Source organism: Triticum aestivum, chromosome 5B (genome assembly GCF_018294505.1).
Source record: "Triticum aestivum cultivar Chinese Spring chromosome 5B, IWGSC CS RefSeq v2.1, whole genome shotgun sequence".
Taxonomy (NCBI): domain Eukaryota; kingdom Viridiplantae; phylum Streptophyta; class Magnoliopsida; order Poales; family Poaceae; genus Triticum; species Triticum aestivum.
The window spans coordinates 420,020,348-420,092,436 of NC_057807.1; the positions used below are offsets into that span (position 1 = coordinate 420,020,348).

General features: G+C 47.5%; 1 protein-coding gene across 1 annotated transcript; it reads left to right on the forward strand.

The window, feature by feature from the left end:
* Positions 1–24,324: 24,324 nt before the first annotated feature.
* On the forward strand, positions 24,325–27,793 carry LOC123112196 (G-type lectin S-receptor-like serine/threonine-protein kinase At5g35370). The gene has a single exon (XM_044533128.1). It carries the CDS (start codon positions 24,761–24,763, stop codon positions 27,635–27,637), a length of 2,877 nt encoding a protein of 958 aa, XP_044389063.1. The 5' UTR covers positions 24,325–24,760; the 3' UTR covers positions 27,638–27,793.
* The last annotated feature ends 44,296 nt before the right edge of the window (positions 27,794–72,089 follow it).

Genomic DNA, 72,089 nt, shown 5'->3' on the forward strand with positions numbered 1-72,089 from the left:
CATATGACAAGCCCTCAACATGCGACAAAGAGTCACTCCAAAGACACTAATAGCTGAGAACAAACATAGAGATTATGGCCGGGTACGAAACCACCACAAAGCTATTCTTTCGGATCAATCTATAAAAGAGTTCGTACTAGAATAACACCTTAAGATACAAATCAACCAAAACCCTAATGTCACCTAGATACTCCATTGTCATCTCAAGTATCCGTGGGCATGATTATATGATATGCATCACACAATCTCAGATTCATCCAACCAACATAAAAGTACTTCAAAGAGTGCCCCAAAGCTACTATCGGAGAGTCAAGAACGTGTGCCAACCCCTATGCATAGGTTCCCAAGTGTCACGAAACCCGCAAGTTGATCACCAAAACATACATCAAGTGGATCAATAGAATAACCCATTGTCACCACGGTTATCCCACGCAAGACATACATCAAGTGTTCATAAAAGACTCATTCCGATAAGATAACTTCAAAAGGGGAAACTCAATTCATCACAATAGAGTAGAGGGGGAGAAACATCATAAGATCCAACTACAATAGCAAAGCTCGGGATACATCAAGATCGTGCCGTAGAAGAACACGAGAGAGAACACGAGAGAGAGACAGATATCAAACACATAGCTACTGGTACATACCCTCAGCCCCGAGGGTGAACTATTCCCTCCTCGTCATGGATAGCGCCGGGATGATGAAGATGGCCTCCGGTGATGGGATCCCCCTCCGGCAGGGTGCCGGAACAGGGTCCCGATTGGTTTTTGGTGGCTACAGAGGCTTGCGGCGGCGGAACTCCCGATCTATCTTCTGTTCTGGAAGTTTTAGGGTACGTAGGTATATATGGGTGCAGGGGGAACGTCGGTGGAGCTACGGGGGCCCCACGAGGCAGGGGGCGCGCCCAGGGGGGAGGGCGCGCCCTCCACCCTCGTGACCGCCTCGTGGCTTTCTTGACGGAGGGTCCAAGTCTCCTGGATCTTATCTAATGAGAAAATCACATTCCTGAAGGTTTCATTCCGTTTGGACTTCGTTTGATATTCTGTTTCTTCGAAACACTGAAAAAGGAAAAAACCAGCAATTCTGGGCTGGGCCTCCGGTTAATAGGTTAGTCCCAAAAATAATATAGAAGTGGAAAATAAAGCCCAAAATAGTCCAAAACAGTAGATAAAGTAGCATGGAGCAATCAAAAATTATAGATACGTTGGAGACGTATCAATTAGCTCTTCGCTTTGAAAGTTATCGAGAGAGCCGAAGATGACGTCCAATGTTAGGGTGCCCGTGCAGTGGGCCTCTATGCCTGGTATTACTCCTTTGAAGGTAGTGCTGCTTTGCTTGATTCTTGACGGGTCTATCCCCATCTTGCGGACAGTGTCCGGATATATCAGATTGAGACTACTGTCGCCGTCCATAAGGACTCGGGTTAGGTGGTATCCGCCAATTATTGGGACGAGCACTAAGGCAGCCGAGCCCTCGTGACAAATACTAGTCGGATGATCCCTGCGACCGAAGGTGATCAGATAGGCCGACCATGGGTTGAATTTGGGGGCGACATGCTCTATAACATATATGTCTCCGAGTGTGCGTTTGCACTCCCTCTTTGGGATATGACTGACATAAATCATGTTCATTGTTTTAACCTCCGGTGGGAATTTCTTCTGTCCCCTCATATTCGGCTGGTGAGACTCGTCCTCGTCTTTGCTTTGCAGTCCCTTCCCTTTGTGTTCGGTGTTGAGCTTGCCGGCCTACTTGAAGACCCAATATTCTCTATTGGTATGATTGGCTGGTTTGTCAGGGGTGCCATGAATCTGGCAGGACCTTTCTAGAATTTTATCTAGGCTAGATGGACCATCTCTGCTGCCTTTAAGTGACTTTTTCCGTTGACCGGGTCTGGAGGCCCTGAATCCGGCGTTTACCGCTACATTGTCTGGGCTTTCTTCGTTGTTCCGACGTTTGTTTTTATTGCGTTGTGGCTTTCCATTGTCGTCCCTGACTTCGGATGTGCCAGGATCGCTGGTGCTGCTACGGGCCAACCAGCTGTCCTCTCCCACGCAAATGCGGGTCATGAGTGTAGTTAGGGCTGCCATTGTCTTTGGCTTTTTCTAGTCGAGGTGTCTGGCTAGCCATTCGTCCTTGACACTATGTTTGAAAGCTGCTAAGGCTTCAGCGTCCGGACAGTCGACGATTTGGTTGTTCTTAGTGAGAAATCGGTTCCAAAGCTTGCGGGATGACTCTCTGGGTTGCTGGGTTATGTGACTTAGATCGTCTGCATCCGGAGGTCAGACATAGGTCCCTTGGATATTGGCCCTGAAAGCGTCCTCAAGTTCTTCCCAGCTTCTGATGGAATTTTTGGGGAGGCTTTTCAGCCAGTGCTGAGCTGGTCCTTTTAGCTTGAGGGGCAGGTATTTGATGGCGTGGAGATCGTCTCCGCGAGCCATGTGGATGTGAAGAATAAAGTCTTCTATCCAGACCGCAGGGTCTGTCGTTCCGTCGTATGCCTCAATATTCACGGGTTTAAACCCTTCTGGAAATTCATAATCCAGCACCTCATCGGTGAAGCACAGGGGGTGTGCAGCACCCCTGTATTTGGTTGTGTCACGGTGTGGGTCCGACGGTTGTAGTGTTCGGTGTTGGTTCCGAACTGGTAAGTGACCGGCATATTTGGTTTGGTGGCCCTGATCCTGTGCGGGGACACGTTCCCTGGGTCCATAAATGAACCTGGTTCTGCGAGCCTTTTTGTCTAGGTGTTCACGTAAATCATGTTTCTGGTTTTGCGTTGCGCCCTCCTTTCCTTTATGGGGAGGGGGTGCGGTTTTATGTGCGGAATTGTTAGCCACTCTGTCTCGACTACGAGGTGGTCGGCCTGGTTGATCGGCCGTATTGTTATTCGGCGGTATGGGCGCAATAGCATCGACGTCGAATTCTGGCAGCAGCTTGCGTTTGGGGTAGCTCTTTGTTTGGCGATTACCGCCGTATTTTTCCTCAGTGTTGAGCACTTCGTTCCATTTATCATTGAGTGTATCCTGTGCGGCTTTAAGCCATTGCTTCTGCTTCTTCAAGCTTCTTGCGGTGGCGATAAGTCTCTGGTGGAGGTGTTCTTGTTCCAATTGTTTTTCCGGGACGATGAATGCATCGTCATCCAGACTGTTTTCCTTCGGAGACAGGTTGATAATTGGAGTCTTCGGCATCGCTGTGATCGGACAGGGGCCCCGGACTATGTTCGCCATCACCTTGCTCGTCCTGCTCCATTGTTGGGTCCGCGGTTTCTTCATTGTCCTCGGCGTCTTCCGGGGTGTTATTCCCTCTTGTGCCTGTATCGCTATTTTTACCATAGCGTTGTTTCGAGCGGCGCCACTGACGTCGGTGCTTTGGCTGCTTTCCAAGAGTTTTATCCTCAACTGGGTCCTTTTTGTCGTCGCCATTGTCTTCTTTGGGTGTATGCACCATGTATATGTCGTATGAGGAGGTGGCTGTCCAACGCCCTGTGGGAGGTGGCTCCTGTTCTTCTCCGGCATTGTCGTCCATATCGTCGATGTCTTTAGAGTCGAAATCAAGCATGTCGGTCAAATCATCGACAGTGGCTTTCAAGTGGGTGGTGGGTGGGTAACGAAGTTCTTCGTCGTCCGCTTCCCACTCAAGCCGGACATAGTTCGGCCAAGAATCTCCTGCCAGGGAGAGAGATTTTAATGAGTTTAACACATTGCCTAGGGGTGAGTGTTGGAAGATGTTCGCGGAGCTGAACTCTAAGATCGGCGCCCGGTCAGATTCGATGGGTGCGGATACACGCGGTTCGGAGCCTATGGCCGGAGACGTGTCCGAGGTCCCGATGACACAGGCCTCGTTGGAGGTCAGATCTGTGTTCGGCTCTAGCGCCGCTGAGTCTGCGGCCTCCATGGCAAGGTTGAGCTTCTTGTCCTTGGATGGCGCGCTTTGTTCTGGATCTAGGGACAGAGCGATTACAAGCGCTATCTCCTGCATGCAGTCCGATGACAGATTTAGGTCATATTCATCGTGGCAGCAGGGCCCGGCTGTCATGGGCTCGAATCCGTCGAAGATCAAGTCTCCGCGGATGTCGGTGGTGTAGTTCAAGCTTCCAAACCTGACCTGATGGCCAGGGGCGTAGCTGTAGATCTGCTCCAGATGGCCAAGGGAGTTGGCCCGCAATGCGAAGCCGCCGAATATGAAGATCTGTCTGGGGAGGAAGACCCCACCCTGGACTGCGTTGTTATAGATTATTGGAGGAGCCATCCAGCCTTACGGTGACGACACAGAGGAACTCCCAATGAAAGCACCAATGTCGGTGTCAAAACCGGCGGATCTCGGGTAGGGGGTCCCCAATTGTGCGTCTAAGGCTAATGGTAACAGGAGACGGGGGACACAAAGTTTACCCAGGTTTGGGCCGTCTCGATGGAGGTAATACCCTACTTCCTACTTGATTGATCTTGATGATATGAGTATTACAAGAGTTGATCTACCACGAGATCGTATAGGCTAAACCCTAGAAGCTAGCCTATGATTATGATTGTTCCCTGTCCTATGGACTAAACCCTCCGGTTTATATAGACACCGGAGGGGGGCTAGGGTTACACAGAGTCGGTTACAGAGAAAGGAATCTTCATATCCTAACCGCCAAGCTTGCCTTCCACGCAAAGGAGAGTCCTCTCCGGACACGGGACGAAGTCTTCTATCTTGTATCTTCATAGCCCAACAGTCCAACATATGCATATAGTCCGGCTGTCCGAGGACCCCTTAATCCGGGACTCCCTCACCTGTGTACACTCACAAACATATTAGTCCCTTAACCTAAAAGTCTTCCATACACCAAAATCACTAAGGGGCACTAGATGCACTTACAAGGGGGAGCTAAATTCTTCCCGAGACGAAAACACCCCGGTCGCATCATCTGGTGCCCCTACCCAGATGTATGTTGATCCTGCTCCTCGTTCCACTGCACCACAGTTGGAAGAGGAAGAAAGAAAATCTGAAGAGCCAATGGCTCGCAAATTTTTTGTTCCACCAGTTGTGCCTCAAGCATTTGAGAAAGAGGTTGTTGTGCCTCCAACCGAAGGAAATGCATAGAAAGAGAAGGCCCTAGTGCCCGAAGGCTAGAAAGCCGCCGAAGGAGTTCCAATGAGAAAAAAGGATAATCTGACAAGTGCCTCAAAGCTATCTACACCAGAGAAGTCAAGGATGTCTCTTGCTCCTTTCAAGCCCATTGAGGAAGATGTGCCTGTACCTGATGACATTCAGACCAAGGCTATGAGTGATGAACACGTGAGAAACCCACTGGAAACATTTCTTTGTTTCCTATTGAAGATGACTCGAATGGTCCTGCATTTAATGAGAAACTTCATCTTTTGAAGCTTGCATTCTTTGGGACCAGCCCATATGATGGAGAAAGGAGTTTGTTTTCACCTAGATTTCGGACAAAGGAACATGTTGTGTATTATGCTCGTATTCTATTCGGCAAGAATCGCATTTTCAAGCATAAGATTCTAGATTTCACACAACTCAAAAATTTACCCTGTTTTCATCATACCATCGAGCAAATTAAGCTAGTCTTCCTGAAGAATTTCCTTCGTTTCAATCATGGCTGGAATCGTGAAGTAATTCTTCAGTTCTATGCCACTCTTTATATTTCAGGAGACCTCGCAAACTGCAACACTTGGATCCTTGAATGGATGAGTGGAGAAGAAAAGATCAAATGTTCGGCTGATCAATTTTTAGCTCTGTTGAATCTTCCTCGGTGTGAATTTGATATGGCTCGTGAACACAAACTGCACTATTGGGATGTCTCCGAAGCTCAACTCCATCTACTGATGGACCCAAAAATTGCTGGTGATGAATGCACCGAAGCAAATCCAAAGAATCTGGCTTATGAGAACAAAGTGATATTTTACATCCTTTGCAACTCCCTTACGCCAAAAAACATGTCAGAAACCATAAATGGCGTCATGGGAAATGCTCTTCTAGCCACTGCTCAAGGAATTCAATTTGATATTCCAGATCTTTTCATTCGCAACCTGGTCTGTGCTGCTGGTAGCCCTCAAGCCTTGAAGCCATATGCACCTTGGGTCATGTTTGTTATTAAGCAGCTAATTGAAGAAAAGTTTCTCTGCCCCCCATAGTACGAAAGTTTTTATGCCACCAGTTCGTGACACTCTCCAAATTGTGAAAGATATTGGCAAAGGAAAGATACCGATGGATGCAACTGGTTCTGCTCCTGTTTTTGTTTCTGCTTCGAAAGTCAAGAAGGCAAAGGTTGAAATACCTCATGAAGAAAGTCCGTCACCATATGAGATTTGTCTTCGCACTCAGCAAGCCTTGGAAAGTCATATCAAGCTCGATTAGAAAGTGAAGCTGGAAATGATGACTGAGTTAAATCCGCTACACAATTAGGCTCGCCAAACACTTCTACATGAGAAGGAACAAAAGAAGCGCTCCTGGACCCTTCTGCGCAAGCATTATTTTCGCAAACAACTGGTTGCCAAGGGTATCAAGAAATAATACGATTATTTGGAGTTGTTTGAAGTTCCTCGCATCCGAAGGCAAACCCTACTGCTTCCTCAGCGTTCTTCTTCCACCGACCTGTTGTTTGTCGAACCAGATGATGATCTTGAAGACACGGCTGGGACATTCATCTTCAAGCTAGATGCTCCTTGCGCTGCTACTTCCAAAGATGATCCTGAAGCCCATACTGCAACTTCTTCTTCGGCCTCGACTATCACTCGCTCTGCTTAGCGAGGCGGTGCAAATTATGATTCTGAGGATTCGTCGAATGAGTAGTTCCGCGTATGCATTTTCTTTCCTTTTTGACACTTGTTGACAAAAGGGTGAGAAGAACATTGAGTGATAGATAAGAGGGTCATTTGCAGGGTATTTCCATTTGCCATTTGCTTTTCAATCAAAGTATTTCGTCGAACTCTTTGCTTTTGGAACTTAAAGCACCGCCTATGGTGTTGAAATACTTGGTCATCATGTACCATTAATAACCCCCATGCAAAGCTATTTGCTTCCAATTATCTGTTTGCAGGAGAAATCAAAAGCTTACTTCCTTGCTATTTATTTTTGATACTTATCTTTCGTGCAGGGAAAGTAAAAAGCATTTATAGGAGAATTGCATTTCATGCCTCTCGAGCAGAGACATTTTACTTCTTAAAACTATATGTGTCTTATGTTTAGATATGCTTCAATGATTATCTTTCGCTATCTAACATTGCAGGAAAAGAAAGTAGCTTCATATCAAACTTATTGCTACTCAAAAGCAAATTCTTTCTATAGTTTTCCTTGCATATATCCATCATATCATCTTTGTTGCAGGAAAACCACGTCTGAAGCATATCTACTCCGAACAATATACCCATGTTTCCCTTGCTCTAATTCTCGTCGAAGTATCAAACTTGCAGGGAACTTATATCTCATGCGGATTCAAACCGTGTTCTGAGCAAAATTCTCTTGACTTATCCTTTGTCACAAATCATTTCAAAGTATTCACTTTATCTAACAAATCTTTTTCAAAGATTACAGGAAATATCTCAGACACTATCGAGTGCATTGAAAGAAACGTCGAATGGAATTACATGTCAATGTCACTCATACGAAGATTCATCTCGCTACCTTCCGACCTATATCCTATGCATTCTCCAAATGATGCATACCATAAGGGGGAGCGTGTTTATCTTCGTAATTATCTCTCGTCTTTCATTATCCTTTGCATTGCATTCCTTTCCTTTATCTATCCTTCGATGTGTCCTGTTTTGTCAAAAATCATCCAAAAGGGGGGAGATTGTTGGTGCAATATTTGCCCTCCTGTGTTTTGGAGATTGTTGACAGAAACAGGCATGGACTGATTTGTTTGCTAGTTCACACAAAGAGAAATAGTCCATGCAGAACCGAAGAGAATGCTGTCTCTAGTGTCAAGTTCGAGGAACTTCACCGAAGAATATCTGCATTGCAGAGAAGAATGAGCTACATCCGTTGAACACATGTAGGTGAGAAGATTGATGTGAAGGAGTTAACCCCTAGAAAATTTATTGCTAATGTGAAGCAATTCGTTCGAAGATTTTGTCCAAAGAAATTTGACTGCAGCGAATGGAAGTCGAAGACAAAGTGAAGACATAGTATTCATTTTGTTCTTCTTCTTTCATTTATTTGAGTCATAGGACCTCCGTACTATTAAGAGGGGAATAGGTTCTCGAAGCTTAGATTTGTTCTGATGCTTAGCCCAAACCTATGTGAGACTGAGAAATCTCTTTATGTTTCGAATGATTACCTAGCAGCGGTAGATGTTGTTCTTCATGCTACAGGAGATATCTTTCGAATTGAGAAGTTAGCATTACTTGCTCCGCAAGGAATGTTACCGTTGCGCTCAATTTCCGATCGTTGGACTCATATCATTCGGCCATTGGCTGCTCCACATGTCCAATTTGGTCTTTTCCCTTCAGGGAAGGCTGCGACTATAAATAGCCACCCTGCTCCAACGTTGCTCGTTGGCTGCTCCGCTTAAGATTTTTGAGAAGATTGATTGAGCAACGCCTCTTCGAGTGATTTGAGTTTAAGATCCATCGCGAAAAAAATCAAGAGCCGAAACTCAGACAGTGGTTGAGCATCACAGTAGTTCTGAGTTAGAGTTCTTGTACCTATTACTATTGAGAGTTGCGCACTCTCTAGATGCATAGGTGTCGGCTCGAGTGTTGAAGAGTTGTTGTCTTCACCGAGCAAGATCTTCAGCAACCAAGAGTCGTTGTGGTTCGCAAAGAGGGCCTGTCAAACGTTTGGAGATCGCCGACAAGTACCTACCATGAGTGAAATCAACTGGAGTCTGATCAACTCCGAGTTGATGGAGAATAGAGCAAAGAGAGTTTATCTTCTATGTTAAATCACAACCCCTCCAACCAGACGTAGTCCTTTGGCAGAATGGCGAACTGGTCTACCAAATCCATCTATCGCCATCGAGCACCACTGGTTCTATTTACTTCACTGCATTACCTTCAGCAGTTTACTTTCGTGCTCCGTGACGATTGTTTATCTGATCAATCATTGACTGTTGCATATCTTTCAGATCTATTATCTCTATCATTCCCTTCAGCCATAGCGTGTTATTTTCTCTATTGCATTCTCATCCTTCTGTTTAGACTTCCCAGTCATATATATTTTGCTTCATACTTATCTCATTAAGACTGGTGTGTTGTCCCTGTGTCTCTTTCTTTCACCTCATACTTGTTATCTCTCGTACTTATCTTTGGCAGTTCATATCTTGTTTTATCTCATGTTGTTGTATCTATTTGCATATTGCATTACCATCATTATTGTTAAACCTGTGATATCTTATGCTCGAACAATTATTGCATCATACATCGAAAGTTATGTTCCTCAATAGCATGCTTGATTGAGTTCTTTTCTTCCGAACCTTATTTTCGCTGCTGTGTTTGGGTTCAGTTCAAAACATTCGCAAGAATGTTTGAATCTCCCATTCACCCCCTCTGGTCGATATACTCTCAGTCCTAACAGGGGGTGTTAACCCAGTTGGCCTGTTCTTCTCGGTTGGGCTGACAAAACCCTCATTTATGGATGAGATGGACTCTGGAGGCCACACGCATGAGGCGTGATCAAGACGACCTCCCCCGAAGACTTGACATATACTCCAAGATCTTTGCCGTCGCCTAGCTCCTAGTTATCGACCTTGTAACCCTAGATGCCCTCTCTGGCATGTATATAAGCCATAGGGTTTAGCCTATAGAGGGGACATCAACACCAAATCATTCACCTAGCCCTAGAGTTAGACCATACATCACAATCTCGAGGTAGATCAACTACTCGATACATGTCCATCAATATAAATAAGAGCAAGACTTAGGGTTTTACCTCCATCAAGAGGGCCCGAACTTGGGTAAGCATCGTCTCCTTCATTCCTGTTACCCTCGATCCAAGATCCACAGCTCGGGATCCCCTACCCCGGGGTCTGCCGGTTTTGACACCGACAGGGGTGTTTTAGTATCCAGCCATCAATCCGCTTGTTTCCAAGTTGTGCGGAAATCGAGAAAAAAAACTATAAAAATGGGGGGACCATAAGTAGTGGGTCCCAGCAGCAATACCTCAGTATGAATCATCGGATTGCTTACAAAGAATTGTTGCTCGGTCCAAAGTATGTTGATGCTCGGACCGCTATAAAAGCGCTGATGACGTTTAGGAGACCTCGGACCAAAACACGAACTGATGAAGAAGAAGCTCGCCTGCCAAGCCGAAGACATCGGTAAGATGGGACATGCCAAGAGGGGAGTTGTAGTCCCATCTTGGCATGTCCCATCTTATTGATTAAATACGGTAAACTACCAACCGCAACCAAAACTTTACCCTAAAGATTCTTGATACGTAAAATATGGTAAAATCAGAAGAAATTACCGTGGACGAACTTGAACGAGGATAGGTGGAGATCAAGTTCGAGGTTGCACGTACTCTAACTTGGTGACAAGCAGCGACTACAGCGATACGGTGAAGGGGATTGACCACGGCGGCGTTCGATGACTCCGGCGACTCCTTTTCGGCAGTGAAGCGACGCAGGTAGTCGGCGTTGTCGAGATCAAGGTGGGCCGAGAAGATTTTGGGCGGATGGTGATTATATATGCGAGGAGAAACAACCGCTCCCATTTGGATCAGATTTGTCGATTCTTATTCATGGACTTTTATGATTCAAAGGTTTGGATAACGTGGCGGTTGTACAAGAGTACGTGACAACCACAAAGAGACGTGGTCCTAAGTTGAGCGGGAAACCCAAATTTCAAACGGCTTTTGCCAAAAGTGATTAAGTTTCAGAGCTAGTTCTTTTCTGTAGCAAAGGATGCCAGAAAAAGGATCACTCTTGATGAAATTACACACTCATAACAAGCATAGATTGGATAAGATAGAGTAGAGAGATAGAGTCCGAAACATTTCATTCGACGAAATAAATACCCAAAAGAGAACTATGAGTGAAATGCATAGGTGACATATCCACGAAGAAAACACTCAAAAAATAAATACCATACAAAATTGAAACCGAGTAAAATGATGGTGGCGCGACCCACTGTGTAAGAACTATGTGACCCAGGGCATCACACAATTCATCGTGGCACCCTTTCGGTCGTGTTCTTTGTTAATGTATTCAATCTCAGAAGTTAAAAATCACTCAAAATTTCCAAACTCTTCGAGTGTTGTGCACCAATTTCCTCTTAAGATGTGGCAGTGTTGGTACTGATGATGTGTCTTGTCTACTTTACGTTTGCGAAATCCATGATATTTATCTCACACTCTAACGCACATAATCTTTCCTCATCGGGAGGTCTGGTGAAGATATCGGCAAGATTCTTCTCGGTCTTGACACGATTGATAAGAATATCCTCTTGAAGAACATGGTCTTGAAGGAAATGATGTCTGATATCAATATGCTTGGCGCGAGAGTGCTGCAGTGGATTGTGTGCAACTTTGATGACACTCTCATTATCACATAAGCAATGCACACCAACAACAATATATTTTTGCCTCGGCCCTGGAAAGTGATACACGGATTTTCTTTCTCGAAGACCAACATATCAAAGACCTACGAAGGAAATAACATGTCCCCAAAGTAAAAGTAGATTTCCTGTCAACGCAGTCACCTGCATAATCAGAGTCTAAATATCCAGCGAGATCAAACTGCACCCACTTAGGATACCATAACCTAAGATCAAGATGTGAGCCAAATATCTCATAAAACACTTGACCACGAGATGGTGCGATTCTTTTGATGCAGCTTGAAAATGTGCACACATACAAACACTCTAACACAATATCAAGGCCTGGAGGCACATAAGTAAATCAAAGAACTAATCGTATCGATGTGTTGTGTACCGTACACATCTGCGTCCAGATGTCCATCTGTCCCATACAAAAATTATAAGGTGTGAATCCTCTGAATACAAATCCAATAGTATACTTTTGTAGCATATAAATTACATGGTGTATTTATATAGATGGTCAAAGTTGACCCAAAATATTAGGTGTAACACTCCCAATTTGATCGTACACTAATCATACACGCAAACGTGTATGATCAAGATCAGGGACTCACGGGAAGATATCACAACACAACTCTACAAATAAAATAAGTCCTACAAGCATCATAATACAAGCCAGGGGCCTCGAGGGCTCGAATATAAGTGCTCGATCATAGACGAGTCAGCGGAAGCAACAATATCTGAGTACAGACATAAGTTAAACAAGTTGCCATAAGATGGCTAGCACAAACTGGGATACAAATCGAAAGAGGCGCATGCCTCCTGCCTGGGATCCTCCTAACTACTCCTGGTCATCGTCAGCGGGCTGCACGTAGTAGTAGGCACCTCCGGTGTAGTAGGAGTCGTCGTCGACAGTGGCGTCTGGCTCCAGGGCTCCAACATCTGGTTGCGAGAACCAGGTAGAAGGGAAAGGGGGAAAAGAGGGAGAAAAGCAACCATGAGTACTCATCCAAAGTACTCGCAAGCAAGGAGCTACACTACATATGCATGGGTATATGTGTAAAGGGCCATATCGGTGGACTGAACTGCAGAATGCCAGAATAAGAGGGGGATAGCTAGTCCTATCGAAGACTACGCTTCTGGCAGCCTCCGTCTTGCAGCATGTAGAAGAGAGTAGATTGAAGTCCTCCAAGTAGCATCGCATAGCATAAACCTACCTGAGATCCTCACCTCGTCGCCCTGTTAGAGAGCGATCACCGGGTTGTATCTGGCACTTGGAAGGGTGTGTTTTATTAAGTATCTGGTTCTAGTTGTCATAAGGTCAAGGTACAACTCCAAGTCGTCCTGTTACCGAAGATCACGGCTATTCAAATATATTAACTTCCCTGCAGGGGTGCACCACATAACATAACACGCTCGATCCCATTTGGCCGGACACACTTTCCTGGGTCATGCCCGGCCTCGGAAGATCAACACGTCGCAGCCCCACCTAGGCCTAACAGAGAGGTCAGCACGCCGGTCTAACTCCTATGGCGCAGGGGTCTGGGCCCATCGCCCATTGCACACCTGCACGTCGCGTGGGCGGCTGAAGCAGAACTAGCCCCCTTAATACAAGAGCAGGCTTACGTTCCAATCCGGCGCGTGCCGCTCAGTCGCTGACGTCTAGAAGGCTTCGGCTGATACCACGACATCGAGTGCCCATATCTTTCCCACGTAGTTGGTTAGTGCGTATAGACCAAATGGCCAGACTCAGATCAAATACCAAGATCTCGTTAAGCGTGTTATGATGAAGCAACCGCGGACGCCGACCAGGGCCAGGCCCACCTCTCGCCTAGGTGGTCTCAACATGCCCTGTCGCTCCGCCACAAAGATCCACACAGAGGGCCGTCGGGACAAAGGTCCTTTCAGCCCCCAATCCGTGAATCACTCGCGGGTACTCTTCGAGCGGACCCGACTTTAGTCACCATCTGTAGTATGTATATATGTATAGTAAATACCCGTGATCACCTCCCGAGTGATCACAGACCAATAGTATAGCAAGGCAGACTGGCAAGAATGTAGGGCCAATGATGATAAACTAGCATCCTATACTAAGTATTTAGGATTGCAGGTAAGGTATCAACAGATGTAGCAACAATGTCAGGCTATGCATCAGAATAGGATTAACGAAAAGCAGTAGCATGCTACACTACTCTAATGCAAGCAGTATAGAGGAGAATAGGCGATATCTGGTGATCAAGGGGGGGGGCTTACCTGGTTGCTCTGGCAAGAAGGAGGGGTCGTCAACTTCGTAGTCGAACTGGGCAGCAGCAGCATCGGTCTCGTAGTCTACCAGAGAGAAGAAGGGGAAGAAACAGTAAATACGGAGCAAACAAATCATCACAAAACATAACGAGGCAATACGCAGTGCTAGGTATGCCCTAACGCGGTACTAGGCGATGCCGGTGAATGGGGGAAACATCCGGGAAAGTATCCCTAAAGTTACACGTTTTCGGACAGATGAACCAAAGCAGAAAAGTTGCATGTTCGCTATGCTAGAGATGTGTGGCGGACAAACGGGCTGCGTATTCGGATTCGTCTCGTCCTTCTGAGCAACTTTCATGTACAAAGTTTTTTTCATCCGAGTTACGGTTTATTTTATATGATTTTTCAAAGTTTTGAACATTTTTCTAAAATTTAATCTAATTCCAAAATAAGAGTGAAATAGCTAGGTGCACCCGGTGCAGTGCACCAGACGTGCACCTGTGAGGCTAGCTAGTGGGTCCAGTCAGCAGTTGACTGGTCCAAGGTTGACCGGTCAACTGGTCCGATGGGACCCGCGTGTGAGCGACCCAAGTTTTAATAGCGTTTTATCTTACTTCTTTTTTTAACCAAACGGGTTAACTATGCAGCGGGCCCCCCGTCAGTGAATGATTAGGGGGCCATTAGTACTAATTGCGGCCACGTCAGCGCCTTAAAGACGCCAGGGCCGAGCAAACCGGAGTTTGGCCGTCCGGCCGTTTCCGTTGACGTGGGGAGGCACGGCTGAAGCCGTTGGGGAGCTAGGAGCCGCGCGCGTCGGACGGTGGTCGCGGGACGGCCGGGGGTGCAACGCAGCGGCGCCAGCGGCGAGCGGGGCGGCGGACGATGAAGGCGGGCGCGGGTGCGGGCGCAGTCACCGTGCGTGGGTGCCAGACTCGGGCGGCGAGGGGCGGCACCAGGGGCAGAGACCGAGCGGCGGAGGGCGCAATGGGGTGGGGAGGCGAAGCAGGGGCGGTGGTGTACGGGAGCAGCAGGCGGACGGGCGCGGGACTCGTCGGGATTCGGCTATGGTCAACCAAATCGAGCGCAGAAAGGTGCGTTCGAATGAGTGAACGACCATGCGTTCAATGGTGTGAGCAACATGAGCAGAAGTGGCCGGAGTCAATCGCTGCGGCAGAAGGTGGGAGTCTCCGGCATCGGTGCCACGCGAGGAGATCGAGTGAGCTACGGCCGTAGGCAGCATCAGCGCGAGGCAACGGATCGAGGGGGGGGGGGACAGAGGGGAAACGCGTGTATGCTCACCGCGGAGGCACACGGTGGCCCGATGAAAGCTTAGTAGCAGCAGAACGACGGTAATCGTCGATGGCGCGATGGTGGCCAAAGGAGGAGGAAGATGGCGTCAATCCCGGTGATGGAGAGGCGGAGAGCTCGAACTCGAGGGTGCTGGCGATGTAGTCGAGTATGACGGAGCTTCATGACAAGTTACGAGCTTGCAGGAACGATGGAGAGCACGCAGGTGAGAAGATCCATGGCGACGGCGGCTCGGGTTCGTGTTGAGGAGAAGAGAGCGCCGCGAGGGAGAGGGGAAAGTGAGCTAGGGTTTCGGGGAGTTGGGGCCGGTCTCGGGGGCGACTCGTAGGCGGGCAAAGGGGACTGATGGCCGCCACGCACGGGCATCGCCGGTGGATGGCCAAGTTGGGCTGGTCCTTGGGGTGGCCTGGCCAGCTGGGCCGGTGGCCCAGGGGGGCTTTATTTTATTTTATTTTACTCTGTTCTGTTTGCTTTTGTTTTGTTTATCTTTTTAGTCATCCTTTTCTATTTTCTTTTAGTTTCTTTTTAAATTTAGTTTTACAAAAGTTACCACTAACACCTAAATTGTTATTAGCAAATATACTACCGCCACAATAATTATGTTACCCTAATAAAATAGTTTAACATTTTATTAATTGTAAAATGCATTTAATTAATTGTTTTTGCTGCTGTTTTATTTATTTTAGTGCATTAATTATTTTTGAGCACTTAGACAAATTATAAAAAGATGATTTCTCCACCAGTATTTTCTATGGATTATTTGTCACAATTTGCACATTTTAGTTTAGACATTTTGAAAACTTTTGTTGTTTGCCTTTAATTTTGAATTTGAATTTGGAACGGTTTCGAATCAACGCGAGTTTATCAGGTGACGTGGCATCATTAGCGGGGATCACTGTAGCTTAATTATCCGGGCGTCACAATTCTCCTCCACTACAAGAAATCTCGTCCCGAGATTTGAGCGGTGGAGTAAGGGGGGAAGGTGCTGGTAGCGAAAAAACTAACGAGCCTTCTCGGTCTTGGCTGCCCTTTCGAAGAGGTTGATCCCTTTCATTGATGTCTTCATTTCTCTGCTTCAAGTCACCATGATCAAGTCGTCATCCTTTCTTCAGGAACTCCATCGTACTTACGAAAGAATAAAAGGGGGTACTCCGAGAGAACGGACCTCGATAAGGTTGACTATCTGGTCGATAACATCAGGGAAGGTGGCGGAAAGTAACTCTCGAATGAAAACTTGAGACAATACCGAGAGCAAAGTAAGTAGGTGCCATGAGAAGTTTCGAGCGGGTAGGCAATCGTTCGATGCCTAAAACAGAGTGTGAAAGGGGGTTCAAAGCAATCGGAATAAGTATTCTGTTTGATACCAGTATAGATCAGTAGGACGGTGGTCCATGAATTACATATGAGGCCACGCGCGAGGAATAAATTTGGGAATAGGGGGTGCACAGGAGAGTCAGGTTTCAATCCTGTGGAACTGTGGGTTATGGGCCCACCATGTGGTTGAAAGTAGGAAGGGGCCCGACATCTTGCACGGTCACGATAGTAAGACGTGTCAGAGGGTAGCCTGTCAGTTATGTCGGCAACAACATCGATACCAAGGGCGAGGGACGAAGAGAACCATTTTCCTGCTCATTAGGACGAGGCGGACCAATAGGCAAAGTTCTCGTCCATCGATGGTTACCAAAATGTCATCAACAATAGTAACAGGGTCTTACTGATAGAGTTGTACACTGAGGTGTTTACATAAGCAGGAGAATATTATTGCTTAGATCATAAAGATCACAAGAAACGTTAAACCAACCAATGGAAAGGAAAATACGATTATCAGATTAAATAGAACAATGGAAAGGAAAATGTGTTTAAACACACATTTCAAGGGTATATCCTTCCCAAGGACAAGCATAGCATGATATCCATGACAGGATATAGTGTAGAAAACTCTTTAGGTAGGGGAGAAAATTTTCATGACATTACCCATACAGCGGTGTTTGGATAATTTATCAAGAAACATTTAGCATTGGGCGTTAAATGTTCTTGTTGAAAATCGGAGTACCACAGACATGCTTCGAGATAGCATTGACATGGTCTTCAAGCAAAGGTCAGACTTGTATAGACAAAGGATTCATCAGGAACAACTTTTAGAATAAGTCTTACAATTTCCTCATGGAAGAATGGTTAACCTTGTTAAAAAGGAAACCATAACAGCAGATCCTCCGGCCAGGTGTGCTAGGCATGACATCACCTTATCGGTTCATATAAGGACCAATGTTATGACTCTTGGAAAATATCCGAACCATCATATCTGACCGAGTTTCAGATCTGGTTGGGGTCATGATACCTCTGACTCAGGATGCCTCAGAAGGAAGGTGCAACACAAATTGACGAGGAGACATTGTAATATTCTAGGGAAATGAACTAAGGAAGCGAGTTCTGAAACAAGAGTTCATCATTAAACCAAGGAGAGGATGAGGGGGTGGCTGCTGGACTCAGTGAAAATTCCTCGAGATTTCCAAAAGATGGATTCCCACAATCATGTGAAGGAGATAACATTTTTCAGATCAAATGACATAATGATGTATGCTCGAGGGAAACATACTCAGTTAAACAATGGTTGAAAGGTGCACCCGAAATACGGGCTTAGGTAGTACGATCAATGTTAGAATGGTGATTTGATAATCAATGGCCTAAGGATGTAATGTTGACCATTAACTCCAAAGCAATAGGGTTGATAGAAGGGCGGAATCCAAACAGCACCGTTCACCTGTTGGTATCCCGGTTAGAAACAACACAAGAAAGAATGGTGATGGTAAGAAGTATCACTATACCAAGAATCCTTAAGAGGTGGAGAAATTCCCACAACATCCTTGACATAAAAGGTGGTAATATTCCAAGGTAAATAAGAACAATGCTGGGTAGCAAGGAACTCAAGGTATAACACAAAACACGAACAAGTTTGCGTTGGAGGGAAGGTAGTAAAGTGGTTGATGATAACACAAATCATCGAGGCAAGGATGGTATTTCTCATCATGAATCCGATTGATATCCTGGAAGAGCTCATAAGGTTGATGATGATCACGACACATTTGTCGAGAGGTTACACGAAGATGTAATTGATCGACGATGACATCAAGTCAAACGAATGATGAAGCGAAAGGTTATTGGAACCATGGTACGACACAAACTCGAAATCAAGTTTGTCGTTCAAGGAGAAATGATATCACGAGGAAGATCGACGTAAGATTAGCTCATCGTCGAAAGTGGTGCTCCAAAAATAAGGACCAGGTAGCACAGTCAAAAAGTTGCACGATAAGGATATAACCAATCAGGCTAGCAATGACTTGAAGGATTAATAAACTCATAAGCAATGAAGAATACTTAGAATTATTGAATCGAAGTGCGGAATTGATTCACTTATCAGTGTTCTCGGTTCACGATGGAATCGGTGAGAAATAATAGTAGATGATGAACCCATAAGAAGTTAGGTAGTTCCATGATATTCTCGCGGTACCAGAGGGTGTACTCAAGGGTAGAGCGGGATATAGGTTGGACAAGTGAAATCATTTGCAGAAGGCAAGAACTTAAACTTGTCGAAGAAATGGGATCAAAGAAGAACAATATGGTCGAAATCACAGTCGCAAAAGACCAAGCATAGATAAGAGAAGAAGTTATAACCAGGGGATTATTATTACTACGAGAAGCTTCCATGATAAGTTCCACCTCGGGTTCATGGGCATAAACACAAAGTTCAAGGTCGACTCCCACTTCTCCAAAGCAAAACCTTACAGTCACTTCTCGTTTTGATAATGGCATTAGTGTTGAAAGTTTTACCTGGTGAGATACCAAATGAGTATGACCCGTGAAAACTTTCGAGTTCACATATATTAAGGAATGCATAGGTTCAACCCATCAGGGCATCTTAGGAACATATAGCACAAACTTCGGGGTAAATAATAGAAGCTCGAAAGTAGAGCATTGTTCAAAAGCAGATGATACAATTTACCAAAAGAATTATATACCCATGGAAAGGCTCTCAAGGTTATTCAATATGAAGGACACTGTCGGATAAAATCCAACAAAGGAACTGATGGTCCACAAGGGATCTGATGTGAGCATCGGTACTCAACCAGAGGAAGAAGAATGCACGGGTATCATATTATAGAACATCTGAATAATTTGATGCTTAGATAACAAAGGAATTACGATTTCCAAAACAAAGGATCGGAAGCAGTCGCTTTGATCAAGGATGGATAAGTTGGATAGACCAGAGGCACAATTGACGACAAATAGTTTGGTCGAGAACCAGCTCATGTTCAAAAATGATGTCTGAGCCAGAAAGATAATTTAGAAGGGTTGATAGATTATTGTGTGCATTCGCACACATGTTGAATCAATAGGATCAAAATGACGATGTCAAAAGATACTAGTGAATATTGCCAGATATATGGGAAGCATCCATAATGCTAGTAGACAAGTATTTGCAGAGCAATAAAGCTGCTAAGGATTTTCCGAGGATTGAATAGTATTTCAAAGACTTTTGTGAAACACCTGAACAACTGGGGACGAGCGGATACTCGGAAAGTGCGAGAAATTATTCTTAGAGGTATTCAGGTGGCAAAGAACTGCAAGTCAGTAGGCACAAAATATTCTCAGGGTATCTTGTAATAACAAGATCGACTAGGAATAAAAGTAAGCACGACAGGTGTAAGTATTTATCCATAGGGATATTTCGGTGGAAAGGAATTGCAAAAGCAACGGGCACAAGGTCTCGAGAGAAAATCGGAGAGTATCTTCGAAATCTTCGGGTGCAGCCTGCGATCATCTGGACTGAAGGGGCTCTTCGGGAGAAAGTGTTTTCGAGAACCTAAAGTTAGATTTTAGAAAATCATTTAACCCAAATAGAAGAGAGATTAGAATCCCAGAGTATAGACGAGGAATAAAAGATCCTAATACCACCCAATGGCGACGTGGGCCCGTAAGACACGCAGCCATGTTAGTAAAAGTTTTGCAATGACTAGACTCGACTTCGGCCAAAGAGTTTGGAAGGGGGATTCCTACAGGCAGTCGGCTCTGATACCAACTTGTAACGCTACCAATTTGATCGTACACTAATCATACACGCAAACGTGTACGATCAAGATCAGGGACTCACGGGAAGATATCACAACACAACTCTACAAATAAAATAAGTCATACAAGCATCATAATACAAGCCAGGGGCCTCGAGGCCTCGAATATAAGTGCTCGATCATAGACGAGTCAGCGGAAGCAACAATATCTGAGTACAGACATAAGTTAAACAAGTTGCCATAAGATGGGTAGCACAAACTGGGATACAAATCGAAAGAGGCGCAGGCCTCCTGCCTGGGATCCTCCTACCTACTCCTGGTCGTCGTCAGCGGGCTGCACGTAGTAGTAGGCACCTCCGGTGTAGTAGGAGTCGTCATCGACGGTGGCGTCTGGCTCCAGGGCTCCAGCATCTGGTTGCGAGAACCAGGTAGAAGGGAAAGGGGGAAGAGAGGGAGAAAAGCAACCGTGAGTACTCATCCAAAGTACTCGCAAGCAAGGAGCTACACTACATATGCATGGGTATATGTGTAAAGGGCAATATCGGTGGACTGAACTGCATAATGCCAGAATAATAGGGGGATAGCTATTCCTATCAAAGACTACGCTTCTGGCAGCCTTCGTCTTGCAGCATGTAGAAGAGAGTAGATTGAAGTCCTCCAAGTAGCATCGCATAGCATAAACCTACCCGGCGATCCTCTCCTCGTCGCCCTGTTAGAGAGCGATCACCGGGTTGTATCTGGCACTTGGAAGGGTGTGTTTTATTAAGTATCCGGTTCTAGTTGTCATAAGGTCAAGGTACAACTCCAAGTCGTCCTGTTACCGAAGATCACGGTTATTCGAATAGATTAACTTCCCTGCAGGGGTGCACCACATAACCCAACACGCTCGATCCCATTTGGCCGGACACACTTTCCTGGGTCATGCCCGGCCTCGGAAGATCAACACGTCGCAGCCCCACCTAGGCCTAACAGAGAGGTCAGCACGCCGGCCTAACTCCTATGGCGCAGGGGTCTGGGCCCATCGCCCATTGCACACCTGCACGTTGCGTGGGCGGCCGAAAGCAGAACTAGCCCCCTTAATACAAGAGCAGGCTTACGTTCCAATCCGGCGCGTGCCGCTGAGTCGCTGACGTCTAGAAGGCTTTGGCTGATACCACGACGTCGAGTGCCCATATCTTTCCCACGTAGTTGGTTAGTGCGTATAGACCAAATGGCCAGACTCAGATCAAATACCAAGATCTCGTTAAGCGTGTTATCATGAAGTAACCGCGGACGCCGACCAGGGCCAGGCCCACCTCTCGCCTAGGTGGTCTCAACATGCCCTGTCGCTCCGCCACAAAGGTCCACACAGAGGGCCGTCGGGACAAAGGTCCTTTCAGCCCCCAATCCGTGAATCACTCGCGGGTACTCTTCGAGCGGACCCGACTTTAGTCACCATCTGTAGTATGTATATATGTATAGTAAATACCCGTGATCACCTCCCGAGTGATCACGGCCCAATAGTATAGCAAGGCAGACTGACAAGAATGTAGGGGAAATGATGATAAACTAGCATCCTATACTATGTATTTAGGATTGCAGGTAAGGTATCAACAGATGTAGCAACAATGTCAGGCTATGCATCAGAATAGGATTAACGAAAAGCAGTAACATGCTACACTACTCTAATGCAAGCAGTATAGAGGAGAATAGGCGATATCTGGTGATCAAGGGGGGGGGGGGGGCTTGCCTGGTTGCTCTGGCAAGAAGGAGGGGTCGTCAACTTCGTAGTCGAACTGGGCAGCAGCAGTGTCGGTCTCGTAGTCTACCGGAGAGAAGAAGGGGAAGAAACAGTAAATACGGAGCAAACAAAGCATCACAAAACATAACGAGGCAATACGCAGTGCTAGGTATGCCCTAACGCGGTACTAGGCGATGCCGGCGAAGGGGGGAAACATCCGAGAAAGTATCCCCAAAGTTTCGCGTTTTCGGACAGATGAACAAAAGGGGAAAAGTTGCATGTTCGCTATGCTAGAGATGTGTGGCGGACAAACGGGCTGCGTACTCGGATTTGTCTCGTCGTTCTGAGCAACTTTCATGTACAAAGTTTTTTCATCCGAGTTACGGTTTATTTTATATGATTTTTCAAAGTTTTGAGCAGTTTTCTAAAATTTAATCTAATTCCAAAATAAGAGTGAAATGGCTAGGTGCACCCGGTGCAGTGCACCAAACGTGCACCTGTGAGGCTAGCTAGCGGGTCCAGTCAACAGCTGAGTCAGCAGTTGACTGGTCCAAGGTTGACCGGTCAACTGGTCCGGTGGGACCCGCGTGTCAGCGACCCAAGTTTTAATAGCGTTTTATCTTACTCTTTTTTTTAACCAAACGGGTTAACTATGCAGCGGGCCCCCCGTCAGTGAATGATTAGGGGGCCATTAGTACTAATTGCGGCCACGTCAGCGCCTTAAAGACGCCAGGGCCGAGCACACTGGAGTTTGGCCGTCCGGCCGTTTCCGTTGACGTGGGGAGGCGCGGCTGAAGCCGTTGGGGAGCTGGGAGCCGCGCGCGTCGGACGGTGGTCGCGGGACGGCCGGGGGTGCAACGCAGCGGCGCCAGCGGCGAGCGGGGCGGCGGATGATGAAGGCGGGCGCGGGCTTAGTCGCCGTGCGTGGGTGCCGGACTCGGGCGGCGAGGGGCGGCACCGGGGGCAGAGACCGAGCGGCGGAGGGTGCAACGGGGCGCGGATGCGAAGCAGGGGCGGTGGTGTACGGGAGCAGCAGGCGGACGGTCGCGGGACTCGTCGGGATTCGGCTACGGTCAACCAAATCGAGCGCAGAAAGGCGCGTTCGAATGAGTGAACGACCATGCGTTCAACGGTGTGAGCAACACGAGCAGAAGTGGCCGGAGTCAATCGCTACGGCAGAAGGTGGGCGTCTCCGGCATCGGTGCTACGCGAGGAGATCGAGTGAGCTACGGCCGTAGGCAGCATCAACGCGAGGCAACGGATCGAGGGGGGGGGGACAGAGGGGAAACGCGTGTATGCTCACCGCGGAGGCACACGGTGGCCCGATGAAAGCTTAGTAGCAGCAGAACGACGGCAATCGTCGATGGCGCGATGATGGCCAAAGGAGGAGGAAGACGGCGTCGATCCCGGTGATGGAGAGGCGGAGAGCTCGAACTCGAGGGTGCTGGCGATGTAGTCGAGTATGACGGAGCTTCAGGACAAGTTACGAGCTTGCGGGAACGATGGAGAGCACGCAGGTGAGAAGATCCATGGCGACGGCGGCTCGGGTTCGTGTTGAGGAGAAGAGAGCGCCGTGAGGGAGAGGGGAAAGTGAGCTAGGGTTTCAGGGAGGAGGGGCCGGTCTGGGGGGCGACTAGTAGGCGGGCAAAGGGGACCGATGGCCGCCACGCACGGGCATCGCCGGCGGATGGCCGCCACGGCACCCCTGCCTCCTGTAGCGGGAGGTGGGAGGTAAGCGAAGTTGGGCTGGTCCTTGGGGTGGCCTGGCCAGCTGGGCCGGTGGCCCGGGGGGGGCTTTATTTTATTTTATTTTACTCTGTTCTGTTTGCTTTTGTTTTGTTTATCTTTTTAGTCATCCTTTTCTGTTTTCTTTTAGTTTCTTTTTAAATTTAGTTTTACAAAAGTTACCACTAACACCTAAATTGGTATTAGCAAATATACTACCGCCACAATAATTATGTTACCCTAATAAAATAGTTTAACATTAATTGTAAAATGCATTTAATTTATTGTTTTTGCTGCTGTTTTATTTATTTTAGTGCATTAATTATTTTTGAGCACTTAGACAAATTATAAAAAGATGATTTCTCCACCAATATTTTCTATGGATTATTTGTCACAATTTGCACATTGTAGTTTAGACATTTTGAAAACTTTTGTTGTTTGCCTTTAATTTTGAATTTGAATTTGGAACGGTTTCGAATCAACGCGAGTTTATCAGGTGACGTGGCATCATTAGCGGGAATCCCTGTAGCTTAATTATCCGGGCGTCACATTAGGAGACCTAATAAATTCGGAGTAGTAGAAATTCAAGCATTTTGGTGCTAATATGTTTGCTAATTTTTTGAATTTACACCGTTGATGCGCGGGAGCAGATGCACATGCCACATGGGTGCAGAAAGCCAGAAACACTATACTCACTTATTTTTTGCTACATTAACATTGTCTTATATATTATGCCAGACATGCCACATGGGTACTCTTCATTCTTCACGACTTCACCCACCTGCCAACACACACTGAGATGCATCAGGTCGGCCGAGAGAGAGAGGGAGGGAGGGAGAGAGAGAGAGAGAAATGTGTATCGGATCGGTTGACTTCCACCTCAAATCCAAAGACTACTGTACTACTGTGATCTAACAATGCACTTGATTGAATGTTGAACCGAAGAAAGTCAACCGGCAGCAACGGCTACGCATGCTCTCTGATTGAGCCGATTTTGTTTGACGAGTTCTCTCTACCGGTCGTCTTCTCAATCTAGCAGCGAGCAAACAAAACAAAACGCCGCGCCGCAACCGAACCCGGATTCCCGCGCCGCACCGAAAACAGATGCCGGCCGGCTTCACTTCTTCCTGCCCACACCACCTAGCCTCCCGCCTGCTCCACCCAGGTCAACGCCCCCGATCGCGTGCTCGCTCCCCCTCCTCCCCTGCCGCGCGTTCCCACCCGTCATGGCCGCGGATGCCGCCGCTCCCTCCCGCACTCTCCCCGCGTGCCTGCTGCTCCTCCTCCTCCTCCTCTCACCGCGCGCGGCGGACGCGGGCCCCCTGGCGGCGGGGCTCGTGTACCCAGACTTCACCGCCTCTGGCTACGAGTACATCGACACCCGCGGCGCCTTCCTCGAGTCCAACAACGGCGCCTTCAGGGCGGCCGTGCACAACCCGGGCAAGCAGCTGGCCAGCTTCTACCTCGCCGTGCTGCACGAGCCGACCGGCACGGCGGTCTGGTCCGCCAACCGCGACGCGCCGACGGGGTCCTCCGGCCGCGTCCAGCTCTCCGCGCGCGGGCTCTCAGTGACGGACGCAGATGGCTCGACGGTGCTCTGGTCGACGACGCCGCGGGCGCCCGTCGCAGCGCTCCGCCTGCGAGACGACGGGAACCTGCAGCTGCTGGACGCTCGGAACGCGACGCTGTGGCAGTCGTTCGACGACGCCACCGACGCGCTGCTCCCGGGGCAGCAGCTGCGCGCCGGCGCGTACCTGACGTCGGGGAGGAGCCCCAGTGACTTTGCCCGTGGGGACTACCGGCTCGCCGTGTCCGCGTCGGACGTGGCGTTGACGTGGCAGGGGTCCACGTACTGGCGGCTGTCGAACGACCTCCGCTCCTTCAAGGACCGCAACGCCGCCGCCGCGTCGATGTCGTTCAATTCGTCGGGGCTGTTCGTGGTCGCCGCCGACGGCGCGCTGGTGTTCCAGGTGGACCTCGCGCCGGCTGATTTCCGCGTGCTCAAGCTGGGGAACGACGGGCGGCTGCGCGTCACGAGCTACGCGCTGGTGAACTCCTCGGCGCCCCTCGGCGGCGACTTCGTGGCGCCGGCCACCGACTGCGAGCTCCCGCTGCAGTGTCCGTCCCTGGGGCTCTGCGCTGCGGCGGGCAACAGCTCGACCTGCACGTGCCCTCCGCTCTTCGCGGCCTCCGTGAAAGTGTCCGGCGGGTGCACGCCGGGGGACGGCTCCGCGCTCGCGTCGCCGGACTCGTGCCGGACCAACAGCAGCTCCTCCTCCGTTTCTTACATCGCCCTCAAGCCGAAGATCGCCTACTCCGCCACCAGGTACGACGCCCCAACGACGACAGGCGTCAACCGCACAGCGTGCCGCGCCCTCTGCACCGCGAACTGCACATGCCTTGGCTACTTCCACGACAACTCCTCCACGACTTGCTACTTGATTGGAGGAAGCCAGCTCGGTTCGCTCCATTGGAGCACTCGTGCTGCACCGGCGTTGGGGTACATCAAGACGATCAATTCGGCGACCACAGCTGGGAAAAACAAACGCGGCTCTTCAACGGCAAGCCGCTCTTTGCCCATCATACTGCCGTGCGTTGCAGCGTTTCTTCTCATCGTCGTGGTGGCATGGTACTCATTGTGGTGGAGGAGGAAGAGGAAGAGTGGGAAGAAAAGTAAGGGCAAAAACTCCGCGGCGAAGAATGTGAATTTGGGCCTCCAAAATCCGCGGTCGAGGGACACGAGCTACGACGAGGATCCCAACGACGACGACATCGTCATACCGGGCATGCCGGCGCGGTTTAGCTACGAGGAGATCGGGTCGATGACCGCAGGCTTCGAAACAAAGGTGGGCTCCGGCGGGTTCGGCTCCGTGTACAAAGGGGAGCTTCCAGCCGGCGAGGGGCTCGTCGCGGTGAAGAGACTGGAGGCCGTTGGCATGCAGGCCAAGCGAGAGTTCTGCACGGAGATCGCCGTCATCGGCAACATCCGGCACGTCAACCTCGTCCGCCTCCGCGGCTTCTGCGCGGAGGGCTCGCGCCGGCTGCTCGTCTACGAGTACATGAACCGCAGCTCGCTTGACCGATCGCTGTTCGGCGCGACGGGAGCGCCGGTGCTGGAGTGGGGGGAACGCATGGAGGTGGCTCTCGGCGCGGCGCGCGGGCTCGCGTACTTGCACACCGGGTGCGACCAGAAGATCGTGCACTGCGACGTCAAGCCGGAGAACATCTTGCTGGCGGACGGCGGGCAGGTGAAGGTCTCGGACTTTGGCCTCGCGAAGCTGATGTCGCCGGAGCACTCGGCGATCTTCACCACCATGCGCGGCACACGCGGATACCTCGCGCCGGAGTGGCTCAGCAACGCGCCGATCTCGGACCGCGCCGACGTGTACAGCTTCGGCATGGTGCTGCTCGAGCTGGTGCACGGGAGGAAGAACCGGGGCGAGCAGGAGCAGGCCAACAACACCGGCGCCGCGGTCGGCGGCAGCGGCGACCACTCGGCCTTTCCGTCCCCGTCCGGCCATAGCAGCACGATGACATCGTCGACGATGAGCGGCGGCACCAGCGGTGGCGACGACGATTACTTCCCGATGGTCGCGCTGGAGCTCCACGAGCAGGGGAGATACCTGGACCTCGTGGACCGGAGGTTGGAGGGGCGAGTGAGCGGGGCCGAAGTCGCGCGCGCCGTGCGCCTCTCGCTGTGCTGCCTGCACGAGGACCCCGCGCAGCGGCCCAGCATGGCTGCCGTGGCGAGGGTGCTGGAAGGCAGCGTGCCGCCGCCGGAGCCCCGGGGCGACGCGCTCGGCTTCCTGCGGCTCTACGGGAGGGGCTACGGCATGCCGGCCCCGGTCCCCGGCATGGCTGCCACGTCGGGGTCAGCTGGCGGCGCGGCAACCCATGGCTGGTCCACGTCGGCTACCGCCGGCTCGCAGCTGGACGGCTCATTACAGGACACGTGGCCCCAAGATAGCGTCGGCGACGTGCGCATGACACGACACGATTCAGCTCCTTTGACGTGGCATCGACGCGAAGCTGCGTCATGGTGGCAAGTTGTATCATTGGCATGTATTCTTTGGTCAAGGCCTCAAGAGGATAACCAGCTTTAATTATGCACGGGACACGGCAAGTAGTAGGTGGGTGTACTAGAAAATAGTAGAGTGGTTATCACAGATGATAAACAAGTTGCATTTGGTTCAAATCATGGTCAGCTGTGCAGTTCAAGTACTATTCATATTGTAACACTGGACACAAATAGACGGAAACAACAAAGCCAGTAACGTGAAGAAACAGAATTTTCAAAGCCAGTATAACAAAGGAAAAAGGATTACTACATTGGTCTCTCACCACATTCTAAAAAAGGTTAAGAAACATGGCGAGGTAGGTCAGGGTCCATTGGTCCCTCACCACATTTTTGACACTTGTGCGTTCTCTAGGTTAAGAAACGTGGCATTCTAAAAAAGGTTAAGAAACATGGCGAGGTAGGTCAGGGTCCATTGGTCTCTCACCACATTTTTGACACTTGTGCGTTCTCTAGGTTTGGCAGATGCACTCGCGGGCTAACGCCGGCTGTGACATAATTAATTTGACTAGCAGCCCCATCAGGCACTCTGTTTAAACCTCTCGCTGTAAACGCATTGATCATCTAATAATGTAGCACTGGCACTTAGAGTCAACGAGGATGTCTTGGATATCATGTCGTCTACGTGTAAGCCCTGTTTGGTTCATAAGTCCTAGGACTTTTTTAGTCCCAACTAAAAAGTCCCTAGTCCCTAAAAAGTTCCTCCCTGTTTGTTTCTAGAGACTAAAAAGTCTCTTGTCCCTTTCTAGAGGTTATTAAATGACCATGTTGCCCCTAGTATATAGAAAAATAACAATCAAACAACACCATGGGGTGGCGGGCCAATGAATGCATGGAGGGGCATTGTTGAAAAAGTCCCAAAAAGTCCCAAAAAAGACTCTCCTTGAGAGTCTTCTTCATTTAGTCCCAAATGCCTAGTTTAGTCCCTAAAAAGTCCCTCCCGTTTGGTAAAAAAGTCTCTAAGAGGGACATTTTCTAGTCCCTACACAAAAAAGTCCCTGAAAAAAAACACCCCCTAAGTGTAAGTTGTCAACGGGGTCGGAGACATGGAGTTGGTTAAGGTAGTCGGCTCTTCTTCGGCGTGTCCATGGGATTACCTCGGTTGTTTGTCGCGGTGAAGTTGAAGCTGCTGTGGCGGGGGCCGGTGGTGTGCGATGACGGGCGACGGGATGGTCCGTTCGGTGATCCTTCACGGTGCCAACCTTGCCTATTTCTTCTTCGTAGTTCTCCGACAGAGTTGGAGCCGTGCTGTCTTGCCGTAGGCGGCTGAGTTCTAGCATGGGTCTTCATGTGGCTCCACATGGCCTTGGTATGGGTTGGGTCGATGACGTCTACGGCGAAGTCGGAGTCGTTTGCTCGGTGTTTTACGGTTGGCGATGAGGCCACAAGGACAGAAGTGATGACGATGATGCCTGCGTGCTGTCTCGATGATGCCCTCGTTGGAGAGTGTGTGTGGGCTATCCAGTGTGTGCCGCTCAGCGGTTTGTGATAGTTTTTACCTGGTTTTCCAGTAATTAACCGAGCAACTCTCTTCTGCTTAATTAATGGATGAGGCAAATCTTTTGCCTTCGTTTAAAAAAAGTTGTCAACGAGGATGTCCTGAATATTACGAGGAGCAAAGTTGGGTGCAGACTGAAATCTCAGTACCTGTAAGTTGTAAGAGCATCTATAGCTAGGCACCCCAAACCGGTCTCAAACGACTGGGCGGCCCGTCCGGTCACTGGCCGGTCACGATTTTTCGACCCAGATGACCCCCTCAAACGGGCCTCAAACGCCCGGGCTGACCAGCACCCCTTATATCCAGCCCAAATATGGGGCGCCCAGGCGCGTCCGCCACATCAACCAGACCCACCTCGACCCCACAATTGTCCTCACATCTGGAAAACCCAAGACACCAGTCAATCCGAAATCCACTTCCCTCCCATCTCCATCCACTCCACTTCCGATCCCCTCCATCCGATCGAGTGGCTGGCGACGGAACCAGCTGCTGATGTCTACTATGCAACTTTATTCTTGTAGACACATGTTGGGCCTCCAAGCGCAGAGTTTTGTAGGACAGTAGCAATTTTCCCTCAAGTGTATGACCTAAGGTTTATCACTCCGTGAGAGGTGTAGGATGAAGAGGGTCTCTCTCAAACGACCCTGCAACCAAATACAAGAAATCTCTTATGTCCCCAACACACCCAATACAATGACAAATTGTATAGGTGCACTAGTTCGGCGAAGAGATGGTGATAAAGTTGTAATATGGATGGTAGAAATATATTATTATAATCTGAATAAATAAAAACATCAAGGTAACAAATAGTAAACGGGCACAAAAACGGTGTTGCAATGCTTAAAAATGAGGCCTAGGGTCCGTACTTTCGCTAGTGCAACCTCTCAACAATGCTAACATAGTTGGATCATATGATTATCCCTCAAAGTGCAATAAAGAATCACTCCCGAGTTCCTATTAGCGGAGAACAAAAGATAGGAATTGTTTGTAGGTCACGAAACCACCTCAAAGTTGTTCTTTCCGTTCGATCTATTCAAGAGTTCGTACGAAAATAACACAAAGATATTTTTTCCGTTCGATCTATGCTAGAGTTTGTACTAGAATAATACCAAAGCAAATTCATATTCATAATACTCAATCCACACAAAGAACTATAAATAGACCCTAAAGTTTCCGTCGGAGAAAAACGTGCATCAACCCCTATGCAAGATTACCCCAATATCACCGCGGGAATCCGCGAGTTGAATGCCATAACACATATCAAGTGAATCAATAAGATACCTCATTGTCACCTCAAGTATTCATATTGCAAGACATATATCATGTGTTCTCATCTCTGAATATTCAATCCGACAAGACAAAACTTTGAAGGGTAAAGATTCAATTCATCATAACAAGAGTATAGAGGGGAGAAACATCACATGATCCGACTATATTAACAAAGACCATGATATAGATCACGAGAGAGAGAGAGATCAAACACATAGCTACTGGTACAAACCCTCAGCCCCGAGGGTGGACTACTCCCTCCTCATCGTGGTGGCCACCGAGATGATGAAGATGGCCACCGTAGATGATTTCCCCCTCCGTCAGGGTGCCGGAACAGGGTCTAGATTGGTTTTCGCGGATACAGAGGCCTTGCGACGGCGGAACTTCTGATCTAGGGCTACCCCAAAGAGTTTCGGAATATTTGGGAATTTATAATGCAAAGAGGGGGTGTGGGAGGCCACCGAGGCGCTGTCAGGACCCCGACTCGATGTCACACCGATCTAGCTGGTAACACCTCATATCACTTTGCGGCCTCACGCACGGTATCCCCACGGGTGTCGTCTTACCTGTTCCCGGGACCGTTTGCGCCTTTTGGCTCACGTATATGATAGTGTCGCTAGCATCCATATGATAAAGAGCCTGGGCTGACATGACTAGTCGTAAACCCAAAGTGGCACAGACTTACTGGGACAGGCATCCATGACCCAGCTTCGAACGTGTCGGTCATCAGCAAGTGGGTCCGGGCTGTAGCACTGGGCTAGCAGGACTCCGGTAAACCGGGCTGTAGCGGGCTAACAGGACTCCGGTACTCAAAGCGTGACATTTCCCCGGAGGGACAGACACAGGAACGAAGAAGGACACATGCCGGCTAGCCTAAGTGTTCCAGAGCAGTAGCAAGCTACCATGGCTCAGCGGTAACACTAGGAGACATTTCCCGGTAAGAGAGGCTACTAAAGATAAACAACTAGATAGTCAGATCCCACACATACCAAGCATTTCAATCATACACACAATATGCTCGATATGTGCAAATACAACGAAGCATCACAACATGACTCTATGACACAAGTACTTTATTTAAGGCTCAGGGAGCCATACATAACATACACAAAGGTACGGGTCTCACGACCCCACATACAAGTCATACAGTCATACAAACCAGCAGCGGAAGTAACTTGTCTGAGTACAGACAACTAGTAAAATAAAAGAGGCTTGGAAAGCCTAGCTATACTATGTGGTCCTTCACAAGCTCAGGGTCACCACCTGGGTCTTTAGCCTACTCGTTGATGTCAACGTCTACATAGAACCCATCAGAAGGGGTTGCAGCGTCTTCTGTAAAAATGTAGATTATAGCAACATGAGTACAAAGGTACTCAGCAAGACTTACATCAGATCCTACATACATGCATAGTATCAAGAAGGGTTGGTGGAGTTATTGCAGCAAGCCAGCTTTGACTCTTGGCTAGGCTAACCTACGATACTCCAACTTGAAATGGTTTTGCGCACACGAGTCCACTACTCACCACTTCAATACACTACCGAGGATCCACCTCCGTCTTCCTACAGAAGAGCCATCCTCGGCACTCACACTTATCTTGAGGCTTTTAGTAGTTTCCATTTACTTGTCTATGAACTGTATAGGCAACCAAGTAGTCCTTTACCGCGGACGCGGCTATTCGAATAGATCATGTTAACCCTGCAGGGGTGTACTTCTTCATACACGCTCTCACCACTTACCGTCGCTTACACGGCATGTACTCGGCAACCTTCAAGCGGAAGCCCAACGTGGGTGTCGGCCACGACCTACCTAATCACCTAAGCCTCCAGTCCAGGTTTATCGCCTATTCAGGTTCCATCCGCAGGGAGTCCGGCCGAAGTTTCCCATACGGCCCCGAACGATGTGAACAGGGTTCCCGAGATACCTAACGGGTACTCGGTACACCGTGCCACGTACCTACCGCATCACAGCCCACCCCTACGGTCAGCGCTGTCCACGGCCTCCAGTAGGCTACAAACACCAGAAACTACTTGCAACTCCTGGACGGAGAACTAGGGTGAATAAGAAGCCGAGAGGGTCCATTGGTTTCGGGCCCAATGCATGGTAGTAGCTGATTCTTAAATCACACATACAGATCTCAGTGCTTAAGGTCGGCTTCAATGAAACAACCCACCATGTACTCCTACATGGCCTCTCATCGATACCTTTACCAAATCGTGTTCACCACACCACTCTCATTACCGACATAATCATTTCACTCTAGCCCATCACCCAGATGGACCAGACCTGACACGACTCTAAGCATAGCAGGCATAGCAAGGTAGGAACAACACATACATAGGGCTCAATCAACTCCTACACATGCTAGTGGGTTTCATCTAGTTACTGTGGCAATGACAGGTCATGCAGAGGAAATGGGTTCAACTACCGTAGCACACAGCAGTTTGAATCGCGTTGTCTTAATGCAGTAAAAGAGAGCAGGAGCGAGAACATGGGATTGTATCGATATGATCAAATGGTTGGTTGCTTGCCTGATGGTTCGATGCACTGATATGGTTCTTCGTTAGGGTAATCACGGTACTCCTCGGGGGCAGAACCTGTCGCAAAGGACACCGATACACAACCATCACCAAACAATGTGCAACAATATGATGCATGCATGAAACATAGCAATATGAGTGTGTTGGGCTAATGCAACTAAAATCAGAGGGGTTTGAACAAATTTGAATCAAGGATTCAAATTTCAAATTCAAATATGGCCTTTTAAAGTGCTTTTCCTTGTTCTGCTTAAAACATCAATTTAACTTGTTTGCTCATGCATGAAAATAGTACAGATGGATAGATTGGATTTTTCTGATCATTTTTCATATATAATTTGTCCAATTTGGAGTTACAGAATAAAAGTTATGAATTTTTGAAGTTTAAATAATATTCTGGAATTTCCTGATTTAAATTAAATCCAGAAATTAATTACTGCGTCAGCCTGACGTCAGTGTGACGTCAGCAGGTCAACGGAACAGGTCTGGGTCAAACCTGACAGTGGGTCCCGCATGTCAGGGTGATTATTTTAATTAAGATTTGATTAAAACTAATCCTGTATAATTAGCAGGGCTGGGCCCCACCTGTCATTGACTCAGGGGAGTCAACCAGGGCCCACCCGTGGTCAAAGTCAAAGCCGGCGACGCCGGCGTTTAGCCGCCGGCGAGCCAGACGCGGCGGCGGGAGTGGTTTTGGCCATTTCGGCCACCAAAGAGGCCGCGGAGACCACCGGAGTGGAGCTGAGGACAAACCGCAGCTCTTGGCGGAGTCCGTTGGGGTCGGGGTGGCCGGAGTTGGCGCCGGCGACGACTTTGGCGGCCACCGGGGTTCGGTCGAGGATGAACTTGGCGCTAGGGGGTCGGTGAGGCTCGTGGAGTGGCTAGCTAGGTGCTGTGGGACTCGGTGAGTAAGATGGACACCATCTTGTGGCCGGAGTGTGGCCGGAAGCACGTCGGCGACGAGGTCCGCGACGGCGCGTGCGGGTGAGCTTGGTGCGCTCGCTGTGGTGCTCGAGAGAGAGAAAGAGAGGAAGGGGAAGTTAGCCCAGCTCACTGCGGTCTTGATGGAAAGGACGGCGTGGTCGGGGACGAGCTGCTGCGGCGGCGACGGCGAAGGGGATCTCCGGCGATGGCGGTTCGGGCGAGGTTGGTGCGGCGGCTTCGAGGCACGCGAGCGCTCGGGGCTCGGCTAGCTCGAAGGAGTAGAGGACGGCGGAGCTTCTGGACAGGGTGGCGCGGCGTGGAGACGACGGGGAGCACGGCTACGGCGGTGGTGCGGCGACGGTGGCGTCGGCCATGGCGTGGGAGCGCGAGGGAGAGGAACTGGGGGCGAATGGAGGTGTCCAGGAGGGTCGGGGCGCGACGTGGAGCTCGTCCAGGCCATCAGGGCGGCGAGAGGGGGAGGCCGGGCGGCGTGCAGCTGCGTGGCGAGCTGCGGTGCCGCCGCCGAGCACCTTGGCTGCCTGCCTGGCAAGCCAAGCAGCTCGCTGGAGCGGTGGCCGGGCTGGGCCGGCCAGGTGGGCTGGCTGGTGGGCCTGCGGTGGCGCCAGGTAAGTTTTCCCCTTTTTTTCTGTTTTCTGATTTATTTAATATATATCTGCAACTTTGTTGAATTTAATAAAATACCTAGGCAACTTCAAAAATCACCAAACTATTCCTGGCCCATAGTTGGATTATTTCCAACATGAAACATTTTAGTTTGGAGATATTTGAGCATTTAAATATTTTATATTATTTTAAATGCCCAAATTCAAATATTTATGATTTAATTCAAAAACCCTAGGATGGCCTAGGAAAATGTGCACCACTTTTGGCAGAGGTTCTGAACCAAGACAAAAATGATGGGCATTTTAGAAGGGCATTTCAGGTTCATTGAAAAATTATTTTAGTAACCCTAGTTGGTTTCAGAGGGGACTGGGGGTTCTGTCATCCCCATTTCAAGTTTCTGATGAAAGAGTAAACATGATGCAACACTCTAATGCATGACTAGCTAGGGTGTGACAACTCACCCCCACTCAAAAGAATCTCGTCCCGAGATTTGGGTTCCTCCAGGAAGAAGGCGGGATATTCAAGTCGAAGACGATCCTCCCTTTCCCAAGTTGCTTCATCCTCAGAATGGTGCGACCATTGCACTTTGAGAAACTTGATATTATGACGTCGGGTGGTACGTTCGGCCTGATCGAGGATACGAACGGGGTACTCTCGATATGTAAGATTATCTTGGAGATCAAGCGTTTCGTGGTCCACTTCACGGATAGGATCCGAGAAGCAACGCCTGAGTTGAGAAACGTGGAAGACATCGTGGACCCTGGAGAGGTGCGGAGGTAGTTCCAATTGGTAGGCAACTTCTCCTCGTTTGGCGAGAATGCGAAAAGGTCCAATGTAACGAGGAGCCAATTTGCCTTTGATACCGAAACGATGGGTTCCCTTCAGAGGGGTGACCCGAAGATAAGCCTTCTCGTCAACCTCGAAAGTCATAGCCTTATGCTTTCGGTCATATTGACTCTTTTGACGAGATTGGGCTGTTTTCAACTTTTCACGAACGATGCGAACTTGTTCTTCTGCTTCCTGAATCATATCCGGGCCAAAGAATTGTCTTTCCCCGGTCTCTGACCAGTTAAGGGGTGTTCGACATCGTCGTCCATAGAGAACTTCAAAAGGGGCTTTACCCAAGCTAGATTGATAGCTGTTGTTGTAGGCGAATTCGGCAAATGGAAGGCACTTCTCCCAGTCCATTCCGAATGAGATAACAGAGGCTCGAAGCATGTCTTCTAGAATCTGATTGACGCGTTCCACTTGACCACTCGACTGAGGGTGGAAAGCGGTGCTAAAGGAGAGACGAGTCCCCATAGCATTTTGGAAACTTTCCCAAAATCGAGAGGTGAAAAGACTTCCTCGATCCGAGTTAATTTCCAAAGGAACACCATGGAGGGACACTATTCGGGAGATGTACAAATCTGCCAGCTGACTAGCGGTTATACTCTCACGAACAGGTAAGAAATGGGCTACTTTGGAAAGACGATCGACCACGACGAAAATAGCATTATTCCCTCTCTTGGTCCTGGGAAAACCGGTAATGAAATCCATACCAATTTTATCCCATTTCCATTCAGGAATAGCTAAGGGTTGAAGGGTGCCAGCAGGCCGTTGGTGCTCTGCTTTTACACGACGACAGACGTCGCAATTTGCAATATACTGAGCAATTTCTCTCTTCATCCTAGTCCACCAGAACCTCTGGCGTAGGTCCTGATACATCTTAGTACTACCGGGATGAATGGTGAGAGGAGATTCATGAGCTTCCTTAAGGATTAATCGCCTTAGGTTGCGCACTTTGGGAACCACTAGTCGATTCCCGAAGTATACGACTCCTTGATCATTAATGGAGAAACAATCCGCAGTTCCTTTCTGAATGTTCCTCTTGATGCGGGAGATTCCCGGATCTACCTTCTGTGCTTTGATAATTTGATCCGTAAGGGTAGGTTTTGCCACCAAGGTGGAAAGAAAACCTTGAGGTACAATGTGAAGGTTAAGCTTCCGAAATTCCTCATGGAGAAGCGGTTGACTTTGTTGTAACATCAGGTTGTTACAATAAGATTTACGACTTAGCGCATCAGCCATGACGTTGGCTTTCCCTGGGGTGTAGGTTATTCCTAAGTCGAAGTCTGTGATCAATTCAACCCAACGTCTCTGCCTGAGATTCAAATCCGGTTGGGTGAAAATGTACTTCAGACTTTGGTGATCAGTGAATATTTCGCAACGATTACCGAGGAGGTAATGTCGCCAGGTCTTAAGTGCATAGACTACGGCTGCAAGCTCTAGATCATGAGTAGGATAATTCTCCTCATGTGGGTGCAATTGCCGTGAAGCGTAAGCAATTACGTGTCGATCTTGCATAAGAATGCAACCTAGTCCTTGTCGCGAGGCGTCGCAGTAGATAACAAAGTCCTTGGAGAAGTCTGGCGGTACCAGCACGGGAGCAGAGGTCAGGCGTCTTTTCAGTTCCTGAAAGCTGTGCTCACATTGTGGAGTCCATTCGAACTTTTTATCTTTCTTGAGGAGTTCGGTTAGAGGTTTAGCAACTTTGGAGAAGTTCTCGACAAAGCGACGGCAATAGCTCGCTAAGCCCAGAAAACTCCGAACTTGCTTGACCGATTCAGGTGGAGTCCAATTAAGGACGGCTTGAACTCGCTCAGGGTTAACAGCAATACCTTTACCAGATATTACATGACCCAGATAGGTCACTTCTGACAACCAGAATTCACATTTCGAAAATTTGGCATAAAGGCGATGCTCTCGAAGTTTCTTCAACACTAGCCTTAAATGTTCGGCATGTTCTTCCTCGTTCTTGGAGTAGATGAGTATATCATCGAGATAAACTACGACGAATTTATCCAAATACTCCATGAAGATTGAGTTCATTAACCGAGAAAAGGTGGCTGGAGCGTTGGTTAAACCGAAGGACATGACGGTGTACTCGTATTGGCCATAACGAGTAACAAAGGCCGTTTTAGGAATGTCCCCGTTTCTGATTTTTATTTGATGGTAGCCCAACCTCAAATCCATCTTGGAGAAGACTGAGGATCCAGCGAGCTGATCGTACAGGTCGTTGATCCTGGGAAGTGGATATTTGTTCTTGATTGTGACCAAATTGACAGGTCGGTAATCTACAACCATCCGGTCCGTACCATCCTTCTTCTTAACGAATAGGACGGGGCAAGCCCACGGAGATGAACTAGGGCGGATGAAACCCTTTTTCAAGGACTCATCGAGTTGTTTCTTAAGCTCGGCTAGTTCTAGTGGTGCCATCTTATAGGGTCTTCTAGCAATCGGAACGGTTCCTGGAATGAGATCTATTACGAACTCAACATCCCTGTCAGGTGGAACACCTGGCAATTCCTCTGGAAAGACATCCGGGAAGTCACAGACTACCGGCACGTCCTCAAGGTCTGGCAAAGGGCTGGCGTTAAGAGAATATAATTGTCGCTTGGCTATTCGGGTCAAGACATTGACTATCTTCCCCGAAGGATGGGTGAGTTGAACAGTCCTAGAGAAGCAATCAATTTTGGCTTGATGAGCTGACATCCAGTCCATACCCAAAATGATATTAATATCTGAAGATTTAAGGGCTATCAAAGATGCGAGAAAAACAAGTCTGTCGACTTGGATTTCATTTCCATGGCTTACTCTAGAAGTTTGCCATTTGGATCCCGGAGTTTGAATTACCATAGAGGTTGGCATATCACCGAATGCGACGTTATGCAAGCGAGCATAGTTTTCAGATATAAAAGAATGAGAGGCTCCTGTATCGAAAAGAACAGATGCCGGGTGGCAATTAACAAGAAGCGTACCGAGAACGACGTTGGGATCCTCTTGAGCTTCTTCGGCAGAGATACAGTTGACATGGCCACGTGAAGCGGCGACCGGCTTGGCGTGGAATATTTTTCCTGTCGGCTTGCCACGGCCAACAGCTTTAGCAGATTGGTTGGGGTTGGTCTGGGGACACTCACGCATATAGTGACCAGATTCCCCACATTTGAAACAAGTCACGGAACTGGTACGTGGAGGAGCATTATTGGTTGGACCCCCATAGGGCTTGGCCGGTGCAGACTGTTGAACGGGGCGAGGCGCCTGGTAAGATGGCCTCGGTGTGAACCTGGGTGGCAGGGCGGTGTTGGGCACCCACACGCGGCGCTTCTGAGGACCAGCACCGGATGAGGAACCCATGTCACGGCCATGCTTGCGTGTTGCGTCATAGTCAGTCTGACCAGTTTCAGCACTGATGGCTTTGTTGACAAGTTTCTGAAAAGATGTGCACTCATGCAGACGGAGGTCGCGGCGAAGCTCAGGACTAAGTCCCTTACGGAACCTTGCTTGCTTCTTGGCGTCAGTAGACACTTCCTCAGTTGCATATCGGGCGAGATTACCAAACTCCCTGCTATAGGCATCCACAGAAAGTCGGCCTTGGGTGAAACTGCAAAATTCTTCACGTTTACGGTCCATGAGACCCTCCGGAATGTGATGTTCACGGAAAGCCTCGCTGAACTCAGCCCAAGTAGTGACATGGCCCGCTGGGCGCATAGCTCCATAATTCTCCCACCATAGACTGGCGGGGCCTTCAAGATGATATGCAGCAAAGGTGACCTTGTCAGCCTCCGCTACCAGCGCGGAACGCAGTTTGTGAGAGATACTGCGAAGCCAGTCATCAGCGTCGAGAGGCTCGACGGAGTGGTGGAACGTGGGTGGATGCAATTTGATAAAATCACTGAGTGACACCACGTTAGCCCTCTGATGGTGTGCTGTATTCTGTTCAATACGCTCCAACAAACGGTTGGTCTCCCGCTTGTTTCTCTCAGCTTCCATCATAACCTCGGCTAGTGAAGGAGGATGAGGCAGATTTGCATCCCTGACTTCACTGCCTTCGGCCTGCTCTTGAGAAGCAGGGTTAGCGCGCGTGTTGACCATCCTAGGTAAACAAGACAATGATTTAGTCAGGATGATAAAATTCCAACATGGGATACAAAATGTAAGGAATAACTCGGAATGCAAGATGATCATCCGTATGACATGGTAGATACAGAAACTGCTTCTTTTATTCCATCGTCATACACACCATACAGGGTTTAGTACAAGACCAAACAAAGTACTATTACGGTGAAAAGAGGATTACATCTCATCGGAGGCATTCCAAGCTCCTATACATTATTTTTCTACTCCTCCGGAAAGAGTACAAACTAGGTCATATCCCACGAGTCACGCGGGACGATAGAAGACACAGCTAGTGCGAACTAGTGATACTACCACTAACTCAGACCGATCCGTAGTAGTCCTCGTAGAAGTCGCCTCCATAGCCTGGAAGTTCAACATGATCATCCGGAAACAGACGGTCTCGCGGAGCTTGTGGACCATAGGGGCTAGGATGAGGCCTTGGACCAACAAACGGTGGCCTACGGGGACCGCGAGGTGGGGTGATGCCTCCTACATCACGCCAAACCATCACGTCCGGCAGAGCAGATCTCACAGGATAGAGATCGCGCATATCTGAATATCCAGCTTGCACCGCCGGTGCGAACCGAGTCAAAGTAGCCCAGTGGTCAGCACGGGTATTGAAGAGCTCTAACCTTAAGGCCCGATTTTCACGGTCCTTATCCTCGAGCATCTCAGCAGTGGTGCGAGTCCGTGAATCCTCCTGAGTGGGGTCAGCATAGATAGCCTGGAGATACCCTTGTGCTCCCGGAAGTGATCCTGGCATATACCGGAAGTCAGAGTCCCGAAATAAACCAGATCTGACTCGCATAATGGTCATCATAGAGTAGGCGGCGTCCTGCACAGCCATCTCAATAGTAACCCCGAGTCCATAGGAGCAGTGAAGAGGCTCGGTGGATCCAGGATAAGATGGAAATATCCTGACAGTGCAGAGATACTGGCTTTGATTGAAGTCCCGGAATTGCTCTTCGACCGTGTACTCAGGATACCAGCGGTATCCAGCCTCAGTCATTACCCTGACCAACTTAGCAGTATGGCCGGGTACATCTAGGCATCGAGTCAGGCGAACCACTTGATTGAGGTCGCGAGTGGCCATCTGAAAGCATAATCATAATGCAAAGGCATTAGAATTTCTAGCAAAATTTCGGCAGCATAACAGCTGTAAATGCTCAAAAAGGATTTTGAGACATTTGACAAAGGATTTCGTACATACTCAACATCATCATATCAAAGTTCTGAAACCATTCTGGCAACATAATGTGGTAGTAGAACTGAACTAGGCTTGTAACCATCAAACTTATAAGGTACTACTGATTTGTAACACGTGATCCTGATAGAGAGAGTAGATCCTAATTTCTTATCCCCGGTGGAAGAATGGACTGACTCAGATCAGAAAGTCATAAGGTATAAGGAGTAAAAGAGCCTTACGTGCCAACCCACAAACAATTCCCCTACATATAACTAAAGAATTTCTAGACTCAACATCGACCAGTTTGGCTTGGAGAACCTACAGGCAGTCCGGCTCTGATGCCAACGCTGTCAGGACCCCGACTCGATGTCACATCGATCTAGCTGGTAACACCTCATATCACTTTGCGGCCTCACGCACGGTATCCCCACGGGTGTCGTCTTACCTTTTCCCGGGACCGTTTGCGCCTTTTGGCTCACGTATATGATAGTGTCGCTAGCATCCATATGATAAAGAGCCCGGGCTGACATGACTAGTCGTAAACCCAAAGTGGCACAGACTTACAGGGACAGGCATCCATGACCCAGCTTCGAACGTGTCGGTCATCAGCAAGTGGGTCCGGGCTGTAGCACTGGGCTAGCAGGACTCCGGTAAACCGGGCTGTAGCGGGCTAACAGGACTCCGGTACTCAAAGCGTGACATTTCCCCGGAGGGACAGACACAGGAACGAAGAAGGACACATGCCGGCCAGCCTAAGTGTTCCAGAGCAGTAGCAAGCTACCATGGCTCAGCGGTAACACTAGGAGACATTTCCCGGTAAGAGAGGCTACTAAAGATAAACAACTAGATAGTCAGATCCCACACATACCAAGCATTTCAATCATACACACAATATGCTCGATATGTGCAAATACAACGAAGCATCACAACATGACTCTATGACACAAGTACTTTATTTAAGGCTCAGGGAGCCATACATAACATACACAAAGGTACGGGTCTCACGACCCCACATACAAGTCATACAGTCATACAAACCAGCAGCGGAAGTAACTTGTCTGAGTACAGACAACTAGTAAAATAAAAGAGGCTTGGAAAGCCTAGCTATACTATGTGGTCCTTCACAAGCTCAGGGTCACCACCTGGGTCTTTAGCCTACTCGTTGATGTCAACGTCTACATAGAACCCATCAGAAGGGGTTGCAGCGTCTTCTGTAAAAATGTAGATTATAGCAACATGAGTACAAAGGTACTCAGCAAGACTTACATCAGATCCTACATACATGCATAGTATCAAGAAGGGTTGGTGGAGTTATTGCAGCAAGCCAGCTTTGACTCTTGGCTAGGCTAACCTACGATACTCCAACTTGAAATGGTTTTGCGCACACGAGTCCACTACTCACCACTTCAATACACTACCGAGGATCCACCTCCGTCTTCCTACAGAAGAGCCATCCTCGGCACTCACACTTATCTTGAGGCTTTTAGTAGTTTCCATTTACTTGTCTATGAACTGTATAGGCAACCAAGTAGTCCTTTACCGCGGACGCGGCTATTCGAATAGATCATGTTAACCCTGCAGGGGTGTACTTCTTCATACACGCTCTCACCACTTACCGTCGCTTACACGGCATGTACTCGGCAACCTTCAAGCGGAAGCCCAACGTGGGTGTCGGCCACGACCTACCTAATCACCTAAGCCTCCAGTCCAGGTTTATCGCCTATTCAGGTTCCATCCGCAGGGAGTCCGGCCGAAGTTTCCCATACGGCCCCGAACGATGTGAACAGGGTTCCCGAGATACCTAACGGGTACTCGGTACACCGTGCCACGTACCTACCGCATCACAGCCCACCCCTACGGTCAGCGCTGTCCACGGCCTCCAGTAGGCTACAAACACCAGAAACTACTTGCAACTCCTGGACGGAGAACTAGGGTGAATAAGAAGCCGAGAGGGTCCATTGGTTTCGGGCCCAATGCATGGTAGTAGCTGATTCTTAAATCACACATACAGATCTCAGTGCTTAAGGTCGGCTTCAATGAAACAACCCACCATGTACTCCTACATGGCCTCTCATCGATACCTTTACCAAATCGTGTTCACCACACCACTCTCATTACCGACATAATCATTTCACTCTAGCCCATCACCCAGATGGACCAGACCTGACACGACTCTAAGCATAGCAGGCATAGCAAGGTAGGAACAACACATACATAGGGCTCAATCAACTCCTACACATGCTAGTGGGTTTCATCTAGTTACTGTGGCAATGACAGGTCATGCAGAGGAAATGGGTTCAACTACCGTAGCACACAGCAGTTTGAATCGCGTTGTCTTAATGCAGTAAAAGAGAGCAGGAGCGAGAACATGGGATTGTATCGATATGATCAAATGGTTGGTTGCTTGCCTGATGGTTCGATGCACTGATATGGTTCTTCGTTAGGGTAATCACGGTACTCCTCGGGGGCAGAACCTGTCGCAAAGGACACCGATACACAACCATCACCAAACAATGTGCAACAATATGATGCATGCATGAAACATAGCAATATGAGTGTGTTGGGCTAATGCAACTAAACAGAGGGTTTGAACAAATTTGAATCAAGGATTCAAATTTCAAATTCAAATATGGCCTTTTAAAGTGCTTTTCCTTGTTCTGCTTAAAACATCAATTTAACTTGTTTGCTCATGCATGAAAATAGTACAGATGGATAGATTGGATTTTTCTGATCATTTTTCATATATAATTTGTCCAATTTGGAGTTACAGAATAAAAGTTATGAATTTTTGAAGTTTAAATAATATTCTGGAATTTCCTGATTTAAATTAAATCCAGAAATTAATTACTGCGTCAGCCTGACGTCAGTGTGACGTCAGCAGGTCAACGGAACAGGTCTGGGTCAAACCTGACAGTGGGTCCCGCATGTCAGGGTGATTATTTTAATTAAGATTTGATTAAAACTAATCCTGTATAATTAGCAGGGCTGGGCCCCACCTGTCATTGACTCAGGGGAGTCAACCAGGGCCCACCCGTGGTCAAAGTCAAAGCCGGTGACGCCGGCGTTTAGCCGCCGGCGAGCCAGACGCGGCGGCGGGAGTGGTTTTGGCCATTTCGGCCACCAAAGAGGCCGCGGAGACCACCGGAGTGGAGCTGAGGACAAACCGCAGCTCTTGGCGGAGTCCGTTGGGGTCGGGGTGGCCGGAGTTGGCGCCGGCGACGACTTTGGCGGCCACCGGGGTTCGGTCGAGGATGAACTTGGCGCTAGGGGGGTCGGTGAGGCTCGTGGAGTGGCTAGCTAGGTGCTGTGGGACTCGGTGAGTAAGATGGACACCATCTTGTGGCCGGAGTGTGGCCGGAAGCACGTCGGCGACGAGGTCCGCGACGGCGCGTGCGGGTGAGCTTGGTGCGCTCGCTGTGGTGCTCGAGAGAGAGAAAGAGAGGAAGGGGAAGTTAGCCCAGCTCACTGCGGTCTTGATGGAAAGGACGGCGTGGTCGGGGACGAGCTGCTGCGGCGGCGACGGCGAAGGGGATCTCCGGCGATGGCGGTTCGGGCGAGGTTGGTGCGGCGGCTTCGAGGCACGCGAGCGCTCGGGGCTCGGCTAGCTCGAAGGAGTAGAGGACGGCGGAGCTTCTGGACAGGGTGGCGCGGCGTGGAGACGACGGGGAGCACGGCTACGGCGGTGGTGCGGCGACGGTGGCGTCGGCCATGGCGTGGGAGCGCGAGGGAGAGGAACTGGGGGCGAATGGAGGTGTCCAGGAGGGTCGGGGCGCGACGTGGAGCTCGTCCAGGCCATCAGGGCGGCGAGAGGGGGAGGCCGGGCGGCGTGCAGCTGCGTGGCGAGCTGCGGTGCCGCCGCCGAGCACCTTGGCTGCCTGCCTGGCAAGCCAAGCAGCTCGCTGGAGCGGTGGCCGGGCTGGGCCGGCCAGGTGGGCTGGCTGGTGGGCCTGCGGTGGCGCCAGGTAAGTTTTCCCCTTTTTTTCTGTTTTCTGATTTATTTAATATATATCTGCAACTTTGTTGAATTTAATAAAATACCTAGGCAACTTCAAAAATCACCAAACTATTCCTGGCCCATAGTTGGATTATTTCCAACATGAAACATTTTAGTTTGGAGATATTTGAGCATTTAAATATTTTATATTATTTTAAATGCCCAAATTCAAATATTTATGATTTAATTCAAAAACCCTAGGATGGCCTAGGAAAATGTGCACCACTTTTGGCAGAGGTTCTGAACCAAGACAAAAATGATGGGCATTTTAGAAGGGCATTTCAGGTTCATTGAAAAATTATTTTAGTAACCCTAGTTGGTTTCAGAGGGGACTGGGGGTTCTGTCATCCCCATTTCAAGTTTCTGATGAAAGAGTAAACATGATGCAACACTCTAATGCATGACTAGCTAGGGTGTGACAGGCGCCACCTGGGCGTGCCAGGGGGGCCTGGCGCGCCCTAGTGGGTTGTGCCCCCCTTGGGGCACCCCCAGGTGCAGCTCAGGCCCATTGGGTTCCTTCTGGTCCAGAAAAAAATCTCCAAATAGTTACGATTCATAGCCATAAAAAGGATCAGATTCAACCAAAGTAATTATCTCAGGATCGACAGAGAAATCATAATCCTTAGCAGTAATACAAATAGGTGAAGTAGCAAAAGCAGGGTCATATTTCATTCTAGCATTCATAAATTTTTCTTTCAACTTAGCTAATAATTTCTTAAGATCATATCTATCATTGCAAGCAAGAAAATCTCTAGCAGTTTCTTCATCCATAACATAACCCTCAAGCATAACAGGAAATTCATATCTAGGGGGAGAATCTTCATCATCACTTTCATCAGTATTATCAGTTTCAATAATTTCATTCTCTCTAGCCCTAGCAAGTTGTTCATCAAGAAATTCACCTAATGGCACAGTATTATCAAGCACAGAAATAGTTTCATCATAAGCATCACACATAGCAGAAGTGGCATCATCAATAACATGCGACATACCATAATTAATAGCAGAAGCAGGTTTAGGGGTCGCAAGTTTACTCCAAACAGAAGGAGAATCAAGTGCAGAGCTAGATGGCAGTTCCTTACCTCCCCTCGTAGTTGAGGGACAAATCTTGGTTTTCTCGTCTTTCAAGTTCCTCATAGTGATCAGTAGATATAAATTCCAGCTGACTCAAAGAATAGAGCTATGCTCCCCGGCAACGGCGCCAAAAAATAGTCTTGATAACCCACAAGTATATGGGATCGCAACAGTTTTCGAGGGTAGAGTATTCAACCCAAATTTATTGATTCGACACAAGGGGAGCCAAAGAATATTCTCAAGTATTAGCAGTTGAGTTGTTAATTCAACCACACCTGAAAGACTTAATATCTGCAGCAAAGTATTTAGTAGCAAAGTAGTATGGAAGTAATGGTAACAGTGGCAAAAGTAACATTAGCAGTTTTGTAGTAATTGTAACCGTGGCAACGATAAAGTAACTAAACAAAGATCAATACGTGAAAAGCTCGTAGGCATTGGATCAATGATGGATAATTATGTCAGATGCGATTCCTCATGCAATAGTTATAACATAGGGTGACACAGAACTAGCTCCAGTTCATCAATGCAATGTAGGCATGTATTCCGAATATAGTCATACGTGCTTATGGAACAGAATTTGCATGACATATTTTGTCCTACCCTCCCGTGGCAGTGGGGTCCTTTTGGAAACTAAGGGATATTAAGGCCTCCTTTTAATAGAGTACCGGATCGAAGCATTAACACTTAGTGAATACATGAACTCCTCAAACTACGGTCATCATCGGGAGTGGTCCTGATTATTGTCACTTCGGGGTTGCCGGATCATAACACATAGTAGATGACTATTGACTTGCAAGATAGGATCAAGAACTCACATATATTCATGAAAACATAATAGGTTCAGATCTGAAATCATGGCACTCGGGCCCTAGTGACAAGCATTAAGCAAAGCAAAGTCATAGCAACATCAATATTAGAACATAATGGATACTAGGGATCAAACCCTAACAAAACTAACTCGATTACATGGCAAATCTCATCCAACCCATCATTGTCCAGCAAGCCTACGATGGAATTACTCACGCATGGCGGTGAGCATCATGAAATTGGTGATGGAGGATGGTTGATGATGACGACGGCGACAGATTCCCCTCTCCGGAGCGCCAAACAGAAATTGGTGATGGAGGATGGTTGATGATGATGACGGCGACGGATTCCCCTCTCTGGAGCACCAAACGGACTCTAAACCAGCCCTCCCGAGAGAGATTAGGGCTTGGCGGAGGCTCCGTATCGTAAAACGCGATGAATCCTTCTCTCTGATTTTTTTCTCCCCGAATGTGAATATATGGAGTTGGAGTTGAGGTCGATGGAGCCTCAAGGGCCCACGAGACAGGGGCCGCGCCCAGGGGGGCAGGCGTACCCCCACCCTCGTGGACAGGGTGTGGGCCCCCCTAGTCTTGATTCTTTCACCAATATTTTTTATTAATTCCAAAAATATTCTCCGTGAAGTTTCAAGTCATTCCGAGAACTTTTATTTCTGCACAAAAATAACACCATGGCAATTCTGCTGAAAACAGCGTCAGTCCGGGTTAGTTCCATTCAAATCATGCAAGTTAGAGTCCAAAACAAGGGAAAAAGTGTTTGGAAAAGTAGATACGATGGAGACGTATCAACTCCCCCAAGCTTAAACCGTTGCTTGTCCTCAAGCAATTCAGTTGACAAACTGAAAGTGATAAAGAAAAACTTTTACAAACTCTGTTTGCTCTTGTTGTTGTAAATATGTAAAGCCAGCATTCAAGTTTTCAACAAAGATTATGAACTAACCACATTCACAATAACATTTAAGTCTCATGTTTACTCGTATCAATGGCATAATCAACTAGCGAGCAATAATAATAAATCTCGGATGACAACACTTTCTTAAAATAATCATAATATGATATAACAAGATGGTATCTCGCTAGCTCTTTCTAAGACCGCAAAACATAAATGCAGAGCACCTCTGAAGATCAAGGACTGACTAGACATTGTAATTCATGGTAAAAGAGATCCAGTCATAGTCATACTCAATATAAATTAATAGTAATGCATGCAAATGACAGCGGTGCTCTCCAACTAGTGATATTTAATAAGAGGATGATGACTCAACATAAAAGTAAATAGATAGGCCCTTCACAGAGGGAAGCAAGGATTTGTAGAGGTGCCAGAGCTCGAGTTTTGAAACAGAGATAAATAATATTTTGGGTGACATACTTTCATTGTCAACATAACAACCAAGAGATCTTGATATCTTCCATGCTACACACATTATAGGCGGTTCCCAAACAGAATGGTAAAGTTTATACTCCCCCACCACCAACAAGCATCAATCCATGGCTTGCCCGAAACAACGGGTGCCTCCAACTAACAACAATCCTGGGAGAGTTTTGTTTGCAATTATTTTTGATTTGAGCATGGGACTAGGCATCCCGGTTACCGGCCATTTTCTCGTGAGTGAGGAGCGGAGTCCACTCCTCGTGAGAATAACCCACCTAGCATGGAAGATATAGACAACCCTAGTTGATACATGAGCTGTTCGAGCATACAAAACAAAATTTCATTTGAAGGTTTAGAGTTTGGCACATACAAATTTTCTTGGAACGACAGGTAAATACCGCATATTGGAAGGTATGGTGGACTCATATGGAATAACTTTGGGGTTTATGGAAGTGGATGCACAAGCAATATTCCCGCTTAGTACAAGTGAAGGCTAGAAAGAGACTGAAAAGCGACCAACTAGAGAGCGACAACAGTCATGAACATGCATTAAGATTAATCAACAATGAGTGCAAGCATGAGTAGGATATAAATCACCATGAACATAAATATCGTGGAGGCTATGTTGATTTTGTTTCAACTACATGCGTGAACATGTGCCAAGTCAAGCCACTCGAATCGTTCAAAGGAGGATACCACCCTATCATACCATATCACAACCATTTTAATAGCATGTTGGCACACAAGGCAAACCATTATAAACTCCTAGCTAATTAAGCATGGAATGAGCAACTATAATCTCTAATTGTCATTGCAAACATGTTTCATTCATAATAGGCTGAATCAGGAACGATGAACTAATCATATTTACAAAAACAAGATAGGTCTAGTTCATACCAGCTTCTCTCATCTCAATCATTTAATCATATATCGTCATTATTGCCTTTCACTCGCACGACCGAACGGTGTGGATAATAATAATAGTGCACATGCATTGGACTAAGCTGGAATCTGCAAGCATTTAATTCAAAGGAGAAGACAAGGTAATATGGGCTCTTGGTTAAATCAACAATAATGCATATGAGAGCCACTCAACATTTTTATCATAGTCTTCTCCTCTCGACCCCCAAAGAAAAGAAAAGAAATAAAACTATTTACACGGGAAAGTTCCCAACAAGCAAAAGAAGAACGAAAAATCTTTTTGGGTTTTCTTTTAATTACTACTACAAGCATGGGACGTAGACTAGCTAATTTTTTTGGTTTTTCTTAAGGTTTTTCAAACACACAAGAAGAAGGCCTAGAAAAGAAAATAAACTAGCATGAATAGTACAATGAAAAGGTATGAGCACCGGCAACTAGAATGAGTGTGTGAACATGAATGTAATGTCGGTGAGAAATACATACTCCCCCAAGCTTAGGCTTTTGGCCTAAGTTGTTCTATGCCCACGGATCAAAGTGACCCTCTCTAGTGTGCTGAGGTGGGTCCTCAGGGTGCCACTGGTTAGCAATCTCCTTCGGATCCCACTGATAAACAGACTGTCGATAAGGGTCAAGTTGTGGCTCCGACTCATCCTCTGGAGCAGGTGTCGCGCTCAAGTATGCATGAATGTACTCCGGCAAAATGAGGTACTTGCCTGAAAATATGTTAAACAAAGAGGGCACAGGCAAGGTAATAATCTCACAATAATTTTTATCAAATATCAAATTATACTTAAGCAGTTTCTTCTTATTTTTAACAATAAAATCATGTGCTACCATACTCTTATAATCTAGAAAAACAGAGGGCAACAACTTTTCTTCTTTCTCATAATGCCTAATAGGTATATTAAAGTGTGCAGCAAGGCGCGAAGGAAAGATGCCACCGAAGATGGGGCCCTTTGTACGATTCAGACTTAATCGCTTAGCAATGACAGAACCTAAACTGAAAGTTGTATCACGAAACAAAGCATGGCGCAAAATAACAATATCAGGTGCACTAAGATTTTCCACTGTTCCCGCGACCAATTAAACATCTACTAGCAAATATTGCAAAGTAACGTAAAACAGGAAAATGTATGCTAGTAATTCTTGCACCTGAAAATTTCCTCGTTTCCCCTACAACAATCATATCAATAAACCCCTCCACATCATTACTGTGTGGTTCCTCTATGCTGCCCTCAAAGGGTATCTTGCAGACCCGACAAAAATCATATAATGACATCTCCTTAACCTCATCATATAAATGAAACTCCACTGAAGGTGGTGATTTCCTAGAATGAAAGTAAAATTTTGCACGAAAATATTAGTGAGTAGGAGATACTGTTCGTGGTGGTCGTGGAGGAAGTCGGTGAAGCCTGCATTCTCCGCCAAATGATAAAAATCATCATGAATCCCGGCTTCCTTCAAGAACTCATCACAAGGCCATTCACACGGCAAAACCTCAGCAGTGCGAGGGAGATTATATTTGGGCTTCTTATTTTCCTCACTTTCCTTATCCTTCGAGCTTCAGCTCGAAGAGCCCCTCAACAATCTCTTCATCGTTTTCTTTCTCTGAAAATTCCTGAAAATTTTTAATGACTCAAAATAAAAGTGAACCGAACTCAACAAAATTGATAGCAACTACTCCTACAAGTGCCTAGAGGCTATATCATGCATTAGAACTACTTTTGACCATATAAATTTGACATGCAAGCTGAAGAATAGGATCACCTTAGCAGCAGAAATTTGCAATAAATAAAGCACTAGAACAAAAACTAATTGGACCATTGGAGGAGTGTAACATCCCAAATTTTCAATTTGGAATGTCATACATTAGATCATCATTGCATATCATATTTTATTGCATTTTGGGTTGATCCTAGAAATTCTACGCAACCCAAGGACCCATGGAGAGAGTTGGGGATTTCGTTATTTTCATATTTGAGTTTTCTCAAATTTTGAAAAGAGGATCGTTTGATTTTAATTATTTTTCTCTTCGAATATTTCTTGTATAAAAATAAAAGAGAGGGGCTAAAATGACTTCCCCAAAATGAAGAAATATTGGAGGTTAAATATTAAAATCAAATAAGAATTTTATTTGGAGTTTTATCGCTATTTTATTTGAATTAGGAAAAAATGCGTTTTTCAAAATTGCATTAGAGGCCCAAATTAATGTTCACTTTGTCCGCTATATTTTTAGAGGACGGGGAATATTTATTTCAGGATATTTGGAGTCCGTTTAGTATTTCTTTTCTTTGTTTTTCTGTGCGGAATTATTTAAAAAAAAAGTCAACCGACCTAGCCGGGCCGTGCCCGCCTAGGACTCGACCCGATCGGCCTTTATAACTCGCGAGGCCCGAGCCGCCACAACCACGAGCCCACCCCGCCGAAACCCTAACCCTAACCTGCCGCCACCGTCGTCGTCGTCGCCGCCGCCGGCCGCCGCCGCCCGCGCCGCCACCCGCGCCAGCCACCCCCGCCGCCCGCACCACTGCCCGCCGCCGCCGGACGCCGCCCTCGCTGCCGACCCCACGGCCGCCGCCGGAGTTGCCCACCGCCGCTGCCGTCACGCGACCCGAGGTAGCTGCCGGTTTTCGCAAGAAAATAGTATGGTTTTTTTAGAAACCCTCGGTCTTTTTTTATTAGATCGGTTTATTTTTTCCCTGGTTTAGTTATTTAGCGAACACCCGTTTGTACGTTCGTTCTAACGAACGGTTTTCACTCGTTGGCCGCAGACAGCGAACGTTCGTTCGTTAGCCTGTTCGTCAGTTTTTCTTTTTCCAGGGTTTCTCCGCGATTATTTTTTATCGCGATTGCTGCCCTGATTTTCATTTTAGTTTATCTTTTCGCTCGTTTATCGGAATCAGGCGATTCAAGCGCCTAGATCTTCGTCTCGAAGCCCTCTTTCTGTTTAATCAACCTGAACAAGATTTTGTTACTGTAAAATTGTACTTTAGTCCAGATTAGTAAATGGATCTTCTTTCTTTCGCAGTTTGAGTTTCGTTGCTACGTTTGATTTGATTCTTTTTGCAAACCAGAGTTCTTAAGTTGAACTTTCTGGTTAGTTCTCTTATTTGAGTTTTACCCATGCTTCTAGTTGAGTTCTTATTGTATGCTTGTTTGTTTGCGATAGAGTACCCGAAGTGTGAAGCGTGCTACTACGAGTCTCTAGGTTTCACGAACCGTCAACAAGGCAAGTAACACTTTGATCATACCTCTTTACTACCCAGTTTTATTGCATTAGATCAATCCTCAAACATTGCATGGTTAGGATCTGATTAACATGTGGGTTTTGAGAAGTAGATGATGAGGTAGAACCTATTGCCCTGTTTATTATCAAACCTTTGGGAGTTACTTCTACGTTGCTTATATTGCTATGCTATGCTTGTAGACGTGGTTTGGGTGAGTGTATTCATGACAGATGTGAGTATTGTTAATTAATGGTTTACTTAAGGTGGCTACTTAAATACACATCTGGGTGGATTGCTTGAGGCACCCTAGAGTACCCAGTGGTTTTCAAGGCACCTGGAGAACCCAGTGCTTGCCCAAGGGGATCCCGGAGTACCCGTGTGATCACCCTATGAAATGCCACCCAGGCTCAAAGAGATCATAAGATTATTCATGCTAGAAACTTCCGTGTGCAGCCACAAGCCAATATTGGCTCTGGCATAGTTGATTAAGTTGCGTGAAGCTCTTGAAGAGGTAGACTAGCAGATGTAGTGGGTTGTAGGTGGTACTATCTATCTAGAGTAGAGAGTTAATGCTTCAGAAATACTGTGTCTCGAATCTCTGACCATGGATGTATTCTAGTCTTGTGGGGAAAAGTGTGCAAACCTCTGTAGAGTGTATAAAATAATCATGGTTAGCAGTGTCCCCGGTTATGGACGTTTTGAATATCTAGTTCTTGGATTATCATGATGATCTCATCACTCTAAATATAATTTGTTTGGGTTTAATGTTGATGCTTAATTGGGATTGAGTTGGAGGAACCTTCTCAATGTTTAACAACCACCATATAGTTAAATAAAATTTATTCCTTTGTTGTAGGGAAAAATTTGCTTTATGCAAAACTGTAACCATAGAGCTTTCCACCAGCCATATATCCATGTAGTGATAGCATTTGTTCTGTTCATTCCTCTATGTGTTACATTGCCAGCATATTCCATGTGCTGACCCGTTTCGGGCTGCAACGTTCATGTTACAGACTTTTCAGACGACGAGTAAGGTGCCATAGGTCGTTGTCTTTCACTCAGTGATGCGGTTGGAGTTGATGGACTCACTTTATCTTCCAAGCCTTCCGCTGTTATCGTTTTTACATGACCTTAAGCCATATTATTGTAATAAGTTCTCTTTTGAGACATTCGATGTAATAAGTGTGTGATTGCTACTCTATTATAAATCCTCAAGTACTGTGCGTGTTAGCATTACCAATCCAGGGATGACACTGATGCACAGAGATCAGACTGTTTGAGGTCTGGTCACTACAAGATGGTATCAGAGCACACGCTGACTGTAGGACACGACCACTAAGCTAAAGCCCTAGATCACACTTCTCTTCTCATTTCTGACTCCTCCCCCTTTTCTACTCTTTAGGATGGCGGATGCAAGGAACAAGTTCACTCAACTGGATGAAGATACACCTTTTGGACGACACTTTAAGGAAGTCACTAGATACCTGAACATCGGAATACTAAGCTTCACCGGGACCTACATCGCCACTTTGCCAAAAGAGGAGCGTTGGATGATTCGAGTTCAAATTCCAGGAAGGACGTTCATGCCAGTCACTTAGCCCATAGAGTTTTCCTTTGATGCACCAACCTGGAATCTAGGAAAGAGCATGGCAGCCCACATCACCATGGGACGCATTGGAGAAGTTTACCACAAGGATCTCAAGGATGCTATCTACCAGATTTGTGGGCGCCGAGATGAGCAATGGGAGATGATCAGCACCAGAAAGGATAGATCCATTGCAGCTTTCATCCAGGAGTTAAACCAGCACATTCGTCGCTAGGAGAACCAGATGTGCACAGGCATGATAGATCTAAAGAAGGCAATGACCAGGATCACGAAGCTGGAAGAAGAACTCAAGTATACACGCGATGGATATGAGGAGGAAATGACGATACTCGTGGAGAAGAATGACAATTTGATGAAGAAGCTAGGAATATTCATGGGAGACCCCACGCCAGGAGGAGAAGACGACGATTCCACTTGCTTGGAGAATTACATCATCATCGACGACACCAACTCAGACCATGACGATAGCGATGATGACTATGTTGATGAAACTAGAGTAGATATCATGGAGTCTTCCACCGATCAATTTTTCTAGTCGACCACCATATCAGTAGTAGTATTCCCCCATCTATATAGTATAATCCGAGCACTATTGTAATGATAGTTAGACCGATTGTATGCCCTTGTTTTAATTGATTGGAGTGATATGTTTGTGTTTGTATCTTGTGCATATGGGTAGTGTTTTCCCTCTAGATCTCATTCTATTCTGTTTTCTCATATTTTCTAAACCCATCAGATGCCTCCGAGACGCGACAATGGATTTGCTTTCCCACCGGAGCTCACCCAGTTGATCCAGCAGCAGAATGCATTGATGCAGATACTAGTCCAGAATCAGAATCAGGGGAACAACAACAACAACAACCCACCACCACCACCACCACCTGTTGATCACTTAGCCCGTTTTCTAAGGCTAAATCCGCCGGTGTTCTCTAGTAGCACCGAGATGATAGTTGCAGATAATTGACTCCACAAGATTGGAAGGGATTTGAGCACTGCAGGATGCACAAATGCGGAGAGGGTGAATTTTGCCACACATCATCTTGATGGACCCGCAACATCATGGTGGGAGAATTTCACAGCCACTTAACCCATCGACACTGTCACATGTGATCAATTTCAGCAGGCTTTTCGCACTGCCCATGTTTCAGCAGGAGCTATGGCCATGAAGAAGCGCGAGTTTCGCAACTTGCGCCAAGGAGGACGCACAGTGGGCCAATATGTTGATGATTTTAGTAAGTTAGCATGTTATGCCCCAGATGACGTCGCTACGGATGCAGCTAAGCAGGAGAAGTTTCTGGAAGGACTGAATGATGAGCTGAGCATGCAGTTGATGGTGGCAACCTTCAACAACTACCAGGAGTTGGTAGACAGAGCTCTCATGATTGAAGGGAAGCAACAGCAGATTGACAACCGCAAGAGGAAGTAGGGACAAGGGAAGTACAATTCTGGAGCTCAGCAGAGACCCGTTTTACCCCGAACTCGAGAGGACACCTTCACCATAACCATGGAGGCCATAATACCAATGGAGGGAGTTCGCATAACCATAGTGGCCCGAAGAATGGGAATAGTAATGGAGGAAACAACGGACAGAACCATTCCAGCCCAACAACGCCCGCCAACAAGGATCTAAGTCACATTACTTATTTCAAGTGCGGAAAGAATGAACATTACGCTATGGAGTGTTCTGAAGCAAAGAATGGAAATGGTAATGGAAGCTCTAGGAAGAAGCCCAACCCTTTCAATAGGGGACAAGTGAACCACGTGAGCGTGGAGGAGGTTGAAGCGCAACCCGATGCAGTAATAGGTAAGTTTTTGGTTAAGTCATTTACTGCAATCGTTCTATTTGATACTGGTGCATCGCATTCATACATATCAAGGGGATTTGTGGATAAGTTTAACCTGCCAACCCAAGCCCTTAGGTCACCCATGTTAGTAACCTCGCCATGAGCAGAGTATATGGCTAGCCTATGGTGTGATCGGTTACCATTAAGGATTGGTAACTACGTGTTCCCCTCAGACCTAATAGTATTGGAGTCACAAGGACTGGATGTGATATTAGGCATGGATTGGTTATCGAAGTATGGAGGGAACATTGACTGCGCCAGTAAGTCGATTTTGCTCACCACCCCAGAAGGCAGAAGGATCAAGTATGTATCCTGGCATGTGCTGAAGAGGACTCAAGTGAATTCCTTATCAGGAGTTGTACAGGAGGAAGTACAAGTGGTGAAGGATTTCCCTGATGCATTTCCAGAAGAGTTGCCAGGCATGCCACCGAATAGAGACATTGAGTTTTTGATTGAGCTTTTGCCAAGCACAGGGCCAATATCTAAGAGACCGTACAGGATGCCCGCAAAGGATTTGGAGGAAATTAAGAAGCAGATTAAGGAGTTACTGGATAAAGGCTATATTCGCCCAAGTTCGTCACCTTGGGGATCACCAGTGCTTCTAGTGGAGAAGAAGGATGGATCATTGAGGATGGTTGTCGATTATCATGGATTGAATGAAGTAACGATCAAGAACAAGTACCCATTGCCGATGATCAATAATTTGTTTGACCAGTTGCAAGGAGCTAAACTATTTTCCAAGATCGATATGTGATCAGGATACCACCAGCTGAAGATTCAAGAGCAGGATATACCTAAGACAGCTTTTACCATAAGGTACGGGCTATATGAGTATACCGTTATGTCTTTTGGTCTGACTAACGCACCTGCCTATTTTATGAACATGATGAACAAGGTGTTTATGGAGTTTTTGGATAAGTTCATCGTGGTTTTCATTAATGATATTCTGGTCTACTCGAAGAATGAAGAGGAGCATAAGGAGCATTTGCGTTTGGTACTTGGGAAGCTCAGAGAACATCAGTTATATGCCAAGTTCAGCAAGTGTGAGTTTTGGTTGAAGGAAGTGGGATTCCTCAGACATGTTATATCCGGAGAAGGAATAGCAGTAGACCCCACCAAGGTTGTCACTGTGACAAATTGGGAAGCACCCACGTCAGTTGGAGAGATCCGGAGTTTTCTTGGACTCGCAGGATACTATAGGAGGTTCATTGAGAATTTCTCTAAGATTGCAAAGCCCATGACGGAGTTGTTGAAGAAGGACACCAAATTCAAATGGACTGAGGAATGTGAGGCCAGTTTTCAGGAGTTGAAGAAACGTTTGGTTACCGCTCCAGTGTTGATTCTTCCAGATCAACGCAAGGATTATCAACTGTATTGTGACGCTTCTCGTCGAGGACTTGGAGCAGTGCTTATGTAGGAGGGAAGAGTTGTTTCATATGCCTCACGAAAGCTTAAACCCCATGAGTTGAATTATGCTACACACGATTTGGAGTTAGCAGCCGTAGTGCATGCGTTGAAGACGTGGAGACATTTTCTCATCGAAAACCACTGTGAGGTGTACACGGATAACAAGAGTTTGAAGTATATCTTCACGCAGAAGGAGTTGAATCTTAGACAGAGGAGATGGTTGGAGCTCATCAAGGATTATGATATGAGGTTGCATTATCATCCCCGGAAAGGCGAACATAGTAGCCGATGCGTTGAGCTGCGAGAGTCATGTCAATACACTCATGACCGGAGAGTTACCCAAGGAGTTAGCAGAGGATCTTCGCGAGCTATGTTTGGAAATAGTTCCGAGAGGCTATGTAGCAGCATTGGAGATTCAGTCTACTTTGATGGACAAGATCCCTGAAGCTCAGAAGATGGAGAAGGAGATTGCCGAGATAAAGGAAAGGATGAGCAAAGGTAAAGCTAAGGGATTTCGTGAGGATGAGCACAACACCTTATGGTTTGAGGACCGCGTATATGTGCCTAATGACCCGGAGATCAGGAAGTTGATTGATACGTCTCCAACGTATCTACTTTTCCAAACACTTTTGCCCTTGTTTTGGACTCTAACTTGCATGATTTGAATGAAACTAACCCGGACTGACGCTGTTTTCAGCAGAACTACCATGGTGTTGTTTATTGTGCAGAAAACAAAAGTTCTCGGAATGACTTGAAAATCTACAGAGATAACTTTTGGAAAATATAAAAAATATTGGCAAAAGAATCAAGGACAGGGGGCCCACACCCTGTCCACGAGGGTGGGGGCGCGCCCCCTGTCTCGTGGGCCCCCTGATGCTCCACTGACCTCAACTCCAACTCCATATATTCCGTTTCGCGGAGAAAAAAATCAAGGAGGAAGTTTCATCGCGGTTTACAATACGGAGCCGCCGCCAAGCCCTAATCTCTCTCGGGAGGGCTGATCTAGAGTCCGTTCGGGGCTCTGGAGAGGGGGATTCGTCGCCATCGTCATCATCAACCATCCTCCATCACCAATTTCATGATGCTCACCGTCGTGCGTGAGTAATTCCATCGTAGGCTTGCTCGACGGTGATGGGTTGCATGAGATTTACCATGTAATCAAGTTAGTTTTGTTAGTGTTTGATCCCTAGTATCCACTATGTTCTGAGATTGATGTTGCTATGACTTTGCTATGCTTAATGCTTGTCACTAGGGCCCGAGTGCCATGATTTCAGATATGAACCTATTATGTTTTCATGACACTACAAAAAAAAGACACATCCGTGACATTTTGGGTCGAACTAATTTTTTTCCTGTCATACATATGACACTTCTATGACGATAATTGTGACAAAACCCGGTATAATCATAGATGTGGTGAGCTCCTACTTCTATGACAAAAAATCATGACAGAAAATGGGCTTTTCATCCTGGGCGGGCTGGAGAAGCAGCTGCATGACATTCTTTGGGCCGTCCATAACGGGAAAAACCGTGGTAGAAGCGAGGGGGAGGAAAATTTCGGGGACTTGCCGGTTACGGTGGGAGGTCGGGGGCCGAGCGATGCGCGTTTCTCTCGTACATGTGCGAGGCGTTGGCTCTAACTGAACCCGAGCGAGGCGTTGGGCTCTAACTGAACCCGAGCGATTGCACTGCAGGCTACGCGTTACTGAACCAGAGCGATCGATCGATGGCTGTTAACTGAACCCGATGGAGCGATTCCTTCGCTACTGTTGCTAACTGAAGCCGATCGATTGGATGAACAGTGAGCGTTGCGCGCGGGGGGGGGGGGGTGGGGTTGGATGAACAGTGAGCGATGGCGTTGCCTCTGGATGAACAGGATCCCGTGGTGTGGAGGGCTGGATGAACAGTAGATGGTGGAGGGGTGGCCGTGGAGGGGTGGTTGAATAGGACCCCGTGGCGTGGAGGGCTGGATGAACAGTAGACGGTGGAGGGGTGGTTGAACAGTAGCCGGTGGAGTAGCGCGCGGTGAAGGCTGGATGAACAGGAGCCCGTGGAGGCTGGAGGAGGTCGACTGTAGCTCGTGGAGGCTGGAGGAGGTCGACGGTGGAGATGAACAGTATCCCATGGAGTCCCATTTTGCGGTACGCCACATCCCTCCCGATGAACAGGACCCCCGTTTCGACTGTAGCGCTCCAACACAAGTCCGTTTCATCCGTTTTGCGGTACGCCACACCCCTCCCGATCAACATGACCCCCGTTTCGACCGTAGGAGGTCCGTTTCCTCCGTTTTGCGGTACGCCACACCCCTCTCGATCAACAGGACACCCATTTCGACCGTAGGAGGTCTGTTTCCTCCGTTTTGTGGTACGCCACACCCCTACCGATCAATAGGACCCCGTTCCGAACGTGGCCGGTCGAACACAAGGCCGTTTCCTCCGTTCTGCGGTACGCTAGGCCTCGTTTCCGTCGCCTATTCCGTCCAAGCCGGTTGGCTCCCATGCGTTCCGTTGCCTCCCGATGAACACGATGCATTCCGTTGCCTCCCATGAACACGACGCATTCTGTTGCCTCCCCATGAACACGACGATGATGCTGTTTCTCCGTTCCGACCCAGCCATGTACGTATGCGCGAGTAGGCGTTCGAGACCCTGCCCGTATGTATGTGGCCGTATTTTCTTTCTTACACCCTCGCCGATGTACGTACGTGTACATGCTACGTGCGCGCCTCTACATCGACCAGTATGTACGTACACATTCGCAACCAGAATGACAACGGTACGTACGCTTCGACTAGGTGGGTCCCGACTGTCAGGTACTTCCTTGCCTGCGAAGATGTAGCTGGTGGGTCCCAGCAGTCAGGGGGGCGAATCGTTTTTTTGCCCGGATGCACTTCCTTGCATGCAAAGATGTAGCTGGTGGGTCCCAGTAGTCAGGGGGGCGAATCATTTTTTTTGCCCGGACGCACTTCCTTGCGTGCGAAGATGTAGCTGGTGGGTCCCAGCAGTCAGGGGGCGAATCATTTTTTTTGCCCGGACGCACTTCCTTGCATGCGAAGGTGCAGCTGGTGGGTCCCAGCAGTCAGGGGGAAACATTTTTTTCGCGAAATATGGTGGCTCGTCCGGTGGGTCCCCATTGTCAGGTGGAGGAATAATTATTTTCCACGTAATAAGGAGGCACTTCCTTGTTGCGGCCGTGGACCCAGCTATCAGCCTCTCCACATACAGTCCATGTCCGATGGAAGTCGTTCCTTGACCACGTTGACCACGCCGCGCCAAGAGCACCAGGGCGGTGAACGACGGCGAGGCCTAGGAAGGGGACGACGGGGAGTCGGGGAAGACGCGGCAGTGGAAGCTCGCGCGGAGAGGAGTATGAGGGTTCACTGGTTCGGCTGCGGTGTGAGGCTGCCGTCGCTGCAGGGCCTGGCCAGCGGTGGGAATAGTAGGGGGCGGTGAGGCCTCCGCGGCAGCACATCCGGCCACGGGAAGCAGGAGCATGTGGCACGACCCGCGCTCCTTTGGGCGGTTGGAGCAAGAAGACCAGAGGTTGAAGAAGCACTACGGCCGTTGGATGGACATCGTACGGTCACTGGAGCTAGAATCGTTTATATTGACTAAGTTGACAAAGCCCTCCTACCCCGTCAACTTAGTAGGCCCACAAGTCAGCCTCCCACCAAGGTGGGTCCCAGCTAGCAGGAGGTATTCATTTTTTTGTGCGTAATAAGGAGGCACTTCCGGTGGGTCCGAGCTGACAGCAGGGGGAACGTTTTTTTCGCGAAATACGGTGGCCCGTCGGGTGGGTCCCAGCAGTCAGGGGCAAACATTTATTTTGCGAAATACTGGTGGCCCGTCCGGTGGGTCCCTGCTGTCAGGTGGAGGAATAATTATTTTCCGCGTAATAAGGAGGCACTTCCTTGCGGCTGCCGTGGACCCAGCTGCCAGCCTCTTCACGTACAGTATTCTTCCGATGGAATTCGGTTGTTAACCACATTGACCATGTCGCGCCGAGAGCACCACGGCGATGGACGACGGCGAGGCCTAGGAAGGGGATGACGCGGAGCCGGGGAAGACGTGGCAGTGGATGCCCACACGGAGAGGGGTATGAGGGTTCACTGGTTCGGCTGTGCTACCGTCGCCGCAGAATAACAGGGGGTGTGGGTGAGTGGAGTGGAGGGATGGCCTGGCCAGCGGTGGGGGTAGTATGGAGGCGGTGAGGCCTCCGCGGCAGCATAACCGGCCACGAAAGGCAGGAGCAGGCGGCACGATCGGCGCTGCTTTGGGCGGCTGGAGCAAGAAGACCAGAGGTTGAAGAAGCACTACGGCCTTTGGATGGACATCGTACGGTCACTGGAGATAGAATCGTTCATATTGACTAAGTTGACAAAGCCCTCCGTCCCCGTCAACTTAGTAGGCCCACAAGTCAGCTTCCCACCAAGGTGAGTCCCAGCTAGCAGGGGGAGTATTCATTTTTTTGTGCGTAATAAAGAGGCACTTCCTGTGGGTCCGAGCTGACAGCGGGGGGAACATTTTTTTCGCAAAATACAGTGGCCCGTCCGATGGGTACCAGTAGTCAGGGGGGAACGTTTTTTTCACGAAATAAGGTGGCTCGTATGATGGGTCCCTGCTGTCAGGTGGAGGAATAATTATTTTGCGCGTAATAAGGAGGCACTTCCTTGCGGCCGCCGTGGACCCAGCTGTCAGCCTCTCCACATACAGTACTCTTCCGATGGAAGTCGGTCGTTGACCACGTTGACCACGCCGAGCTGAGAGCACCAGGGCGGTGGACGACGGTGACGCCTAGGAAGGGACGACACGGAGCCGGGGAAGACGCAGCAGTGGAAGCCCGCACGGAGAGCAGTACGAGGGTTCACTGGTTCGGCTATGGTGTGAGGCTGCCGTCGCCGTAGAATAACAGGGGGTGTGGGTGAGTGGAGGGATGGCCTGGCCAGCGGTGGGAGTAGTATGGGGGCGGTGAGGCCTCCGCGGCAGCACATCCGGCCACGGGAGGCAGGAGCAGGCGGCATGACCGACGCTGCTTTGGGCGGTTGGACCAAGAAGACCAGAGGTTGAAGAAGCACTACGGCCGTTGGATGGACATCATACGGTCACTGAAGCTAGAATCGTTTATATTGACTAAGTTGACAAAGCCCTTGGTACGCTCCAACTTAGTAGGCCCACAGGTCAGCCTCCGAAACTGTGCGCCCAGATGTCAGGGGGAGGAATCATTTTTTGGGCGACCGAATCTAGGAATATCTGAGATTGAAGAAGAAGCACGACATCCGTTGGATAGACATCCAACGGCCAGTGCTGCTAGAACCGTGTGTTGACTATAATAAGTTGACAAAGCCTTGCATATGCGTCAACTTATTTTTTTAGGGGACGCGTCACTTAGTAGGCCCACAAGTGTGTGGCATAGAACTTATAGCCCATTTGCGTTTTGTAAGAATGTACAACCCATTTTTGAATTCTAATAGAATTTACAACAGCCCATTTACAGTTTGTTAAAAGTAGAGCCCATTTTCTAGCTAGGACAACGATTAGTAATTTCAACCAACCGTTGAAGACAGAATTCAATAAAATTCCCACATTTTGATGGGATCTGATATATTTTTATCCCGTAATTTCTAGTCAGATTAAATATAAATTTGTATTACATAAAAATTCAACGAAATATTGCGCGCGCAACAATGAAAATTTAAGATTTTCAAAATCCATAAATTATATTTTATAAACTAATTTCGTGTTTGGTGCATTTTTTTATAGTTACTGCCCAGTTTTTATAATTACATCCCATTTATTATTTTTAAAGCCCATTTTCCTGTTAAGCCTAATGCATCCCTCCTAGGAAAGATTTGCAGCCCAGCGGGGCGGAGAATAGCAAGTTGACCTTGCCTGGGTATTCCTCAAAAAGACGTATAGCTGGGCTAGCCATTTTCATCTTGAAAAAAGTAGTATCTGGGCCGGATATCTGGCCTGGGCTAGACGGGCCACAGCCCGCCCAGTTAATACGCTGCTCTCCTCTGAACAACAACGAAATCATCACCAAGAAAAACTCTGCAATGCTCACACCTCAAAAACACAAATACTGCTCGAGCTGCTTGGTCCCAGCTGCCGGCCGCCCCTTGTGCAATTCTCTCGTTTATATTGACTACATAGGTTGACAATGGTGTGGGACCGTGATGTCAGGAAACCAGGAGAAAGCAAAAAAATAGTTGTACATAATAAGGAGGCACTTGCGTACGTACGGCTATGGCCCTAGTGGGTCCCTAGTGTCATCTAGTAAAAATAAAGTCATCTCCTGAATCCTCATGTTCGTTGACCATGTTAGCAATGCTCGGCGCCACGGCAAGCGCAACAACTCGAAGGACAATGGAGAGGGCCTCGCGGGCCCTACGGAGATCTGATACAGCGCCCACTGCTCATTCAGGAAGCCAGGATCATTGGACACCTATGAGCACCTTCGAGAAACTAAGACGGCATGAAACAGTAAGGCCGCGCTTGGGAGCTCTGGTTTATTTCAAACCTGTATTAGCATACAAGTGTAATTTACTCATCATCGGAAGGCCCGAGGTCTGTAAGTAAAACCGGCGGGTTACGCGTGTAATTTGAGAGACCCGTGTACATTTTACGAGCATTGCTATATGGACAACATTACCAGACGATACAAGCACGACGTGCGTATCATGCCATCCATGGGCAAGGCTGAAACAGCAGCTAATGGCTGGATTAGCAATTGGCCGAGTGTCGTTCAGCGTTTTTATCGTGTGTGAAGTACTTCTGATATTTTACTAGTCAAAATCGACCAACCAAGCGCCTTCGCCCGAGACCATCTGCTTTAATTTACAAGCGTCAGTTTTACAAGCGGTTTTGGTTGGAAAACGACGATCCAATCACGGCCTAATATCATGAGTTGGTCGGAAGATCATATGGTTTCACGTCTAACCTACCCGACATGTCGTATAGGCTATGAATGAAACATCAGATGATGAACTTCTTATGCACGGAAACAACAAAAGAGGATGATCTTCTTAACAAGCAAATCACTGGCATTAGATCGACATGCAAAACAATACGAAGCATTATTCTGAGGAGGCACGGTGAACAGCTCGTGATGCCGCATGCCACAACATTCCAAGCTCAACTTTGCAATCAAACACAAGGCCTGTCATTACATAGACAATATTCAGAACAATCTCTTAACACAGGAATATCTCAGCAGAGTAACTATTTACTTCTAAACTGAACACAGGAATAGGAAAAAAACAGTCGACGCTGCTCACAGCAAGGGCGTCCCACTCAAAAATATCAAATGCATCTCTTCTGTCTAACATCAATGAGCAAATTTTGACAAGGTTTTCCAATTCCAATATATTAAACTAACGTCTTCTTGCTAACATCAATGAGCAAATTTTGACAAGGTTTTCCAATTCCAATATATTAAACTAACGTCTTCTTGCTAACATCAATGAGCAAATTTTGACAAGGTTTTCCAATTCCAATATATTAAACTAACGTCTTCTTGCTAACATCAATGATTAAACTTTGACAAGCTTTTCCCATTCAAAATATGTAATGCCTATGATCATGTCCTGTCTTAGCTTCTTATACTTGTTTGGGCACTTTTTACCCAGGGCACTCCACGTGTTGTTAAATTGCCAATGGTCTCTGCAGACTAGTCATGTCACCGGTGTCTAATAATACTCTGTAAAGCTTCTCGGTCATTCCTTCTATAATGTACCGCATCCAGTGACTGCTTCTTTCTACAAAGTGGAACGACCAACTGGACCCAGTAACGCAGCAGTTTGCCTTGGACACATTGGCTCCTTTTGTGCAGTTCAACTAAAATCGAAGTCGGAATAAAACCGAGCTTTAATTTTGATATCCCTATAAGCAACAATAGGTATAAGGGAAACAATTACTGAGAAATAACGGTTGATGACTTGTCTTAATGGGAAACAAAGAAAGAGAGTAGCACTTCTCCATCAGTGTGATTCATTCATATTGACTGAGACATTTCTTAACAATGCCTTGGTTCAACATGTATAAAGAACGACAAAGCAGAAAAGTACCATTCCTGAAACAGTGCAACTGATTCATTTTTAAAGAGACATTATCTTAACAATACCTTGGTTAAACATGTAGAAAGAACTACAAAGCAGGATAATACCATTCCTAACAAGTGTTGCAGTTTTGAACTAAGATTCAGTAGTTAATTAATTCTGAGAGTGGCATTGCTTAATTTTACCAGCAGCACTAGATTAACGAAAAGCATAAACAGTTCCAGGGGAGAGTGGGCGCAACAACAATATGTGCTTCCATCTACTTATAAAGGGGGCGATGCAGAGTTTGTTGTAACAAAGCAACAAGCATCATGTCTGGGTTGGTCCCATTTTTGTTCACTACTTAATGGGAAAAGGTAGCAATACAATAGCTTCAATTCAACATTTATTTAAAACAATACCAATACAAGTAGCACAACATCTCAAAGCACACTGCACAATCATGTGGATGAAGGCCTGTACTGACCTTTCATGAGAACACCAGGATAAAATACGAATCTGCTAACACGAATAGGAAATCCAATCTCCTTTTATGCAGTTGCACTGAAATCAAGCAAAGTGTTTCACGTAGCAAAGCAAAATATCGCAATAGCAACAAATTGAATAGATATCATGTGGTTGAGACCAAGATTTGAAACAACTCGACAGGAACACTGGAAACAAATCTCGATCTCCTTTTGTGCAGTTCCACCCAGATTAAGCAAAGTCACCGGTGTGACATTCAAGTTGAACTGCACAAAACACTCTTAAAGCATAAGTGTTTCGAGTAGCGAAGCAAAATGTCGCAATAGCAACAAGTTGAATCGATACCCCTGTTTTAACAGAGGCAAAAAAGGAAACAATTACTTGCCGATAAAGGAGGATGAAACAAACGGTGACAGAAAGAAGCATCTAACTTATCTTGGATGGAAAACAAGGTAGGATAGTAGCATTTCTAAAACGGTTGCATTGATTCATATTAACAGAGACACTGAATTCTCTTGAAACAACATTCGTTAAAAAATGTAATTTACTTTTAACAGTGGCATTGCTTCAATTTTCCGGCGGCATTCTTAGATTAACAACAGCAAAATAGCTGTATGGGACATACTAACACCATGTGCGTCCACACGTATAAATGGGTGATGCAGAGTATGTAGCCAAGCAGCATATCTGTGTTGGTCCCATATTTGTTCTCTTTGAACTTTTTTCCTATGTGAGGGCAGCAAATCTAGTCCTGCACAAACTACCTGACCCCCCAAGTTTCTTTCCCTTTTCAACAAAGAGATCGGTTCCTTATAGATGTGTGTACTGGGTTACCCCATTTTTCCCTTTTCGACCAACAAAGCGGATGGATAGCCAATCTATACTTCTTTTCCTCCCTCCTTTCCTCATTGAACCACATCCTAGATTCATGCTCCACCCCACCGCACCTTTCTTTCCTCTTTGAACCAAGACCTAGATTCGACTACAGATCAAAAAAGATCCACATGCAGTTGGAGCAATGACGGTTTCAAAGAAACTTATACCCTAGGGTCGTCGGGATGTGGCAAGGCGTGCGGCGGGAGGCCGGATCTGCCCACACTACGTACGAAAGCGAGTAAGAAGGGGTCGGCAGTGGATTGCCTCCCTCGCTGAAGGCGATAGAGTTAACACTGCTCCTTCTCCCCTTCCCGGTGCGACGGGATATGGACGCCTCCTTCACCAGCTGTGAGGGGGGAGAGAGACACAAGAGGCCAACGCAGTCTTGTTTAGATCTGGTGAAGAGAGGGTGAGAGACTATGAATATAGCAAACCCTAGCAAATGAACGCTGAGCCTCCAGCGTGTAACATATATGTATTGCAGCGAGCGAGAGTGCAAACCCTAGCGAACAAGCGCTGAGGCTCCCGCTTATATATATACTAATGTAGTATGGACTGAGCTCCGGTGCCTTCACTCCATCTGCTTTTGGCTGTATGACAGGTGAGCCAGCCACATTTTGGGCCCACCTGTCAGAAACCCAAAGGCAGGTGCACTAAGTCAATGAAGCTGCGTCCATATAGTACTCTCGTGTGTATACGACTAATATACAGTGGAGTTGTTTTCTTATTATCTCCATAACAATCGTTTTAAATTGTGTAAGTACGAAACAAAACTCTTTATTTAATGTACAGTGAAGAAAACTAGTACTACTTCCGATGAACTAACGATCCACGCCCACGCGCCTGGTCGCACTTCCTGTCCTTCATGTGTGGTACACTACCCTCCCTTAAGTGAACAACCACACATGCGCCAAATTATCGAAAACGTGTGAGAGTGTGTACAAATAAAGAATTTTAATTTCAATTATCGGAAAGGTTTGAGAGTATTACAAAGTTTGACTTCAGTCAAATCTAATATGCGGAGTAAATAAAAATGGAGGGCTACTATGTCCATCCGGGTTTTTAGCCCACACCATTTTTTAAATCAAAGTTAATAGCTGGACAAATAAAATTACAGGGGAGCTGGAGACAAAGTTGTGAGAAGGCTTAGAAATCAATACAAAAGTTATGCTCTTAGTACCAAGTCGATCCTTCTTCGAGGAAACATTTGGTTCATAGACAATTGTGTGATAAAATTGCACCAACGTGAAAGACGACTGCGTCTCCAACGCAACCAAGGTGAACTGACGAAGGATATCATCTTTGTGCGTCACAAGCAAAGAGCACTGATGGAAGACAGCTTGTTTTTCATTGAAAATCGATCAACTTCACCAACCGACGCAACCATGAGGCGCGACCATGAGCATCGATAGGTCATCGTGGTGATGCATCATCCATTTGGCATCAAGTTTGGGTGAGGCACCTATGAAGTTCGACAAATCCTCACCGTGGTCTGTTTCTTCTCAGTAATCAAGCTCGAGGAAGGAAGAACCACGTGGCAGAGGACAGTGAGGCGGAACAACAATGGCCATCCACTTTTGTGCAGTTCCACTAAAATTGAGGAAGACATGCCCGGGTATGGAGACACGCATCGCTGTTTCCAAAAATATAAAAAAGGGTTAATGAAAAGTACAGCAACAAACAGAGGCATCATAATTATATCTTGATGGGAACTAAACCAGGATACCCGAGAAAAAAAGCATTTCTTCATTTAACCAGTGATAGTACTACCACCATATGGACAATGACCGCACAACCACCATGTACTTTTTGTCTAAACCACATGTATACCTCCACCGAGGAATAAATCAGGACAAGTTTTTGAGTGGCATTTCCTCTATAATAGTACTAGTAGGTGATGTTGGACCAGCCGACGAACCCTAGCTACTATGCATGGGGAGCTGGGGAGTAGTCGCATAGAAGAAAACCCGCACGCAGCGACCTAGGGAGCTGGACTAGTACAAGAAGTTATACCTCAGGTGGGCGAGATGTCGTTTAGGCGGGCAGGCATGATCTGCCCACACGACGGCAGCGAACAAGGGCGTGGAGGATCTTCGTCCGCTCCAGCGCCAGCTCCGAGAGGACGGTGCGCATCGGCTCCCTGTGTCGCCGACGGCGACAACGTCAACGCTGCACCTCCTCACCTCCCACAGCGGACGGGATTCGGCCGGATCTGTGACCACCGGTGAGGAGAGAGATAGACTGGACACTGTCATCTTGTTTTTATATGGAGAGGGTGAGAGAGCGAGATGCGACAAACTCTATCAAACAAGAGGCTATAATGGAGTAAAAAAATCTCTCCATAGCAGTGGTTTTAAATAGAATACGCGCGTTCCCGGAGAAAAGAAAAGAAAAGTGGCGAACAATTTTTTAAGGGTCTGTCTAGGACACATCTAGATGTGACATAGTTATGTCACATCTAAGTTGATGTCCACTCTATTTGTGGTCTATTTTTTTCCTAGTTTTTTTGTTTCTTGTTGCTACATTATATACTTGTGGGAGCTTAGATGTGATATCCTTAAATAACATCCAGATGTGAATTAGACAAACTAATTTTCTAACGTACCAAGAAAGAAAACATGATCAAAAACACGCCCCCGCTTCCAGGTCGCGAGAGTCGTCGCGCACACACACATAAACATAGACATGCATATCCGAGTTTACATAAAATTCCATTTCCATCTCCATCTCCAATCATATTTGTCCAACCGGCACATTATTTATGTTGTTAATTATATACGCAGCAATATTAACATACATCATCTGTTGTTTGCGCACGTCCGGACCGCTACCATGGCTGGTCCTGACCAACCCGAACCCTCTTCATCACCCGCGCGTGCTTCCCGCCCGAAACGGTCAGTGTCGCATTCATGCCCGGCCAGAGCGGACGCGACCTCTCACTGGCGCCGGCATTGAAGCGGCGCGCCGGCCGAGAGAGCGTCGCCCGCGCCGCTTCCGGGTGCACGCGGCTGCTCCGCGTTCAAAGGTCGCAATAGCCAGCTACAACATGCATGTAAAAAGTTCTTGGGAGTCTGTGCTACAGCTAGCTGTCCTCCACCAACTCGTCAATCTCTTCCAGTAGTGCTAGTAGTACTCCAGGGCGCGATCCATCGACAAGCAGGCGGGAAAGTTATCGTATACTTGGTTTGCGGTGAGTGGCATGCCGACCGACCGTGTGGGGTCGAGCCGTGGAGGAGGGTGAGACACGAACATGACATACGTGATTTAAATGTTGGTTTTGCTCGATGGCACGATCCAACGAAAAGAAACGTTAGTTTCTCTCCGTTTCCATTTTTTCTCCGAAAAAACGGAAACTTTCCACTCCATTTCCATTCCTATTCCAAGGTTGCCCCGTTACAACATTCCATCAAATACAAAGGAAAACTAACATGCATGCTGATGCATCTCAATGATTCACAGATCATAGCCAATATTTACTTCACAACTAAAGAAAAAAGTTGTGAGAGCGTGTACGAAAGAAAAACTACTGATGGGGTCACTACGACTTAAACCCTAAATCCTAAACATGATTTAATTCCCTGGCCAGGTAGAACCTGTCGAAGGAAAGACGGCTAGCACCCTCGGATCATACGATGATTTTGTGCAGTTCCACTAAAATCGACCCGAGCATCCCTGATGGCAAAGATATTGAAGAAGTGTGATTAGAATAATAGTACTGGCACTAGTTCATGAGACATAAACTCATCACAAGTAGAAGCCAGTAGAAGTAGAGAAAGATCGACATGGAGATGGAGCTACGGCAGTAGAGCAAGTCGGCTCCAAAAGGAAGATGGACTACCTGGGGCGTCGGGCTGTAGCTAGAAGGGCGGTTGGGACGCGGCATCGGCCCATACCGCGGTGACCCCCAATTGGGATGCACAGACTGTGGGTTTTCTCCCTCGCCGATGTCGACCGCGTCTATGCAGTACATTGTTCCCTTCCCCTAGCTGCGGGATCAGGCCCGTCGTTCTATGCTTGTGAAGAGAGCAACCTTAGCAAGAAGGCTTGTAGGCTCCTGCTAGTGTATATATAGTGGTTTTCTTTTTCTCTCCATATCAACCATTTTATATTGCGTACGTGTCATTCAAGAGTGAAATGATGGTTGCTTCTTCCGACTAACTTACTGTGTGATTTGACTGCTCCTTAGTGGCCCCTACACGTACTCCCCCTACGTGTTTGCAATAGTCACACGTACACATGGACGCAAAAATGCGCGCGACGCCCTAATGCATGCATGTCCGAGCACACGACCGAACACACACGGTCACGCTAATTGCTCAACCTACACGTGCATGCACACACATACTCAGTCAGGGTGAGCTAGTGACCGTATAAACACTGGAATATATATATATATATATATATTGAGCGCAATGAGCGTATTATGAAGTCCACTGACCGTATTTTTACAAATATACAGTGACAGACAGTGTATTTATCTCGTTTGAAATTAATCCATATTAACCGGAGAGGAGGCAGTATGGACTAGCATTACTTACGCGCAGTGGCTCGCAGGACAAGGAGAAACTTTTGACTAATGCAAGCTCTCCCTCGCTCAGGCGGTGGACGTGCAACAGTTAATTCGGTGTCAGACTGCCAGAAGCATACACTATACTACTAGTGCTACTATTGTTCGACTTCCCGAACAGGCGAACAGCCAAGCGCAAAGTTTACTAGTAATATAGTCTATAAAGGTACATACTATACTAGTACTAGGAACCAGATGGACGAGCGTCTGCACTCTTATTATAATTTTAAAATGTGATAAAGCAAGCTTCAACACATTTGGTTCTCTTCGAGGGTTCTCGCATGTGATAATGGAAGTTGATTGCATGGAACACTCACCACAATTCTCACTTAATTCTGGCTCATATCCTGTTACAACTAGTAGCGCTTGGTAATATTTCCTTTTTTTGTTATTCAGCATGTAAACAGGTCAGCAAACCTTGCGGCGCATCTTCGTGCAAACCGTGCTTGCTACACTTTGAATGTGGCTGAGAGCTGGCTTGATGAAACACCTCGCTTCCTACTTCTTTTTTTGCGGGGTACCTCGCTTCCTAGTGACCATTGTCTTGGTTGATCGTCCTAAGAATGCTTATATATGAATAAAGCATATTAATCGGAAAGGAGGGAGTATGGACTAGCACTACTTTTTGGTGTGTCCCATCAACTCGCAGAACGAGGAGAAGCTTGCAGGACAAGGTGAAGCTCGCTTATGCCTTTTGACTAATGCAACCTACCCTCGGTGGACATGCATCAGTCCATTCGGTGTCAGATTGACAGAGGCATACACTGTAGTACCCAACATGCGGAGTACCATCATTGTTCGACTTCACGAAGAGGCGAAGAGCCAAGCGCAGTAGTATGAGTAGTACTACTACTAGAACCGCATGGTGGAGCGTTTGTACTCTTATTTCTTTTTATCTCTGATAAAGTACACGTTTATTTTGGAGAAGGGCGGAAAACGGCAGCCCAACATGTAATGAATGATATCGATCAACCAACCATGCTCGAATATATATTGGCCTCCATGCGAACCCGTCTGTCTGTTCTCGCTCCTCGTCTCTCTCAAGGAACGGCGGGTTGGCTCTTTGCCGTCAATTGAGATCGGTTTGCTCACACTCCTGTCCCACATGTCAGTGATATGCCAAGAGGAGGTGCGTTGACCGACTGGCCATACACGTACTTGGTTTTGAACCTTCATACTACTCCTCCCTCCGTCACAGTTTACAGGGCGCACTTCATTATGATGCATTTCTCTCAATGCATTTCCACCACCAGAGAGACTTTAGACACGTTTG

Excerpts from the sequence above, each read along its gene's own strand:
- LOC123112196 (XM_044533128.1), top strand. The coding sequence starts at position 24,761 with ATGGCCGCGGATGCCGCCGCTCCCTCCCGCACTCTCCCCGCGTGCCTG.